Source organism: Patiria miniata, unplaced genomic scaffold (assembly GCF_015706575.1).
Source record: "Patiria miniata isolate m_02_andy unplaced genomic scaffold, ASM1570657v1 HiC_scaffold_5, whole genome shotgun sequence".
NCBI lineage: Eukaryota > Metazoa > Echinodermata > Asteroidea > Valvatida > Asterinidae > Patiria > Patiria miniata.
Window position 1 is genome coordinate 27,773,038 of NW_024037072.1, and position 65,341 is coordinate 27,838,378.

At 39.6% G+C, this 65,341-nt stretch overlaps 3 protein-coding genes across 3 annotated transcripts; 2 read left to right on the plus strand and 1 right to left on the minus strand.

Annotated features, from left to right (window-relative positions):
* The first annotated feature begins 611 nt into the window (after positions 1-611).
* On the plus strand, positions 612-8,287 carry LOC119740350. Its single transcript, XM_038215618.1, has 8 exons — positions 612-774; positions 5,065-5,131; positions 5,518-5,646; positions 6,119-6,208; positions 6,310-6,552; positions 6,882-7,010; positions 7,671-7,763; positions 7,893-8,287. Exons 1-8 carry the CDS (start codon positions 694-696, stop codon positions 8,123-8,125), a joined length of 1,065 nt encoding a protein of 354 aa, XP_038071546.1. The 5' UTR covers positions 612-693; the 3' UTR covers positions 8,126-8,287.
* A 2,180-nt stretch (positions 8,288-10,467) lies between these two features.
* Positions 10,468-27,401, plus strand: LOC119741143 (ribosome biogenesis protein NOP53-like). The gene is made up of 13 exons (XM_038216841.1): positions 10,468-10,687; positions 12,200-12,279; positions 14,372-14,447; positions 15,169-15,362; positions 16,490-16,575; positions 17,519-17,614; positions 18,320-18,424; positions 19,620-19,793; positions 21,225-21,400; positions 23,105-23,171; positions 24,384-24,460; positions 25,500-25,553; positions 25,944-27,401. Exons 1-13 carry the CDS (start codon positions 10,551-10,553, stop codon positions 25,948-25,950), a joined length of 1,329 nt encoding a protein of 442 aa, XP_038072769.1. The 5' UTR covers positions 10,468-10,550; the 3' UTR covers positions 25,951-27,401.
* On the minus strand, positions 27,298-36,760 carry LOC119741340 (tyrosine-protein kinase fyna-like). Its single transcript, XM_038217091.1, has 8 exons — positions 36,613-36,760; positions 36,084-36,242; positions 31,338-31,498; positions 31,006-31,119; positions 30,756-30,903; positions 30,633-30,649; positions 30,347-30,536; positions 27,298-28,718 (listed from the first exon to the last, which is right to left on the minus strand). Exons 1-8 carry the CDS (start codon positions 36,758-36,760, stop codon positions 28,516-28,518), a joined length of 1,140 nt encoding a protein of 379 aa, XP_038073019.1. The 3' UTR covers positions 27,298-28,515.
* Between the last annotated feature and the right edge of the window lie 28,581 nt (positions 36,761-65,341).

Sequence of the window (65,341 nt, forward strand, 5' to 3'; positions counted from 1 at the left end):
CTGGTCCAATTTTTATGTTTTTGGTATCAAAAGATGCGCAAAGCTCCAGGCTAAAAAGTCATAACAGCTCGGGTCGCGGTTTTTTTAAAGGCTATCGCGGAAAAAGTTGAGGGGGGGGGGGGGTTCGGATTCAAAGGGCGGATCCGGGGGGGGGGGCCAAAGGGGGCCATGCCCCCCCTCCCCCCCAAAAAACCGAAACCAATTGTTGTTGTTTTATGTGAGGTCGCAATAAAGGCAGGCAATGAGTACACCACCATCTTTTCCTCAAAAAACATTGGCTAAAGTGGTCAGAAATTGCCTCAGATCGCACCACAGAGCATCGAGAATCCAAAAAAATTTCGGGGCCCTTAAGCGGGCCCCGAACCCCATGCCGTAATTTTTGGACCCACTTTTTGGGAGACACACATTTTTTTTTGGCCGCCCACAAAATTGTGTTCTTGATCCGCCCTTGTCGGATTCCGCCCCCGGCCCTTTTAGGATTAATAAAGTGCCTCGGTTTCAGATTCACTGCGCCGTTAACCATAGGCATGTGTTTCCTTTTGGCAAATATTATGGGATAGATGCCTTCGCGGGTATTAAAGCACAACACATTCCGCCGCTGCCTCACTCTGGTGTGTAGTCTCGCTAGCGTTCACAAAGCTGGAGCGTGCTTGTTTGAACTTTTCCTTCCGACTTTCTGAAATCAAGAAAAGAATGTTTCGCTGTGTGGCTGCTGCTGTCTTGGTGCTGGGACTTGTGGGGTTCCGAACCGCCGACGCCATGAACTTGAACGAGGTGAGTTGGTTTCTTCTCTCAACTCCATAAATAATAACATTTGAGACAAAGTTGGTTTGGGCAATGGCAAAGTTGGCTTTCATATCCTCAAACAGCAATAAACACTCTCAAAAAATACAGTTTGTCTTGTTTTCTGGCATAAGTCAAAAATGCGCCTTTTAAACATCGATTTTGAATGACAAAAATTGAATGAGGTCCAAAAACGCGCCGGTAGTTGAATAAATGTTTTAATCTTGACGCGCAGAATAAGAAAGGGAGTGCTTTCATGGTTCGGCGCGGATCCTGGGGGAGGGTTTTGGCTCTGTCAAAAAAAAAATTATCATAAAAATTCCTGAAAAATAATGCGAACCAGACCCCCCCCCCCGGCTGTGACACCCCCAAAAATTATACCGGTATAATGTCCGCCTGTTCAAAATACGGTACACCATTCTGTAATCTAGTGTTAATAATCGTCGAATTTGCGCCCCCTATTGAAAAATACCAGCCCCCCCCCCCCCAGTTTTAGATTTTACGGAGGCCAAGTGTCCGGAGAAAAATAAAATTTGTACATTTTCAGATTTTTTGCTCATGAACCCCCCCCCCCCCCCCCGCGAAAATTCCTGGATCCACCCCTGAGTTCCCCACTGTGGGATCAAAATATTGTAATTATTTAAAAACAAAAAAATAGGCTTAATTGCCTTCCCAAGATGGACCAAAACAAGTGGCAGCTGGTTACTGCAGTGGTCAGTCTCAACTGGACAGCTTCAATTGGTCAGTCTTATGGTTGGACAGACTAAGCTTGATAGTTTAGGACATTACACCCAGTGACTAAGTCGGTGGGTGAGTGGCTGCTTGGGTCGGTCGCCCCTTCGGTCCGTCGGAAGAAAGACGGTTTAGGAATTGTAATTCCCTTTGCTTGATACTTTTAAACATATTTTAAGTAAATTATAAAAAAAATAACAATGTAGGTTTCCCGGCTATTTTGAAACGATTCCAATTCACCAATTCTTATTCAAATTCGTCCAAACCAATGTACATTGTACATGTAGTCACATATCATTCAGTTTCAAAGTTTGGTCAACCTAATAAAGCACTAGGTCAAGAATATTCTTTGCCGATGAAGATGTCACAATGAAAAGACGTAATGGAACAAAATTATGATTAAATTGTGTGGCATGACACGACTCTGTTTTCGGAACACCATGGTTCTGCGTATAGACGAGGCGAAATCAAAAATTCCTTGACGTATATGTGTGCTCATGGTTGGATATTTTGCTTCAACTCAAATTGAACTTGTACGATAGTACGAAATTAAACATTGAAAGTGCACTAAATCGATTTTCTTCGACTAATTATATACGTGCTTTTTCAAAATGTCAATTTTCTTTTCCGAACGAATTAAAAGGAATATGATGTCCTGTAACAAACAAACTTGCCTGTTTGTTTTTGCAGGCCTTTTTACAGCTTTAAAAAGTGGTGTTAAATGGCGCGCTCCAGTTCAGAAATTGCGCACACTATTCAGAACGCTCTTAATCCAAAAGCTAAAATTCATTAATTGATTACTTGTAATAGGCCGATTTTTTCGTGCAATGTTTCATTGGAAAGCTCATAACTAATGATCAATTCAATTTGAAATCTATTTTTCAAGGTGCCACACGCAAAAAGCACGCATACGCCAACTTTAATGTAAGAATTGGTGAAACCTTTAAACTTGATATAACGTAAAATGTATCCATCGCTCATAGGTGCTGTACATATTGGTGATTCCATGTGGAGGCCAATGAATTTTGGTGTCCCTCTTTACATTGTGACATTTGTTTCCCTATTATTACTAATAGTGAATTTTATACAAATGCTTTTAGTGGCTCAAATATAGTACTTGTAAATATCTGGCAGCAAAGGATGAAACATCTAACTAATATCCTAACTGTGCGGGTGACCTAAATAGTTCACGGTTTCACTTATAAAGGGACATCAAAGTTATGACATTTTGAAAACTGCTCTGGAATGTGTTTTTGGTTCTTACATATCAAATACTACCATGTGTATGAAAAATTGCCCTTAAGTATGTTAAAGCAACCTAAACAGGGAATAAATATGTATTTGGCTGGTTTTAAACAAGATTTGTAAGACCTGTTTTGGAGTCTGGACGCTGATAATTACCAGAGCCGAAGGAGTCCAGACTCCAAACCGGTCTTAAAAGTCTTGTTTGATACCAGCCAAATACATATTTATTCCCATTCATAAATACCTTTTGGTAAAACAACATAGAAAATATGAAAAAAAAACCCGTCATAAAAAGTACAAATATTGACGACTTTCCGACGATCTTTTGTTCGCGAATTTCAGGTTAGTTTGCTATCCATGTTCTGGGGCCATTTCTATGCACGGAGCGTGAGATTGCATTCCCCCTCAAAAATGAAATACAACTCAAGATAACACCCTGAAAGAAGCTAGTATAAGGATTTTTAAATATCAAACTGACCTATGTTTCTAACATTGTTTTCAGGTATGCTTTTACCATGAAACGGGGAGAGAAATAAGACCTAAGCCTAATCAAAGCAAATCGTTTGACACTTTCGTGATACTCTAATAAGCTATCGGGCCGAGTGCGTAGCCAAAATGACTTCGTTAGCAACTTTGTGAAACGTAAAACAAAGAAAACGGTATTGTAAAAATGTGTCACATTTTCAAGCCCACGTATGTATCAATGGCCTACTTGTACCGACAGTACGAGGCAAGAAAAGTTCGTCAATAAATCTAGATGAGTTGTTTTGGAGAAAGGTTGGATACCAATCTCGCTAAGCCAACATTTTAGTGTCCCTGTTCAGGGGCCACCTTTGTTGCTGGCCGGTCTTAAACCCTTCTGGCTGGTGCTTTATCATCCGCTTAAGACCGGCCACGTGACGGGCTCTCGACCAATAGGAATGGGTAAACTGTCTTAGGTATTTATAAAGACTGTTTCAGAATGACACTATATTTAAATGAGTTAATATATAGCAGAGCGATATTCACAGTGCGTAACCCAAATGTTTCACTGTAAACAAGACCCACTTTTTTTGGTGTCCCTTTTTACACAGGAAATTTGTGCAATGTTTCTGAGAAATAAAGATATTATTGAGTTCACTGGCATATCCAGATGTATCACCTTTAATTACATGTCCCACTTGATAAAGTGTGAAATTATAACAAAGATTGCATGCTTGGAATCTTTTTATTTTGGCCATTTACTGGGATTGACGTATAAATAGGGACACCAAAATGGTGTCCCCTTTAAGCAATCGTAATCAATCACAGAATAGTTATTTTTAGTCTAAGCAAGTGATTTTCACAATAACTAATGATTTGTTATGCTGGGTAAGACAAAAAATACATTTTAAAATAAACGCACTACATTGAGTATAATTATGAATTATCACCAAAAAAGCAAGACATTAATTTGGTGTCCCCTTTACAAACATAATGTGAAACCGTGAATGGATTTTGACATGGTATTTTGACATTTCTGGAGTAAATAATGTCTGAATTTGGCTAGAATTTAATGAAGAATGTCAATATCTTTAAGTTAGATTGAAAATTGTTTTTGAATCCCTGGTCAATCAATTTTCTTTTCCATTTTGAGTCAAATTGTCATGAGTTGGTACCCTGATTTTATGGAAAAACCCATAAACATGCATAAACAAAGAATGGTATTTTACTTCATGATTTTACGATTTCTGCTGGCATGTCAATTAAATTCCAACTCTAATGTTCGACAGGGTAGGTCTACCCGGTGGCAGCAGTTGGCATACTGTAATTTCAGTAGGCCTTTTATTTATGATGGTCAACTACAACGGAAGTAAACTAAGACGCAATCGACAATGAAAGTTACAATTGAAATGATAATGTTGCTGCATCATTTCACTCGGTATTGGCAGGGGAAAAAACAACCTTCATTATTTATAGGTTCTGTTACTTTAAACTGATACCTAAGTTGTATTATTTTTCGTTTTAAATGTCGCTCAAACTTGTTGAGGCAAAAACAAACACATAACTTGCGATATCGGTAACGAATAGGAGAAGGCTATCGCCGGATCAGTCAAAATTCGCCATATGTCAATTGGGACGTAACATAAACCTACAAGTAAACTTTAGAGTATGTGTTGCATCAGCTTTCCTATACCGACTACTTCCAGATGGCTGAAAGTTACTCGGGCCCCCTTTTGCAGGCTCGATTTCAGCAGGCAACACATCAGTTTACAGAAATATGAAGAGACTATCTTATTTTTTTTTAAAGTCGGTGTTTTTTTCTTGTCCATGATTTATTGTTAGGAAGAGGAGTTGGAATTCTTGTCTGATCGTGTACTGATGGAATTAACCGAAGTCAAGAAGTCTGAAGGTACAAACGCATATCCAATCAAGAAAATAGGAATTCTACATAGGCCTACATGACAAAACATACATTGCCATTTAAAACAAAATGTTTGGATTTCAGGACAACTATTTCTTAGGAGCTGAGAATGCTCTCAACATAATTAAATATGTTTGTTAACTTGTGATGGGGTTAATTGGAAAATAATTTCATGTTAGTATAAATAGACTTTGTTTTGAAGATATGATACCTAAGGATTTCTCATCAAGTTTGAATGATTCGAAATTTTTGATTGCAAGATTGAAAGCTTGTGACCATAACTATCAGTATAATAGACTCCAGCTGAAGTGGATTTTCTTTTTGTTTGACTTTTAATTGTTTGATTCTTATTCCTATAAACGTCTTCCAAACAGTTTCCCAAGCGTTCAGTATCGTCGGTAAGCCGGCTGTAGAAAGCATGGTCCATACCAGCGGAAAGTTTTCAGCGGGAAGCGCAGTAGACGGCAGTCCTTCATCAAACATCAAGCATTGTTCGCACACTGGTAAGATAATCAACTTTATTAGTCGGAAGAGTTGAGGAACTGGACATTGTGAATGGGAATGAAAACATCTGACAAGAGGCGGTATTCATGTGCATTGTAGTAGGTGTTACCCTCTACTACTGACGCTAATGGTTTCCCTTCTCGAAAGGTTGGGCTAACTTACTAATTAATGTTCATGTGAGATTTGTATTTAAAAGAAACTGTAAATCAGGTCGAAAAATGTCTAGAGGTGGCTTGCGCAATCACATTTTCAAGAAAAATGCCAGTACGATTCAGTTTGGGGTGTTGATTTTGTCCCGGACGCCAGTTTCTTCTGAAGAAATATAGTCACGTTCCATATTGCGCATGCGTGCAACATAACACATGATTTAATTAAATTATCATAATGATTTTAGATGATTTGATAAGGTCTAGATTGAATCTCGTTTGGTTTCCTTACTTCGTATTTGTATTACTTATTTTTGTTGCTTAGCTTACAGTGCCAATCCATGGTGGAGAGTCGATCTTGGAGAGGACCATTGCATCAGCAAAGTCCGAATTCTGAACCGTGGAGACTGCTGCAGTAAGTATAACGGGAGTTCTCAAATAAAGGAAGGCTGCAGTTTATATGAAAACATCAGGGAATATTGCACCAAAAATTGATTGTTTGAATTGCATTTGCAGGCGAACGTCTGGCAGGCGCTGTTGTTCGCGCTGGTGACAGCACCACTGTCACCGACAACCCGACTTGTGGCTCACCTGTCACCGCTGCCCAAGCCAAACCACTCGGTGGTACCATCCAGTTTGATTGCTCCCCGGCGTTAAGGGCGCGCTACATCAGCGTGGATATCCCCGGTAGAACTGTCAACTTGCAACTTTGTGAGGTGACGGTGGAGGAATTGCCGCTTCACCATTGTCCTGTAGCTGGTGAGCTGGGCGCCATTTTATGGTCATGTCAAAGATATTTCAACAAAGTTTGAAAATTATCTAAACTATTGTGTTTGCAACTTAATTAAATTCAATGTGTCGTTTTTGGGATAGGGCCTCTACTCCCGACCCCCGGCTCCAACCCTCCCCCTCAGCCAAAAAGAAAACATTATAATTGAAAAAGTCAAAAAATGTGTTCGAAGGTTTCGCATCCACTTTCAAAGTTCAAACATCTCGATTGAAATATTACTGACTACAATACCACACACACACACACACAAATCACAATTTTGATTTTATGTGTTCCATCTAAAATTTTCTCCAAACAGTTCCAAGGCCGTTCTGTATCTTTGGCAAGCCGGCCTTACAAAGCTCGTCCCACGGCAGCGGACAGTTTCCCGCAGAGAACGCAGTGGACGGCAGCCCCATTACACATGTCGCGCATTGTTCTCACACTGGTAGGATATCTTCTCCTTTTGTTTTTAGTTCGACAGGGGTTAATGCATGGCGGATGCGGTGAAACCGAAAGAAATCGAACAATCTTATTGTTTTCTTCTGTAGGCTATTATAACTTGGTACTTGATCGATTCTTCTCCTGGTACTCCGCGTGGGAGTTTATACAGGAGGCCAGAAACACCTTGGCAAACCTCTTCTCTTAGCGATAAGTGTCACTGGGTTCGTTTACGTGCTTGCAATATTACACAACACACGCGACCTACGGTTTTACGTCCCATCCGAAGGACGAAGCAATAATGGTTATTAAGGGAACAAGACATTGTCCACTCGGGCTCGAACCCACGCCACTGTTGCCTCTGAAACACCAGAGCATTAGTCAGGTTACCGCTATGCCATGACAATCCACATATAAAAATGGGAGGAGACAGAACAATCACATCATTTAGTTTATCTTTTCAGAAGGACGGCCTGGTGTATGCAAATCAGTGATGATAATTTTTTTTATGAAGCAGACAGCTTGGGTGTGATTAGTGACAGTCTCTTTATGAGTTTACATTTTCCTACTTATCTGAAAGTCTCACTCAAAGACTCGAAATAAATTGATTTTTTGGTCGGAGCAGAATTCAGCAAAAGCACAACCAATTTTTTTCCTTATGAATTAGTTTCCAACTCCAGAAACCCCTGGTGGAGAGTCGACCTTGAGGAAGAACAATACGTTACCAAGGTAACCATCCTGAACCGTGGAGACTGTTGCAGTAAGTATTTCAGGATCTGCACTCATTAACTGGTTCACGTTTTTGAATAAGAAGTTGGTCATTGACCAACAACTTTTAAGAATAAAAATACAGTTTGATGCTTATTCTGTTCTTTCATTGTATTTAAAGGTGAGCGATTGCAGGGCGCTCAGGTTCGTGCCGGACTGAGCGGCATTGCCACACAGAACGCCGCATGCGGGCCACCAGTTACTAGCAGTCAAGCCCAACCATTGGGAGGGACCATCGAGATTGACTGCGATCATCCGTTGAGGGCGCGCTACGTGAGCGTCGATATTCCGGGCACTGCAACTCTTCAACTCTGTGAGGTCTTCGTTGATGTGCTGTCCTCCAGAAGTTGCTGAGCATCTTCTCGACCGTTGCTTCCCCGTGAATCAGGAACAGATTAGACCATGCCCATCTTCGAATGAAATCCGATAATATTAACAATCGTATATTCTCAATAATTATGGTGAATGGATTATTTTTTTGCACGATAAATTCTTTCCACAGGAGCCAATAAAAACCTGAAATTTTGCTCTTCAATTTGATTTTACTTTTACATGTCATACATTATTACACATGCAGCACTTGCCCTCCCCCACCTCTCCCCCGAACCACCAACCCCCCCCCACCCCCCTATAAAAAGGAAGAAATAGGAAAAAGGAAAGTAAAAGAAGTGGGGCAAAGTAAATAAGAGAGTTTTCAGTTTCGTATAATCAGTACCTCACAACCTCGACTATTACTAATACATCTCCCCCGCATTTAACATATTACGAAGGAAAACAAATTTTTATCCATGATGAGGACCTGATCCTTTTCTTCTTTTGTTCCCTTTTGTTTGTACTTTTTTTTTTCTCGACAGCTCCTATAAGGTTTGTACAAGACATTTTCACGAGGACCTGACCTGGGTCCTCGGGCCCATTATCGCACATACCCCATTGTCCCAAGTCCTCAGTCTGAATCCACATACACACTTTTAAAGTGAAGTCGCAAGAAAGGCAGCCACTGCACTACTGCATTAGCATTGCGCCACCATGCACCAATGCCACGAAGAGTCCTAGTGCCCCCCGGCCCCCTTTGCCTTTTTACAGTAAACCTTGGAGCGGAAAGTTTTGGACCCACTTTTTCGGGAAATAAGTTTTTTGCCCCCCCCCCCAAATATTGTGTTCTAGATCCTGCCTTACCAAAACATACTTCTTTGTTTTTGTGAAGCGGCCGGGTGACCGAAACAAAATCTGGCTTAGCCCTCGCGCCGCCGCACCAAGTGCTCAGTCGGCACATTTTGCCCAGCTGTGATTTCCCCCCAGTAAAATAACACCCAGGCGACTCTCATGCTTGTAGTATGATACAGTAGTAGTAAGACTTGCAATGTGTGATTACCGGAATTTTAAACAAAAATACATCGCATTGGGGTTATATTTTAGATTCATTTTGTTGTTTAAGGGTAGACGACAAATATGAAAAAAAAAAATCCAGAATGGTGGTGGTGTCATACTGTTGTTTAAAAATTGTTTAATTGGTTTTTTTTTTTGGTGCATTGTTAAAAAGGTTTGCTAATTGTTTATCTGTTTCTTTCAAGCAATAAATACTTCCCTCATCATGCAATATTTTCTTGTTTGCGATCTCTAATTATTTGTCGTTTTATCTACAATGTCATGTAGTTAAAAAAAAGGAACAAGAACTGATATCCGGGCTCACTATCTGCTATTACGAGCATGCAGTCCGGCAGCCCTAAATGCAACAATGTGCATAAAAATTAATGTGTGCTTCTCATGCCATTACAGGCCCGAGTGAGATTCACGAGTGATGGTCAGAAGAATCGGGGGTATATTTCCCATGCATCGACCATTTTTGATTACACCACTACAGACATAGGAATTTTAAGGAATGTTTTTTTTTGCCAGGCAGACCCTATAACGCTACATGCGTCGAAAGTTGGACATTTTAAAAAAAAATGTTACATAAATATACCTGTACGCATGTAATATACATGAGCCCCAAAGGTCATTTTGAGCTGAGGATCGAAAAAAAGATAAGTTTCCGGTGATATCAAGGGGAAAAAAAAGGCGGGCCGGGAACGAGTTAAAATAAAACATACATTTTTCTTGAGTATTATTTACAACATTAATTGTTTTAGGTGGGCGATGCTGGTGCATTGAATGTTGAGACTAGATCCCAAAAATTCTCGCAAGACGTCAAAATTCATAGAAACGCTGCATGCAACGGCGGATCAGTTTTTTTTCCAGTAACGTCGCAAAACAGGCTGACATTGCGTACACAACTCACAAAACTCAGCAAAAGCAATACATTTGCATGCCTCCCCTTGCTTTCATATTAAATTCGGGGCGGAAAAAAATGTTGGCCCACTTTTAATTTTTCGGGAAGAAATAATTTTTGCCCCCGCCCCCCCCCTTCCCCCCAAATAATAATTGCGTTCTTGGCTGCATGACGTATAATACCATTACCAGTAGTTTTGTTCATACATTTAAATCTAGTATCAAATAATTAATGTCCATAAAAAACAGAATAATTTGTTTAAGCTGGAATAAGAGCTAATTCGTTTGCCTTCTGAAGTTCTGATGGCGTAATCCCCTGTGGCGGGATAATTTTCTGCATACACCTAGTGCAGCGCCCTCTGCAGACGCATCAAACGACTCGCGCCCTCTATCGACAGGTTGCACAATCGACTAATCTTGATATCTAGCTACGTACATGACCCACGTGCACTCAAAGTCTGAAAGTTAAGTGTACATGTATGTGTGATTTTAGTTGAACCGGAAAAAAAAAATGGAAGAACAACCGAAGGCTACTACTACTAAACGAAAACGAGTCGCCAAAAATCGGAAGAAAGCATGGAGAAAACACTCCAATATACAAGATGTAGAAGAGTTTTTGGAAGAGCAAAGGCAACAGATGCGGACAGGGTGAGATGCTGGAACTTGTGCCGTGTGCATGACATGCATGATGTTGTTGCCGTCTGGCATGTCTGGTTCCGCGCTCAATGTCGTTGTGACTTGGTATTCAGCTTGGGACGGGAATCATACCTAATTCATGAGACGGGAATGTTTGGAGTTGACTTCCCCTATAAAAAAGGGAGTAATTGCAGAATACCCCGCCACTCGGAAATACACCCCTAAAATCACTGGCTACGAGGTTGGAATCACTGCAAAAGAAACAATTCAAGTCCATTGCCAGCTACGCCATGTACGCGGATACTGAGTGGGGGTCCATTATTTGAGAACGAAGCAACACAAAATGAATGGGAGTTGCTGAAAAAAATTCTAAGTCCAAACCAACCACCCTGTTGGCGGCTACGAGGCTACGGAGTGGGAGTCCCCTTGAATATGCTTGAGAACGAAGCAACACAAAAGGAATGGGAGTTGCTGAAAAAATTCTAAGTCCAAACCAAAAACCCTGTTGGCGGCTACGCGGTCACGAAGTGGGAGTGCAATGGAGCATGACGCATAGTACATACAAGTAGCGCTGAGAATGTTTATTGAGGTCAATCAGCCGTGACCTCGTAGCCGGCTACGAGGTGGATAGATCGAGTGGCGGGGTATTCTGCAATTGTGCCTATAAAAGATAGTGGATATTTAGCCGGATATTAAGCCCCCTAGATTGTACAGCGCCCCCCCCCCCCCCCCTTCATGCATTTTAGGCCTAGGCCTAGGTATTGTTACGGAAAGATTCCCATCTGGCCATCACTTGTCACTCTGTGCACCATGTGCACACTCCCACTCCGCTTCCGTGTAGCCGTTGGTTTGGACTTGATAGGTCACTGAAGGGAAAAATTAGTGATGGCCAGATATGGGATTCTTTCCATTGACATTAGCCTGCCTACTCCCAATTACTCGTACTTCTTCTTCGTTCATTCGTTTTCATGATGACTTGATGAGTTGGGCCCAACTGTCCCTGTCGAGCATAGTGTTGGAAAGAGATGGACCACTCAGACCATTTGGACCATTTGGACTATGGAACATTTTTTGAGTGGAAAAACTAAGTTTTTACTCACCAGCCTCGCGTTTCCGATCCAACGAATACATGGCTCACGCTTCATGTGTGTTTACGTACGTTGCGCCAAAAAGTACATAATAATTATGCACTGTTGCGCAATGCAAAGCATACAATCCCCCTACCATCCCAAATGGTCGAGCTGAATATGCTGCGCTGCATCGTTACAAGTTGTCCGTTTTGGTGGACTGTTTTAAAATTTGACCAAAAAAGAGGGATGAAAAGATCCATCAGACGATAAACTGGGTTTTTTTTTACTACTTGGCCTTGTCCGGCAAAACATTGTTTACTCAAAGAAAGCCTGATCCAGCTAAATATCCACAGCCTTAAAAAATCTCTTCCCATGGAGATGCATGTAATATCTGCTCGGAACCTTTTTAATTAATGCCCATTCATCAGGCTTTGTTTAATTTTTGTTTTTGCAGAGGTTTGGCATCAGAGAAGTCGGATCAAGACCTGTTCTTTGAGGACAAGGATGCTGGGAAACTCATCAGGACAAAATCAGGTTGAGTTGAGGTCATAATAAACCTACAGATCCATTAGGCATGTTAGGCTCCGCCCATTGGCACGTGGGCAATACCACGTGTGATCATCCAATGCAAGACTGTATCGTCAAGTGCAAGCATGTCAGACAGGTGTTATCCATTAATTGCTGCTTGGCTGTGATTGGTCAAAACATAATAGGGGGTGGGGCTTAGTGGATCATTTTATTGTAAGAGCCTTGAGATGTAATGAGGTCATGTTTACTTTTCTATAAAATGGGGGCTAGTTTGGGACGACATCCTGTCGTCCCCTAGTCTGATGATCAGATGTTCACATACATGTAGGCACAGCCGCGGTTGAGCAATTTTTGCCATCCATATGCAGGTTTTTGTAACATGATGCAAAAAAGCATGTAAGGGTTAGGGTTCAACAGCTCCTGGTGGGGCCCATGTATCCGATCATACATTTCTCGTTAATCCTAACTGCCCCCAAACTTTCAAAATTCTAATGTACGGTTTAGTATCAAAGTGACTAAAGACTCTATAAAACCAACTAACTTAGGGGCCATTCAGAATTTTCAGTGTTTTAAAATTTCGACTTTTTTTCCAAATTATTTTGACCCACCCACCCACCCCTAATTTCGATTAATAAAAAACTGAACATGTACATGTACATGTACTTGCATGTACATATACTTGAACATGAACATGTATACCCATGTACATGTGTGTCTAGTTCAGTGACGGCGTGAAGTTGTCGGTCTTCCTCTTTTGCACTGGTGACCTTCAGTTTTCTTGTGTCTTGCCAGCTGATATGCTGTTGGGAATGACAGGTTACAGTTTTGGAAGCCACAAAGATGACCGTGGTTTTGTCGTTTTCTGGATGAGGTGGATGACATGTGACATACGAGGTTGTGCCTGTCACGTGAGGTAGCTGGGAAAAACATTCGCTCGTACCCCCCCCCCCCCCCCCCCCGCCCTGTTTGCAGGGCGGGGGGTACGAGCGAAAGAAAAACATCAGGTTTGGGCAGACATCACACCACAGGCTGCGGTCCTCGTAGTCTTGGAGTCCAGTGGTTGAATAGTCCAGTTTTTATAGCGATTGGTAATCGACGCCCGCGGCGTGTTATAGAGCCGATCTAGTACACCTGGTACCCTGCTGCCTCTGCACGGACTAACCGCTACAAACGCCCGGCGTCCAAGTCTACTGAAAAACCACCTCCCTCTCATGCCACAGTGGGTCTATATACACGTACATGACGTACATGTACAGTACATACAGGGGACGAAGTTGGAAAAGAAACACGCATCGCGATATCGGAACGCTTGCGCGTAGTTCAGGCAAGTCAAAAGATCTATCTTTCTTTTCTTTTTTTATTTTTTCCATGGAAAGTGAATTTCGATTTTCAATTATTTAGCTTGACCCACCCACCCACAATTTGGAAAAAAGATCACAATTTTAAAACATTGAAAATTCTGAATGGCCCCTTAAGAGTACAAAGATTAAGGGGTCATTTATAATTTTTATACGTTTTTAAAAGTGTACAAATGTACCCCCGGGAGGAGGGGGTATAACGACCCATGTACGTTAAGGGGCTTTCAGAAGATCTCTCATAAAAAAACCCTGATACCTCAACTTGATGAACTCTGGACCAGCTCTGGATTCATGGGCACAGCCATATTTGTCATTCAGCTTCATGCTACACGCCAGTGACAAACATACAGGATGCAGCCCTTATCAGACGCAACTTTTTGAAGTGATGAATTGCATGTGCGTGCGCGTACTGCAAGCGCCTCATGTGCCAGCCATCCTATCTTTAAGACTGTAATTTTTCAAAACTAATTGCAGCGCTACGAAAGAACCATTTGTTCCAGGATATCTTTGAAATCAACATTTTTTTAAGTACTCTTTTTTTTGGGGGGGGGGGGTGGTCTGCCAAAAGGATTATGTTTTGTACGCTTTTGAAAATGTTGATAATCTTAGATGACCCGTAAGTACATTTGCTTTCGGAACAATAAAGGAATGAGGAAGGGACAAACTGAAAAGACTAGAGCTAAACCAGTATCGTTTGTCAGCCAATATTTCATCCAGTGTTTCTTCCCTTCATGTGTCAGGCAAGAAGAGAGGTCCAATCCAGCTGAAGGTGGACCGACGTCTTCGCCCAGATCCCCGAGTCCCACCCGTGCCAAAGTAAGTCTCCTGTTTATGTTTGTTTTGCCCTACATTATATACAATTATTGGAACTTAAGCCCCGAGATGCAAGGGGGCACTTGTGTGCTCAAGAGAGGGCTTCGTTCAGCGTGCTGCTGCTTCCGTGCCAGTTATTTTCCGCTGCCATGTTTTAGGGATTCTTAAATTCTTGTCCCTAAAAATCTTTAAATTTTTCTTGTTCTTTATGGGCCATCGTTGCCTGTTGGCACAAAAGTGATATGAACTACAATGTGAACTGTGCTGTACACCTCCATCAACACTCGCCTGTTAATTACACACATTTGTTATCCGCTTTCCACTTGTTGTATTTCTTCTGGAGGACTTTCATTAAATTCTGAAATTCTGAACCCAGATATAACCTTAGGTGAACGCTGTCTAGGGTTTTGTTCCTGAATGTCGTTCTCCTTATCAGCCAGCAGTAACAGCCCCCCCCCCCCTCCCCTTGTACACACCAGCCTACTGATTGCAAGTGCATAACCGGACTTGTTGGAGCAGTCACATTTAAGTGAATCACAACCAGACGCCGATAACCCTACAACAATCCTTGTCTGTTGTTATGCAGTCCATGATGTTTTGTATCCCCAGCAGGGGGGGGGGGGGGGGGGCAATTGGCACCTGAGGCTAATCTGAGGGTTCCTTTTTTCCCCTGAGGGCATTCGTTATTAACGATTTTCACATTTAACAAACTTATCTTCTACAGAGCATTTCCCCGAAAAAATAAGAGGTCGAGCAAGCGCATCTTGGAGATGCGAGCTAAGGAGAGTCAAGGAGTCATCGGTGCCAACAAACAAAGGAGGCTAAAGCAGTCAGAAGAACAGCGCTCATTGTATCAGGAGACAAGACAAAAGGAAAAAAAGAGGCAAGAGGTGGGACAAGCAACCTACGATATCTGGGGTGAGTCCATATTGGTTTTTCATTTCAGAAGTGTCTGTTATTTTTTCCCTGGCAGGAAATTGCAGGGTTCCGACAGTCGTGGAAAATTCTTGAAAATACTAAAATTTAAAGCTATCATGGAAAAGTCATGGAATTTTGTTATTTTACAAGAAAAGTGGTCATGGAAAAGTCACAGAATCCTGCGTAACCTGTGATGATGCATAACATTTGGCAACGGCAATCTTTCAGTTTGCATTCCAGGTTACTATTGGCTCTGTGGGCGTTTTTTGACCACTTTGGAGAGCCCAGTGGAGGGGGACATTCTGCCCGTGCGTTCTGAGTCGCGCGCATATAGCGCAAAGAACGTGCGTCTAATTTTATTCTGAATGTGCACAAAGCTATATTCACGTGAGCGTCGGGTGTCACAGCCAATGCGTGTGAATGTCTCTCCCAATGGTCTCCCCCACTCTCCCTTTCTGGGATACTTGTACACAGACCCCATACTTAACCTTTATGCATGTGTGCTCTATACGTGCTCAATGCATCATATGTGGTGCTTTCTGGTCAAACTGGCGTCCTTGGAGTGGTGTATATTGTAAATAGGCTCCTGGATGCCAAAACAGCATCGGAATTGGTCATTGAAATACCTGATTTTGTCCTGGAAAAGTCACGGAATTTCTTTTTAAGATATCTGTGGGAACCTTGAAATTGTGAATTCCATTTCATCCATAAAAGCATGCAAAAAATGGATTGGTACTTGGTACTTGGTTGGTTCTTCTCCTAAGGACTTCCACAAGGGAGCATAACTAGGAGGCCAGAAACACCGGGGCAAACCCCTTCTCTTCGATAAGTGTCACTGGGTTCTTTTACGTGCGTTAGGCTTACAACACACGGGACCTCCGGCTCAACGTCCCATCTGAAGGACGAAGCAATAATGGTTAAGTACCTTGCTTAAGGGCACAAGTGTCCGGGCCCGGGCTCGAACCCACGTGACTGTTGCCTCTGAAACACCAGAACATGAGTCCGGTGCTCTTAACCGCCAGGCCATGACACTTCAGAGTCGTGGATTGAAGTGTCTTGACGTAAAAGAATGTATATCTTGTTTCAGTGTATATCTGCTTTCAATTTCTTTGTGTTTTTTTTGTCAGGTGAGGATGCAACCAAGGTGATCAAGAAGGGTGGCATTGAGGCTGACGAGCACTTCCTGAGGGAGACCAAGAAGAAACCAAAAAAGGTAAATGGATGGACAAGGAAACAAGAATATTAATAAGGGCCGGCTTATAACTTAAAGGAACGCTACTTCCAAGGTGAATTTGACATCACAAAACACTGGAGCAAAATTAACTGGGGTTGAACGGTGCTCAACTTGCCTAAATGGAGAGAGTATTGCTGTGACCAATAGAGATTTGTGTGTGCTTGTTGAAAATTGACAGTGAGATTAGTAAAATATTAAGAAGTTTATGTAAGGAGCAATCTATCTTTTATTATAGGATCAACTAAATAACATTAAAAAAAACTGGAATGATAAATATCAGAGAAGCTCTCAAATCATCATCTAAAGTGACTTTCAACAAAATTGTGACATGTGACAAACAATGAAAACGTGCAACATTTACGATACCGATAACATCAAGGAAGCTTTTCTTAAAGGGGCACTAGGTCCTGAAATCCCCGAAAATGTTATGTTTTGGATTGTTTACTTAGACTATTTAAAACATCTACTTGAAAGGAAACCAACCTAATGTCTTACCGTTCCCGAGAAAAGACGAAAAAAAACCCGCTTGTTTACATCGGACATGACGGAGTACTAATACGTTTTTCGTGTCGTTCTCAGTGTACGATATACACATTGTGTGTCTCGCTCGGGAGCAGCAGTGACCAAACTCCCAGTTTTCAAAAGATACATGTAGTTGTGTGGATGTTTATATCCTACTTTTAAATGTTATTTCCGATTAACATCATCTCGTTCAAAGCGCGTTTTGTTGCCCAATTGGGCTGTTCCAGGACCTAGTGTCCTTTTAATCTAAAGACTCCTCACAGTTTTCGAATACTTATTTTTTTTGGCAAAACCTATTCGGTGTAAAGGATTTTACACCGAACATACCATGTTCAAAGTGTTGTTTTGTTGAAGGGCAAAACAATATACAAATGTCTGTTTTTTTCTTCTGTGTCACCAGCTTCCGCCCAGGTACCAAGACAAACCGAGTAAACTTCCTGCAGTAGAGATCATAGCTCCTGGTGCATCTTATAATCCATCACTTGAAGATCATCAGGTATGTGTCTTAGGTGGAAGGTTCTCCTCAATTTACAGCCCCACCTGAACCCCCCCACCCCAACCGCTTTGGTGGGGGTGGGGGTGCCTGTTTGTTGTTTTTATGCTAATGCCAATTTCCATATTCATGAGCAAAAGTGTGATGTCATTTCAGGCAGAAACCTCAATGTTACAACTAGTTTCAGCACAAAAAGGTGCCAGAATTTTGGATAGTTCGCAGTCGTAAATTTTGTTTTCTTTAGTGATTCGTTGTTGTGTCAGTACATGGCAGTAAACCCACTAGCAAACTTTTCTCACACATGTTTTCATTGAACACATTTTTGGGTTCACAATTTGAACAGAAAACACCTAAAATTAAAAGGGTCTTCCTGAAATGACATCACAGCAACAGCGACCTCAATTATCCGGAAAAGCATGGACAATATTAAAAGTTTAAAGAAGTGCACTTTTCAATAAAATTAACCAAAAAGGGATGTCAAATAATATTCATATATTGAAAAGGATTAGAACGTTGCCCAAAATAAGTTCCTAAAAAATATTCACTTAATAGGTCCTTTAATGCCATTTTAACACATTCAGTAATTTAATTTAAAGTCGGCATGTTCTTGTTCATTTCAAACTTCCCAGTTACAATGATTTTCCAAATCAGATTTTTCTGCATGTACAAAAGTTTTACTTGACTGCGGTTAACCCTGTTTCTTGACAGGATCTAGTCAATGCGACCTACGAAATAGAACTCAAGAAACAGAAGGATGAGGAGAGATTAGAACGATGGCACAAGATCCCCAAACTCAGCGCTAAGCAAGTACAGGTCAGTACTTAATGTTGAGTCAAACCAAAGATCAGGTCAACTGTGTTCCCTAGTATTTCTAGATATTTGTTATCTGATAATACAGTCGAGTCTCGTTAATACAAACTCGTTCGGACCTAGCCAAATTGTTTGTTATATCAGAATTTTGTATTAAGAGGAACATGGGTCCCAGTCCTATTCATTGTACACATAAATGCACAGACTTTGTGCACCCATGTCAGACTCTGTGCACCCACGTCAGACTTTAGTGCACCCACGTCAGACTTTTGTGCACCCACGTCAGACTGTGTGCACCCACGTCAGACTTTGTGCACCCACGTCAGACTTTTGTGCACCCATGTCAGACTTTGTGCACCCATGTCAGACTTTTGTGCACCCATGTCAGACTTTGTGCACCCATGTCAGACTTTGTGCACCCATGTCAGACTTTGTGCACCCACGTCAGACTTTTGTGCACCCACGTCAGACTTTTGTGCACCCATGTCGGACGTTAATCATGGCTGTGATTGGTCAAAACAACTTGTGGCAGGGCCTTATGGATAATTGAATATTAACGCTAACCCCCCAGGGTTTTTTGGTTGAAACCCTGACAAACGCAGCAACATGCAATGCTTGTCAAAATGACAGGCCTGGTCCAGCATAGCAAGATCCATCAGGTCAAAATCACAAGGCTAAAGTGCCATAGAGTCTGTGGTCACCAACTGCAGCAGGATACAGCTGTGACATTGTTCAATGAGACTGACTGCTTCAGAATTGGCTGTTCAAATTCACTTCTGTTGATGGCTCAGTGCAGCCAGGTCTCATGGACGTTTCTACCTAATGTACAGTGTTGCCTCTGGCAGGGTTAGAGTTAACCCTAACCTTCCCTACTCCATCAAAATCCGTCACCCCATTTTGGGGCTTTTGGTAGGCAAGCCATGAGTACCGAGTAAAACAAAACCTACCTATAGTAGTGGCGGTCTTGTGGTGGATTTCAGCAGATTTCAGCAGATTTTGTCCTAAAGCATTATGTGAAACATGGTTAGTGAATGAATTTTGGTGTACTTGGTCCAGTACTTAGTAAAAGACACAAGGGAGTTAGGGTTAAAAAAGACATTTGTAAGACTTTTGGATGCATAGCATAAAACTGCATAGCATAAAACCGTTCTTTTATTTTGCATGTAAGAAACATAAACACATCTGTCTCGTTGTTTAGGAAACCTACATTGATGAGATGTCAGCTGGTCTCTTCGCAGAGGAGGCAGATCAAGGGGTGGAGCCCGAGACGACAAAAGGGGAGGCAGAGGGCGTCCTCCCAAACCCACCAACAACCTTTGAGAATCGTAAAACCAAGAAACGGAAACGAAAGGAGAAAGAACTCAAGGAAAAGGTAAAAAGATGTTCATATTTTCCGGAGATTTTACAAGCTTGCGCTCTGCTGGAAAAAAAAAAAATCTTTCTGTCGGAAGATGCCATCTCACAGAGTTTTATCTCACAGAGGGTTAGCGTTATCAAAGAAGTCGTCACACAACCTCAACACCATATGTGATGCGATCAAGCTAAATGAGTCGTTTGTCGACCCTGGTCAAATTTTGTTATTACAGATGTGAAAAGAGCACAATTTAAGCATTGCTGCTGTGAAAATCGCATGCTAGTACCATCTTTAGTTCACAAATTATGAAGTTGGAACACCAAGAGATGTGATGAAGTGATGTGATGAAGTGGCTCTATTTTGGCCTGAATATCCAAATAAAAGTTCCTGACAAATGACTCATTTAGCTTGATCGCATCACATATTATGAGATGTAATCATCTTAAAAAGGAGAAGAAAACATACAAATCACAAGTTCGAACTGGGTGCTCCATCAAAAATTATAGACGGGTAGAGTGTTGTAGTCGAGTCCATAACAAGTCCGGTCAAAAGTAAATCACAAGTCGTTTCAGAAGTCTGGTCAGAAGTAAACAGGGGATGAACAATAACCAACGAATGCTTCGTCAAAATATACTTGAATTGCTTGAGATTTGACTGGGACTTGGATGACTTGTGATAGACTTGTGACTTGTGATGGACTTGAAAACAAAACTGGATGGGATGTGCAATCATACCTGTCAATTTTCATCAAAAGGTGACAAAAAACATAACTCTGTAGTTGAATTGATACATGTTATTGTTAGTGGTGTGCATTTGCGGGTAGTAAGGGAACCGCGTACCCTGTTGAAGTAAAACACGGGTACCCAGGTACCCACAAAACAAACCCAATTGCGAAATTCAAATCCCGAAAGTTGTTTGAAGAGCTTTAGGCCTATAGCTGTATGGTGTAAACTGCAACTTTAGCGAGCTTCATCTGTTGCACGTTAAAATGCACATAAAAGTGAAATCTGTTTTGGTTTTGCATGTAGCCTGGTTTTGCACGTATCCTGGCCTTAAAACCCTTCTTTTTTTGTTGTCTGAGAAATGGCTAAGTAATTTGTAAAGTTGGTTACGGGTACCCGATCCCATCAAACTGGAACCAGTTCCTGACATCAGCGGTTGGGTACATTGGTGCGGGGTTCTGGTGAACACCCCTACTTATTGTCAAAGGATGAAGGTATTCCCTTTGAACTTTTTCAGAAGGTTTTTTGCCCCTTTCATTTCTGAAAACTGGCAAGTTTTATCATTCCGCAGGATTTGGCTTTAAAAAAAGAATGTCTAATTTCTATATCATGCTAAAAAAAAACTTAATCCGCCAACCCCCCCCCCCCCCCAAAGACCCAGAAATGAGCTGAAAATGAGTTGGTAAAAATATGAGTTGTGACTGACTATTCTCTGCCCCCTGCACAGGAGAAACAAGTCAAGGCGGAGAAGTTGCAGAGAATACGACAGAATGAGGTGTACCGGCTGCGCAGCATCGCTAAGGAGATTTCTGAGAAGGACGCACAGTTTGAGGCGGAGAGGATGAAACGCGAGCAGAGACAGAAAGAGATGGAGAACGTGCCACGAGCCGTCGGACATCACAAGTATCCTTAAACCCAAAAGCTCCACACCAAATCCTTGAAAATCCACTGGGAAGATTGCTTAACCCCAACCCCTTTGAGTGATTTACTATGAACCTTCCTTGCTCTGGCAAAATCCAACACTATATGGTAAACTGTGCACATATTAAACAGTTGGACTCTGTTTATTTGCGGTATGCCTGATCTCATGCAAAGCATACTCAGCCTACTAGTGCAGTACTCACTCCAACAGATTCCAACAAAAATTGCAGTTTGAGTTTGAAGGGTTGGGGGTGGTTAGGGTTAAGCCAAAGCTTTTGTACAGTTGACTTTCCTCAAAACAAAGTTCTCTGGACCAGAGTTGTGATGGCTACAAACACTGATTTCAATGCATGGTCGTCTTTTAATAGCTCTCTTAGCAGCATGAGATGCAAACAGCAGGCGTACTCAGTGGCGGGCATTCTCCGAAACCACAGCATAGGATTAGCGAGCATCATCACTGCGACGATTAGCACCTCTCCGAATTGATTGGGCTCACTGATTGAGAATTGTTTTCAAAACTGCTTGTTGTTAATAAATTGATCACAAGGCATTTGCCAGCAACCGAACCCCCAAAAACCGCTTGTTTTAAAGGGAATGTACATCATTGGCTTTTGCTGTAATTTTCAGAAATGAACTATTTGGTTAGTATAATAGATCAAATATTGTTACTGACAAACCAAGAAAAACAAAAATGTTCAAGTAGTCTGGTTCCCTGACTCCACAAAAGATAAAATGGATCAATTTATAGATGATGGAAAATTGTAAGGCAAGGGAACCAGTCTAGCTGGCCTGCACCCGTTCATGAACATGTAACCAATAGCAAACAAAATTTGGACTGAAAAAATGGTAAATTTGGAGCAGTAGTTGAAAAATAGTTAGGTTTTTCCAACGCTGGTCGGCCGACCACCGTTGGAAATGTTTACAAAAATACCATTTTCTTGAAAATGACTTCACACCAGGTGCCATAACTTTACAAGATGCTTGAGACTGTCATTTACCAACATACTAGTAAGGTATTTCGTAAAAACTTGGTATTTTTATTTTTCGATGTTTGCAAATGTTGTATATTCCCTTTGACCAAATTGTCATATCACATGTACTAAAGCTTGTTTTAACCCTCCTATGCCAAGTTGTCCTTGCAGTCAAAATCAGTCAAGTGACTCTTTTTAACCCGTAGGAATTCCCAGCCCACTTAAAGCAGGATTGACTGCCTTGGACTGATTAAGTTACTTGATACAGCTATGCTTTGACTCCGGGTGAGTGATTAAACAGCTGTGACCACAACTTGCCTGCTTTGTCTGTGAACGCAGTTTGACAAGACACAAGTCAGCTGGTGACTAGCCTTTGTTAACAGTATAGCAGAGGAAGGGGAGTTGAATTTTGACTGTCCGTGACTGCTTAAATAGCAGGAGTGTTAACCCTAAAGGGGGGGGGGGGAATTGGGTTAAGCCAGTATTTTCCTCAAAGGAATGTGCACACTTAAGTCAGGACTGGCAAAAGAGCAAGTACGGCTACTTTTTTCTGGGGAGTATGATCACAGACATTTTTATGAGTACAAGTAAGAGTACCCAAAATATGTACTCAAGTATGAACACGAGTACGAGTACTGCAACACAGATATGATAAGATTGGAACATCGTAGTAGATCTCCAAGGCCCCCAGTTTTCCTTAGCCTTGCCACCATAGATTGGAGGAAGAACCCATGGTGATCAAGCTGAGTGATGAACTCGTGGGGAGTCTACGAGAACTCAAGGTTTGCATATTCTCTGACTTTCTCGTTCAAGAGGGTTCCGTTCTTGTTACATTTTCTCTAAAAGTTAAACTGAAGCACTTTCATTGGCTCATGGGAGGATAGTTTGTACTTCAACATTGTTTTTTTTTTCTTTTGTGTTCACCGAATTAAAGAAAGAAAAAAGTGTATATAGCTAGTGCTGTTTGATAAATCTAAAGGTTTGTTCGGTGGGGACTAGCACCAGTTAACTTTTGCTTACTAGTGCCAGTTGATTTTGATATCTGAATATAACTACAGATATTGCAGTCCGTATCTTGTATTATGGAATATTGCGTGTTTGGAAAATGTAAATTGAGCATTGGTTTTTGCCATTCACTTACGTATTTTCTATTTTTCTATTGAGCACTGCTCTCTGCCTGCTGTCTGAAAGCTTGTAAGCAAGATTCAAAGGAAACTTTGTCATATCGCCATTTGGTTGATTGATTTTCATTAAGAACTATAAGTTAAAGAACTAAGTTAAAGAAACGGTAAAAAGAATAATGTCGGACATCTGTCAAAAACTATCACATGATCCTAGAAAGCAATTGATAAAAGTTATTTTAGCAAACCTTTCATCCATCATCAGACTATCATAACAAGCTTGAAGTTGAAATCTCACTCGTCATATTAACCCTAACCCACCTGGGTATTTTGGCGAGAAACCCTGCCAAATGCATTTAACATGCAACACTTGTCTAAATGACTAGTCTAAAAGCCTGCCCAGTGTTGCAAGATCCATGAGGCCAAAAGTCTCAAGGCCAAACTGCCTCAGAGCCTGTGGTCACCGAATGCAGCAGGATACAACTGTGGCATTGTAGAATGGGATTCTACAATGGGGTTGTCTCAGAAGCAGCCGTTTATGCACTGGTATTGGTAGCTGACTGCATCTAAGTGCACCAGACTTTTCCACCTGATACACTGTGTTGTGTTTGGCTGGGTTAGGGTTAATGCAGTAAAGATTAATTATCGGCCATTTACTTGTATAACTTTCAGCTAGATACTGTTTTATTTATTTAGTTTATCGTGCATTCACCGTGGTAACTGTAGAGTAGGATGGATCACTGTCAGCTGATTACTGAGTCAACTGGAAAGGTTATTTAGGTCTAAAACAGTCAGGCTTTATGCTTGAATTCCAAGTTTTACACTTCTCTAAGATCTTGTGTTGATGTTTGGGAGTTATTTGTTCCTTTGCAGCCAGAGGGGCATCTTCTCAGGGACAGATACAAGAGTTTCCAGAAGAGGAACATCATTGAAGCAAGAACGTGGAAGCGGTGAGTACGCAGTGCTTAAATTCAAATGCCATTTGGAAGGAGTGGCTTAATTTTTGACTGTTGTGCCGTTGTAGAGATTTTGAAAGAACAGGAAAGAAAATGTCATTTTTGTTTTTTTTTGTTTTGTTCTGCCTAACATAAGTAGTAGTTTCCTATCCACAGCTTTGTCACTTGTTACCAAATCCCAAATCTTGTAAGAATTGTCAGGGGTGGGCTTGTATCTGAAAACTTTGACCTCCCGAGTGTGTTCCAAGCTGGAGAGGATGAACATGCACAAACATGCACAAAGTTTCATATTATATAGGAATATTATCGCTCGGTAAAATCTGGACTTTTCCAGTTCACTCGGCTTCGCCTCGTGAAATGTAAAAGTCCAGATTTTACCTTGCGATATTATTCCTCCCATTCCACGCTGATCCACTCAATATTTGTATACTATTGCTACATCACTGATTTTAGCAGTTTTCTCCTCTTCTGGTAAGCAGGCCTTTTGCTGTACTTACTGCTTACAGTCAGCAGGAAATAGATGAAGGCTCTATGAACAGAAAATTGTGTGCTTAGCAGCGCCATGAAATTGGGCCCTGGTGTTTATCAGTAGACCTAACACATAATGCTGAAACACTTTGTTTACATGTGTCAGTGTGCTTTCCTATGGGAGCCAGGTGGGCCGGACGCCAGCCAATTGTCCCCGCCTGGCTCCCATAGGAAAGCACACTGACACATGTAAACAAAGCGTGACAGCATTATGTCTTCGGCCTATTGGGAACTGCAGGTAGACCAGGCAACACTCCAAGTTGAACAGTCCGAAAGTTCTGAAGTTCTCAGTTGATGTTGCAGACTCCATTTAAAATATATGAAATTTTTAATCCCAAAAAGTTTCATTTAGGCCTAGTGTTTAGGCAATGTCTTTTTTTCGTTTCGCTGGCCTGTTGGAGAACGGGCTTCAAAGAGACTGGAGAGTCATCTGTCACAAAAACAGAATAACTTGCCATGTCTGCTTGGTATTCATGATTGTTCTCATCTTTTTTCTTCACGTTAGGGGCCAAAAGGCACAGTACAAGGAGTATGAGAAGAAATCGCATAAGGAAATCACGTAAGTCATGACAGTGACTTTGGTTGGCTTGTTTTGTCAGGAGGAATAATTGAAGGAAGAATTTAAACTGATTCTCAGTATTAACAGTCACCTTCTGTTGTGAATGTTTATGTGGCTACTCACCAGCAGGGGAGGGGAGGGGTGCAAATGTATTATTGCTTTTGTTGAGTTTTGTGGGTGGTGTACACAGCAGATGCCTTTTTTTTGCGAAATCATTTATAAAAACTAATATTAGAAATAACATTTGGCTTTTGTGCGTGTGGGGGGGGGGGGGGACCATGGCCCTCGTTGGCACCCCCCCCCCCCTTTGGATCCGCCATTGAAAGGATGAAATATCCTTGTTTCAGTCAGTGCTACTGCATGTTTTCTCTTTTCTCTTTCAATTTCCAGGGCCTAGACACGAAAAGAGGGGTCAATAACCTGAATTAGTCATCAGAAACGCACGTCCTAGGAGGACCCAAGGACAGAGAGCACGGATTCAAATTGAAGTCAGGGTACTATCAAGGGTTCGACCTTAACTATTTTGTTTACTAGCCTGCCGGGCTACTGAAACAGACTTTTAACTAGCCCTCGAGCATTTTTAAACCGCATGTTTTTTTCTTTAAAAGAGTGTCTCATAAACAACAATGTGCATACATGTAAAATGTGTATAGAGCCTGAAAGTTGATCCCTGGTGGCACGCTTCAGGTCCCCGCGAAAAGGAAAATTAACGTGTTAAAATCAAGAGTTTTTAAAATTAGTTTTGATATATTGATTTCTTTAAAAAAAATCACCCTCGAAATTTTATGGAAACTGAAAAATCGCATGATGTGAAAGAGACATATTGTGCCAAAAATTGACCTGTCACATCCAAACACGTCCATGTAGTTCAAGTCAGTTTTGTCAGTGTTTTTAATAAACAGATCTTATAATTTAACCCTTTAAACCAGTTGAAAAAATTATACACAAATTTATACAGGTTTGATTTTTGAATTTAATGATTTATTTCTTCATATCCTTTCATCTTTGCCGTATTCCAATAATTTTTTTGAGTCGCCAGCCGGGCTACTTAAGGAATAGTTTGACTAGCATGCCGCTGTTTTGACTAGCATGTGGCTAGCGGGCTACTGCTAATTTCGAACCCTGTATTATCCCTCCCCAGACTGCCTAATTTTACCCACAGCATTGTTGAAATCAATGGGAATCCAAGTTCAACATAAGCAGGAAGCTAACCCAAGTTTAACATACTTGGAACCCATGTTCAACTTAATTGGAACCCATGTTCAACATAGTTGAAAGCCACGTTCAACATTGTTGGAACCCACGTTCAACATAGTTGGAACCCATTTTCAACATAGATGGAACCCAAGTTCAACATAGTTGTAACTAACGTTCAACATAGTAAGAACTTAAGTACAACAGAGTTGGAACCCATGTTCAAAATAGTTGGAGCCAAAGTGCAACATATTTGGAACCCAAGTTAAACAGAGTTGGAACCTAATTTCAACATAGTTAAGACTCCAAGGTTCCAAGTCAGCAGGAACCCAAGTTGTACACCATTTACATGTTTGTAAGAACCGAGAACCTAGGTTTCTTTTCAGAATTTGTACTTCTGCCCTTCTGCGCTGACGATGGGAGAATATGTCGTTATCAAGTCTTACAAATAGAAGAGTTAAGATAGATTTAAGGCTATCCCTGACAAAGCAGAGAGACTCTGATAAGGTGATATTGTGACTTTTCGAATTAATGCAGACAAAATTTACAGTTATTTAACCGTCTTCTTTATTTTTGATCGATTACATTTGATCAAATGTATGCAATCTTGTGTGTATAATTAAAATTCCTGGTATGCATTGAACAGAATGATTCGAATTACAACCCAAACAAAATGTGATTGCTTTTTATTTGTAAAATGATATATTATTGTCACACAAAGAAAAGTCAATTTTGTTTGTAAATAAAGGTAAAGCAGCCATCAGTACATATTTATACAGCAATGCATTTATAAAGTGCTTAAAAGCCTCGTATGACTACGTGTACATGTATGCCTCAGACAGTTGAGCCGTATGGACGACACTTTTGGCATTGGTGTCCCCGTGTTTTCAATTCAAGACATTTATATCATACTCCTTTAGAGAAATTAAAAATAGCACGATAACAAATTTGATAAATCACAAAAAATATAACAAAAGTAAAATACGCTTTGAACAAATGAAAAACTAACTTTGGTTTATGTACAAGAGAAAATAAGGAGTAGGGGGCTGTTAAAGTAAGCCGGGGCACAATAAGAACAGCATAACGAAATACGGACAAGACGGACAAGACAAACGTGACACGATGAAAGCTGACGGCAATTTAAAAAAATGCAAAGTAGGAAGTAGGAATGCAAAAATATATAAAAGTACAAAATGATTATGAAAGTACAAAATGAATGAATAATTGGAAGAGCAGTGATTAATAGAGAGAAGGAGCTACCATAAAAAAGATGAAAATGCATAGAAAAAATACAAAGCAGCAATGCAAACATTATATAAGAGTACAAAATGAATAAATAATTGGAAGGAAAATCTCGGTATCAAGGATTTGGAACTATCGTGAAATAATCCAAACATACAATGTAGTATATGTACAATGTATATAATGATGTTTCGCATGAAAATGCATTAAAAAAAAGAAACTACATGCATATGCATAGTAATTATGGTACATAAGAAAACTATAAACATCCATATCGAATTTTTTTTTTATGGATGTGCAACAGTCCGCACTGAATGGAAATAACTGATTTAAAAATGGACTTCTTATTTCAACGTACGGAGTAACCAACAATACCAGGTATGTATGTGGAATTAGTCTGGACCAATAAACACTTATGCTCTGTTTATACTGTGGTCTGTGTCCATGACCTCGGTGGATATCTTCAACTGCTAGATTCCCTATAAGAAGTATTGCAGTTGACAGGCTACTGTACAAACCACCGTCTTCATTCTGCTTCCTTGTATTCAGGTTCTTCTGCGCTGGAGTAGTTATCCAAGTAGGAATACAGGAACTCAAATGTGGGTCTCGCAGCGGAATCATTGTCCCAACACATGAGCATAAGTACGTACAGGGCGTCTGGGCAGTTGGCCATCTTGGGCATGCGATAGCCTTGCCCAACCAGACGCTCAGCCTGCTCGTTCGTCATACCTTATTAGAGAGAGAATGTTTGTCAACAGTGTTTGGATAATCTTACAATACCACATACAACAGGCAGCGCAATAGGACTTTCCTGAATAACTAAATACAACTGACATCCGTTCAAGCTATGTAGATCTATAGACTGGCTTGCACAAGTATCAAAACCAATTCAGTAGCGAACAACAGACATGTCTTATATGTACATAACCAAATACAGATATAAACTAGAGATTCGCGTTTGTTGTTACAAACGCAGTGCGGGTAGACAAGTATTTTATGAAACACTGTCCAGTTAAGTTCTGAATATTTTTATGGAAGAACAAAGGATCTCAAAATTAAATCCTTTCCAGGACTATCAATTGTTTTGTTTGAAAAAAGCATCTTTAACGGTGTGATAAATTTCAGTAAATATTCTATGTACACATGCAAGTTATTTCTGGCTTGATGACGTCATTAATCAAAAACGGGAAGTGAATACTGATTTAGTTCGGAGTGGATGTTCATTGTGAAGTTAAATAACGTATGAACAATTTAAAGAATATAAGTGTATGTATTCATAACACCAAACTTCCGGTTTGATGACGTTACAGTATTTGGAAGCAAAAGGTGAACATATGGTATCGTTATTTGGGCTAAGATATATGACATGGATCAAATGATAGAATTAAATTTAAAATATGATCGTTGGCAAATTCTCATAAAAGTAACTTCCGGTCTGATGACGTCATGAATGTGAAACCTTGCCAAGTTAGCTGTGGTTAATCAAAGATATCAAGGGTCGATTGGGTAAAATTTGAACCTATGGTTTTAAAAGTAAAGAAAAGAAACAATATTGTATGTGCTGCTAGGGGGGCGCCCTTTCGGATGATGACGTCATCACACTGTTTTTTGCGTCTGGCACTCCTCACTTAACACTTTCTGTAGTAAAATGCTTCCGCTTTTGAGTTATATTCAGATTATATTGCACTTCTGGTAACACCGGAAGCAAAGGTCAAGCGGTTTTGTGTCTGAGGACAAGAAATGTTTCTCACGGCATAGTCTAGAACCTCACGAAAAAACGAACACGATACTCTATTTGCCCTTCAATCGCATGTAATTTGACATGATGACGTCAGATGGCGTAACAAAATTTATAACATCTTCGTAACATGGTACAAGTTCATACAAGGTTTTGTGATCATACTGTGAACCGCTCGGAAGAAATGTTTCTTTGTTTTGATTTCAGGCTAACGTCTTCATTTTGAATTCACCTAACTTTGACCTTCCAGTAGACCCGGAAGTAAAGGTCAAGCGAGTGCACGACAAAACATGTTAAGTGAGTAATGGTCTATCTGATTACAGAATACAAACATCATTGAATGTTTAGTTCAAGAGTCATAAGTGAAGGTATTTGGTCACTTTTCCAGATAAAATCACTTGTAATTTGACACCTGATGACGTAATCATGACGTCAGAGTAATATGCACCACTTCGGATGAGGGTCGATATATATATTGAAAGTTACAAGTTCATACCATATACAGTTTAAGAGAAAACCCGCGGAGAAGTACTGTCTGGAAAAAAAAAAAGATTAATCGCAACAAAACCAAAGAGTGGTCGGGTTGTGCCCGACCACTCAATGAAAAATACAACTTTACCTAAATATGGAGTCTGTCCATGTGTGACCAACTCTGTCAGCAAAATACCAAATGACCAGACATCGGATTTAATGCTGAAGCCTTTGTGCATGAGAACCTCGGGGGCTGTCCATTTGCGTAGGATCGAAACGTCTGCACGTGACACAGAAATGCAAGACATGCTCAACTTTGGTATAAGATCAATACAGGACTCAGGTAATCAAACCGGGCTGTTTATTGAAAACGCTATGCATAGTCGCTTTGGAATTTGCTTAGGGACTGTGGAAAAATAAATGTTGTTTTGGACCTGCGCCTTGGCTCTATCTGTCAAAAGTTAATTATGTATTCGATGACCATAAAATCATTCAGTGCGATTTGTCCCAAAGACAATTAACAGTTTGAAAGAGAGGGATATGTAATGAAAACCTACTGCATTGTGTTGATCTTGAACCACTCCTCTTTGCCAGCCGAAAATCAGCCACCTTGACGATGTTGGCGTCTCCAATAAGTACATTCCTTGCAGCCAATTGACGGTGGATGTAGTTCATGGACTCCAAGTAGGCCATGCCAGAAGCAATCTAATTAAAAAAAAGTAATGTTTATATCATGTAAAATAATGGAAAATGGCCAGAAGAAATGCTTGATAAAAGGATAAGGAAAAAAACGATTTCTCTACTGACCTGAGCTCCAATGTCAACAAGTCCGGGCAACTCCAGGTTGCGTCCTTCGCCATCTTTAAGGTAATTCAACAGACTGCCGTTGCACATCCACTCCATGACAATGTAGATGGATTCCTGGGTAAAAAAACCCCCAAGAATTGCGGGTTGTAATAAAATGCAAAAAAGCTTGCAGGCCTATAATTTGCATTTTGTACATTGATGCATTGTATTCTGAATATCTAAGCACCCCCCCTACAGTAACCTTTGTAATTGCACTTTTAAAGTTTTAAAAGAGATTCTTCAAAATATTGCTGAACAAGACCTTATCTTCCATCAAAGGACCTGATCCATACCTTGTCGGAACAAATACCACACAGTTGACAGAGGTTTAGATGGCGCAGGTTCTTCATGATGTTAGCTTCTGAAAGGAATTCGGATGGACTAGTCCCCATCTTCAGGGTCTTAATGGCCGCTGTGGTCTTTTCTTTCCAAATACCTTTAAAAAAATATAAGACTGAAAAAGTCTGTAATCAGAAATTAAAATTATATAGTAAGTGCACTCTGCTGACTCGTCAAACTCCCCGAGCCAATTTTACAGGTACATTCACATATTGAAATTAATTTAACAAGGCTGTTAAAGAATGACTTTATTTACATCCATTTCAACATTTTTCTCGAATAGTTTAAAGTTTCAGTATAAGCAATTATCATATAGCCTGAACGACAGAAAGAGAATTATCTGGATATTCTTATGTTTTCATTTTCTCAAAAGCAAACTCCTTAGGCAAAATGACACCAGGAACAAAAATGCGCACCTTTCCAAACGTCTCCAAACTGACCGACTGCAATCTTTTTTTCCAGCATCAAGCACTCCTTGGGGATTTCCCAAACATCGTCGCCCAAGTCCACGGTCTTCGGAGTCAATCTAGGGCAGGGGTAGGTTAGTTTGGTGCACAGTCCATCAGGTACCCCTGCAAAGAGAAAATCTCCTCTGAAATTTATAATATTTTTGAACGGTTATAAGTTAATAAAATAGCACCATGAGCTGTTGAATTATATGCTAAATCGCTCCTTGACAAACGTTTTCGTTGATTTTAAATACATAGGATCTGAAATATATATACTGATGTTACCCTGAAATGATACTTTAGGTTTAACATTCTATCAGCACATTAGGATGGTGAGCGTCAGTTAAAGGGCCATGCGAAGTTTTCTCGGGAAAAACACAGTGCAACTTTCTACTCCTCTAAAATGTATAAAAGGGTATTTAACATTCCTTTTTGATTAATTTTATTGAAAAGTGCACTTCTTTAAACATTTAAATCGGTGCATGCTTTTTCCGGAAAATTTGGGGCGCTGTAAGTTGTGGGGTAATTTCAGGAAGATACTGTTCAGTTTCGAAGTTTTCCGTTGATATATAAATTTTGAATTATGAAAGGGTTGCTGATAGGCTTAATGCACAACAAGGAATCACCAAAGAAAAGACATTTTATGACAGCAAAAATCCGAAATTGTAGCAACATTTTGCGCTGCAATAGCTGTAAGATTGAGGTTACTGTCCGGAATGACATCACAGTTTTGCTCATGAATATGGACATTTGCATTAGCATAAAACCCCAAAAGGCACCAAAGAGGCAAAGTACTAGGCCTACCCTGAAAATTGCCAAATGAAATTTAACAAAAAAAGTTAAATAGGACACAAATGTGCATTTTTAAGGATAGCATTTAAAAATTACATTGCATGGCCCTTTAAATTTACTTCACGACTAGAATTAATTAGTAATTAAGTTGGTTTCATTTCTCTAGTCTACACAAGTTCTAGCCCCATAAATGTGGCCTATTTACTGGACTGCCTCCGTAAACATAGGCCACACATCCACATGTACAAAAACGTGTCGACTTTGCCAAATTTTGATTTTCACATTTAGACTTACTTTGTAGGGTTTTTTTTGCTTTAGAAGCATTCTCACCCTCTATATAGGCTAATCAGAAAGTGCTGCCTTTTTCAGATGTCCATTTTTCGTGAAATTTCCAGATACATTTGCACACGTTTGCGTATCAAAACTTCAACATGAAATTCCACAAAAATTAGACATCTTAAAAAGGCAGCACTTTCTGATAAGCCTATATAGACGGTGAGAATGCTTCTAAAGCAAAAAAACCCTACAAAGTAAGCCTAAATGTGAAAATCAAAACTTGGCAAAGTCGACACGTTTTTGTACTTGGATGTGTGGCCTATGTTTACGGAGGCAGTCCAGTAAAAAGGCCACATTTATGGGGCTACACAAGTTCCAGAAATCAAAATTTTACCTCACTCTCAATCCGATATGGCCGACTCGTGAATGAGGCCCATACACAACTTCCTTCCCAGTGCTTTCTTTATTTCCAACCTCGTTTCCAATAGTAAGCCCTGGATAGGAAACTGTCTTCCTCTATCCGGTGTCAGGTCAACTCCCTTCCTAGCCGACTCGCCCCCTGACCGACTCGCCCCCTTGAAAATTATGCACCGTACGGGGACATCGTGAAATAAAAATAAAGACAGTGGAGCACATTGCCCGGTCGCAACGTGAAACTTAATGGAGCCAAATTACTCAAACGCAAGTTTGAAGGATTTCCTATACCAATGCAAACACCTTAGCACAACTTTACCGATATAGCGCAGCATGATTTTTCGTGGAGTGCCCGTGGCATAGGGCCCGTTGGCCATGTGCGCGTAGTAGCGTTCACGGTGACTGCCGGCGGGCACGGCAGGTACCGGTTGGTGCCGGTGTGGCAGGTAATTCTGTCCCCCCTGGTAAATGTGTCCCCCCGGACAGATCTACCGGGTCGTGACCCGGTAAATCTGTCCGGGGGGACACTTTTACCTAGGTAAACCTGTCCCCCTCTAGGTAAATCTGTCCCCCTGCACGACGTTAAATGTGTCCCCCCTGGTAAATGTGTCCCCGTGCAACGTCACAAGTCTAGCACCCAGACTGTATATTAGTAAAGTTTTAACTGTTTTTGCGCGGCGCCTTGCTAAATTCGGGAATGGTGCTTACGTCAAAGCACAACTCCAGTTTTGATGACGACTTCGGGAGCGAGCGATTTGCATGGTGGGCGTGCGCGCGAGTGTACCGCACCTACGGAGGGCGTGAGGGCGCTAGCGATAGGTTGAGTATTACTACGCGTGCCTTTTCTGCTTTCTTGCAGAAACATAGATCGGTTGATTAACATCTAAACGTTAATTTCATTTTGATAATCATTGATGAAGAGTGGAAAAATCTGAAAATGTATACCCTGTGCGCTGAATTCATTATAATAACATCAATATAACAACTTATGCGTGCAAAACCAGGGGGGACAGAATTACCTGGAGGGGACAGAATTACCTGGAGGGGGACAGAATTAACGGGCCAGGGGCGCACTTTTACCTAGGTAATTCTGTCCCCCCGGACACTTTTACCGGGGGACAGAATTACCGTCCACACCGGCGCGCGACGACAGCTACAGGTATCCGGTACGGTGGGTGCCGGCGCGCGGCAGGTATACCCGCGTTCACTGTTTGTCAATGACATAACGTTATAATTGTAAATCTCGACTCTGGGTCCTCAGTTTCATTAAAAAATATTTTTCAGAATAAATGATGTATATTTGAAAAATCAAAAAAATGTTTTTCATTTTTTTTGGTTTAGTGGTGTTTTATCAAACATACCGAAGGGTTTTGAAAAAGTTATAAAAGAGGCTCAGAAATGGAACTTTCAGAACCAAATTTTGAATTGGGCAATAAACTCAGATATCGAAGCTGATTTGCTGGACCATCTGTCTTTCCCTCCACTGTCTTTTTTTTTTTTTACGATTTCCCCGTACGGTGCATCATTTTCCAGGGGGCGAGTCGGTCAGAGGGCGAGTCGGTCAGGGGGCAAGTCGGCTAGGAGGGGAGTTGACCTGCAATCCTCTATCCTGGTTCGATGCCGTAATGGATTTATATCGTGTACTTGTCTTTGTGCATTACGTGTTTTCACGTTCATTGTAATTATTACGTCCACACGTTCTTAAAAATAATAAATTCTTTTCAAATTTGTTCATATTAATATAAAATGTGATGCTGCATATAGTCTGGATAAGATTGTTACATTTTAATTTTGAGAATAAAATGGTGTTTTCGTAACTCGCACCACAGCCTCGACTCCAAGGGCGCGTGCTCGTTCCTTACACTAACCCCTGGCTGTGATGATGACGTATATGACGCTGAATGGCTATTCACAGCGTACTGCGCGGGTATTTCGAAGATTGCACGCCGGGCGCGCCCATAATGCGCTCGCGCTCGCGTGCTTAGCTTTGCACGTAACGTCACGTACGAAAAAGAAAAATTATGATTCAATCGTTGCGAAGCCTGTACGATATGGATTATGTCAGCCGCGTTTTTCGCAAACCCCCCCCCCCTGTATCTGTGGTTGTAAAGGCACGAAAGAGGTACGTACATTTTATACAAATCTTTGCTAATTAACACAACGTCCAAACGTTGTGTTTGAAAGGATTGATTCTTCAAAATCACAACTTTTAACATTTTAAAGATGGCGTCGGCACGTAAAACGGATAAACTGCAGCCCTAATTATAATGTACCGTATTTTGGTACATTTAAATTACACAATTCCAGGGGTTACGATCGCGCAAGGCATGATTGGAAACAACATGGCGCTGCAAGATCGTACCCACGGGGCACGAGGTTGCTCGCACCATGCTCACGCCGCCACGAATTGATGCTGTTTTTACCCAAGACGCCGCATACAAAAACAAGCTTTAATGTAACGCATATGCAGGCACCAGACTATTCCTCAATCGCATACGTGTTCAAATATCTTGCATATGCAAATGAGCCATCACCAGGGTGAGAGACCAGGTAGTGATGGGTGCGTACTGCTCGACACCCTTGGAACGAGGTTGGCCCATATACGCCTTCGATTATTCCAAATGACCCGTTACCCATATCATTGTGCACATGCGCAGTTGAAATACCGAACTGGCTAATTCAGTTCAAATACTTTACAAAAGAGAGCTCCATCATGACCCCATACAGTGCCATTTCAACAATGTCTTTTTTAACTCGAAACTTGCGTACGTTGGTGATGCTTGATAAGCTTAGCGAGTGTAGGGAACGAGGCGCGTTCGTGTATGTAGAATGATCCAGTCTCATCATCGTCACGCTTTTCGATCTCGTAGTGTTTCACATTGTTGCCTCTATCGGAGTCGTGGTCAATAATCGATATTGAGAAAGCACCTGTGAAGGAAAATACTTCAAAGATTATCATTCAAAGGAATGCAACCCTGCACGTGAAAAAGAAGATGATCAACAAGCAACTTTTGGTTTCGACCAGATTGGCTCATATGTTAAACATGGCAAGAAATGTATGGTATATAGCTAATTCACACTTTACTGTTACAGCATGACTGGACTGGAGAGATGGAACCATACAAGGAGGTTCCTGTAAGGTACATCATGAAGGTACATCATGTACGATGGCTTAAAGTGCATGAGAGTACAATTTACTACCATCATACCATGTAAAGGGTCCCGCTTTGGAGGTCGAAGGCAATATCACAAACTTGTTCCATGCACAGAATATAAGGACAATCGACTTGACTTATACCTGGGTTGCTCTCACTGTCCCTGACAATGAACATTCCTCGCTGGACACCAGGCTGTAGCAGGTTCTTCTCAGCTTCAATGCGACTTATATGGCCTAAGTACCACCTGGTTAGAATTCGGGAGAATCTCAGAGCCAGATGCAAAGGCATATAACTACAAACAAATGCCTAGACCGTAAATTGTCATTTAATCAGAATGGAACTCAAAAATTCTTATGGATTTATGAATTGCTTTGGCCGTAGAGACAGCATGTCCCCTGTCCATGCGCTCATAGATTTTGTTTTGATGTTATTTGTGTGTGTATAAAATAATGTCTAGTAAAAGTGTATTTTTTGTGGTTAAATTGCGAAATAAATAATAATAATGATAAACAGAAACAAGTGATTTTAATCTGTCTTCCCTTTGCATAAATAGCTGATGCTGAAGCCCTGCACAGATAGCGAATTTGTGGAAAGGGGTTAGGGGCATGCCCCTACCACCCCTTCCCCATTGTTCTTTAGTTGGAGATGACATCGTGTTATCATCGTCACAAAAAAAATAAATCTTCACAATATCATAGCTATATAACTGTAAAGTATAATGGTCGTTCACCAGTCACTTAACATAAAGATAACAGTACACATCACGCAGGACTTTGGCATAAAGTGTGGATTTATTCATAATGATTCTGGGCCATCTGGTAATGTCCTGACCCCTCCCCCATCCCAACGCCAAATTTCTCGCGCCCCGCTTTTTGAATTTCCTAAAATGCTGGTCCCCCAACTTCGACGAGTACATGTGGCCATAAAGTGATCCCTATGCCGTGTTGAATTGCCACCCATCTTAAATTAACTGGGGAGTGTAAAGTTCATCTCGAAGTAATTATAGTTAGAAAGTTTACACTGCGATGGATTTCAAACACGAATAAAATAGGAGAGTCATTTTCCTGGAATCCGTGACCATGTTGCCGAAACCATTTTTTCTTGATGGATTTGACAAATTTGACAAATTTTAAGAAAAAAATAGCTCTTATACACCTCCCAAAAGTGACGGCAAACTTTTCTATAGCACGTTTTTCAAAATGGCCGCCGACGCCATATTGAAATACATAACAAGTGATATCTCGGGAACCAGATGAGCCATAACGATAAATGAGGTGTGAATTCCCACTATTTCTGGCATGACAAATCTGCTAAATTGGTATTCATTACATTTCGGACCATCGTGACCTCAAATTCAAAATCGAGTCTGGTAGCCATCTTGAAAAACGGCATCTATTATATCTCTCGAACCAGAGGAGCAAAATAGACATTGACGTTATTTTCAATCAATTCTGGCATTGCAACCCATTGGAATGGTTCTTTAGACGTTCAGAGACTACCATGACCTGCTATTTGAAGATGACTGCTGTCCACCATCTTTCAAAACGTCAATCTGCAACATTATCTCTTGCGCCAAAGGCTCTTGGTATGAAGAGCCATCCCATTTAAATCCGCCACTACCTAACTTGAGTGGTTATTTTGAGTTTTATCTGGAAACCTATTTCTTTCTGTTATAACTTCTAATAATTTGTTAAAAGAATTTGTTTTACTGAAATTTGTTCTCCATTGCATGGTTTATTATTTACACATGTTTTGCCTTACATATATACTCAGCCAAAAAAGAAAGCCCCCCCCCTTCCAATACTTTTTTGTCTAACTCAAAAACTACTGAGCACCTGTCGTTCAATTAACGACTAATCAGTACAGAAATTCCTTAGCAATCCAGCCATACTCTTTATTTGGCCAAAACAGTCCTAATGTGTACGAATTCGGGCGATTCACAATGCAGTGCGCCACCAAGAGTTTGCCACGGAGAAATAATTTTTCCCAGTGCATTGTGGGAGATGGTCGACAAATTCGCAGCGCAGGACATTTAAAATTGTTCGTTTTTCCGGTCAGTAGTTCATAAGCGTATGATTCGAGTATCTGTTTGCCCTTTTCTTTTCTTTTTATCAATATGGTGTTTTTTGTAAGGCAACAGAACGCTTTGCCCCAGTCTATAACAAATAAGCTAAAGTTGTCTACTGACACTCATTCAAATGGGCCATGTTTTGTCGACCGTAAACTTGAAAAATGGATTGTCCATGGCAAATTCTAGGTGGCGCACTGCATTGTGAATCGCCCGAATTAAGGCAGTTTATGACAAATGATACCAAAAACAGTTTCACTTTTGTATACGTGCAAGTTGGGGTTCACACTCGCCTTGCACGTATGTGCAACTTTTTTCGGTACCATTTGTCGTAAATTGCATAATTGTCTACACATAATGACTGTTTTGGGCGAAACAAAGAGTATGGCTGGATTGCTAATGAATTTCTGTACCGATCAGTCGCAATTTTAGCAAGACGTGCCCAGTAGATTTTGAGTTAGACAAAAATACATTAAGGGGGACTTTCTTTTTTGGTTGAGTCTAGTTGCCATTTGATTATTTTGATTGTTTATTTCGCGTGCGATTGTAATGAATCTGTTGCTTATCATTCATCTGGTTACAAATTCGTTAATGTTCACTTCCTTGTGTTGGATTTTTTTATTTATTTAATCGGCTGATTCATCCGTGTATTTTTTTTCTTTAACGATATCGTTTTTACTTCAATATTGATGCTTAGCTTTGATTTATGACTAGTTACATGGTTATTCATTTATGGCATTTTCTATTTTCTCTAACCCTCACATCTACATTCATCCCATGTTCTCCATTTGTGTTTGTCCGATTGTTAGTCTGTTTCTGTAACTGTTTGAGTTGACATTTTTGTTTTGTTTTGTCAAGGCATCTCCATATCAGCCCGCGGCTTCGAAAGATGCCTGTATATAATTGCCTATATAGCTACATGTTTGATCTTGTTTATAACATTATTTGCATTGTTTCATTGTATTATAAAACTTGTGGCATTATGGAAATAAATTATTGATTGAATTGAAATTACATAACATTTTGAAGTCTTTGTAATGTAGGCCTCTGTAATTCATAAACATATAATGTAAAACCTAGATAAGAATTATGAAACAATAGTCACAGATTCTGTTAAATCGATTTGCATTTTGAGTTGTGCAACTTACGAAAGGATAATGTTTTACAATTTATAAAGTTTTTCAAATTTACTCAGTTACTGGTTCAGGTGAATTGTATGAACATCTGAGAACTTGTTGACAATGGAGAGCAGAAGAGACGGTGGAGAGTTACAGCACAACCAAGGAACTGAATCTGAATGTACACTCGGTTACACCTCTATGTTCCGACACCCCTATGTTCGGACTGCACATATTCCTATTCCTAACCCTAACCCTAACCCTAACCGGGAGTAACACAATCTAGGTTGTCGGAACATAGGGGTGTCGGAACATAGAGCAGTCACCGTACACTCTATGGGGAGTCTTGTTCTGAAGATGACAGTTTGGATAATATCTCAACTGAGAAGTGGGAGCCTACAATAGTAAGTCTCCAACTTCTCAGTTGAGATATTATCCAAAATGTCAACTCAACAGTTACAGAAACAGACTAACAATCGGACAAACACAAATGGAGAACATGGGATAAATGTAGATGTGAGGGTTAGAGAAAATAGTAATTGCCATAAATAAATAATCATGTAACTAGTCATAAATCAAAGCTAAGCATCAATATTGAATTAGAAACGGTATCGAAACAAAAATATAAATAAACAGATGAATCAGCTGATTAAATATAAAAAAATCCAACACTAGGAAGTGAACATTAACGAATTGTTAACCAGATGAATGATAAGCAACAGATTCATTACAATAGCACGCGAAATAAATAATCCAAATAATCAAATGGCAGCTATCATAGGCGTCGCGGGGGGGGGGGGGGGGCAAGCAAAAAAAAAGGGGGGGGGGAAGGGGCGAAATCATATTGTTGTTTATTTAAAAGGTAGGGGGCGGGGGAAAATGTCCCTGCCCAACCTCGACAAAATGATCAATCGGGGAAATGCAGGAAAATATAGGGATTTCGGGGGAAAATGTGCTTTGCCCCCCTCTAGAAAAAAAAAATTACGACGCCCATGGCAACTATATGTAAGGCAAAACATGTGTAAATTATAAAACATGCAATGGAGAACAAATTTACTTAAGCCAGTAAAACAAATTAATTGAAAACAAATTGTTAGAAGTAATAGCAGAAAGAAATAGGTATCAAGATAAAACTCAAAATAACCGCTCAAATAAGTTAGGTAGTGGTGGATTTAAATGGGATGGCTCCTCATACCAAGAGCCTTTGGCGCAAGAGATAATATTGCAGATTGACATTTTGAAAGATGGCGAACAGCAGTCATCTTCAAATAGCAGGTAATGGTAGTCTCTGATCGTCTAAAGAACCATTCCAATGGGTTGCAATGCCAGAATTAATTGAAAATAACGTCAATGTCTATTTTGCTCCTCTGGTTCGAGAGATATAATAGATGCCGTTTTTCAAGATGGCTACCAGACTCGATTTTGAATTTTGAGGTCACGATGGTCCGAAATGTAATGAATACCATTTTAGCAGATTTGTCATGCCAGAAATAGTGGGATTACACACCTCATTTATCGTTACCCACGAAATCAGTAAGGGACTGAAAACCCAATCCACATGGCCCGGGCGGGATTCGAACCCGGGTCACAGCGGTGGAAGGCGAGGAAAGTACCGCTATGCCAACCTGACTCCCCACATTATGGCTCATCTGGTTCCCGATATATCACTTGTAATGTATTTCAATATGGCGTCGGCAGCCATTTTGAAAAAAAGTGCTATAAAAAAGTTTGCCGTCACTTTTGGGAGTATATAGGAGCTATGTTTTCTTTAAATTGGTCCGATTTGTCAAATTCATCAAGAAAAAAAGGTATCCGCACCATGGTCACGGATTCCAGGAAAATGACTCTAGTAAAAATTTAGGCAGAGGTGTAAACTTTTAAACATTTAGACTGTATCACGGGTAACAAATTTGAATGTTAAAACTAAGTGGATTTTTTCCATCTCTCGGATTGAACTACAAAAACAACACCAGACAATTACTGTTCTCAGCTCCAAAGAAGCATACGAGTACATAGTTGATTTTTTTCCGAAATGAATATGTTTCCTTGTTTTTAACCTGTTCATAAAAAAAACCGATTGGATTTTGCTTGATTTTGATCTCCTGGTTATGCTTTGCCATTGAACTGTCTCTTCATAGAAACATTAAAAAATTGATATAAATGGAACGAATCTCAACTCCAGGAAATACTATCTGCTTTTTTATCAATGATTGTTATCAAGTATTGTGCATTATGTTGATTTAATTTCTCTTTTTCATTTTCAATAGAAAGTAATCTAATATTTAAAACTAAAGTCAAACAAGAAAGAAACATTCAGTTTTTTTTTAGTACTTTACAAAGCAATAACTTTTTAAATGCATTAATCTTTGTAAATCTGCCTGGTGCAGACACATTTTTCTTCCTCGTAAGAGGTTTTTTAATGATTAATGTTTCTTAATTTTAGACACAACTCTAGTTAAAATCAATTTTATCTACAATACACGTAATTGATCATTACGTCATTTCCTTTTTAATAATATTGTAATATCCTCTCTTTTTTTAGTATATGTATGTGCAACATTTTGATGTTTCTTTATCTAATTTGACTGCAATTCAGCTTTTGGCTGCTATGGTTGAATGAAAATAAACCATTTCAAATCCAAATCCAAATTTTGGCCTTTTTAAATAATCTCCATTCTTTGTATCTCTTATACACTAAAATGAAGTTGTTTTTCAACTGTTTGTGTTACAATCTAACCAATGGGAAATAAAAGTTACTTACTCTTCTCTATCAATATCTCCTAGGCCTACACGTCCGATGTAGTTGAAAGGGACATAGCCTGTTTGACCAGTCATAGTTGACCTTGCAAGCCACCAGTTATCATCTTCCCTTAAAACAACACCACAAAACAAAAAGATTTACAGATTTCTTTGGCGATTGAATTAAAGATACACTCTCCCTCATTTTCTACTTTAGCCTCGGAATATAGACTTTTTTTTAATAATTGCTGTTTTCCTAGCATTATAATATTTATTCATTTTTGAATGAAACATCGAATGAAAAATCCACCGACATGTAGTTATAGAATTATTTGTTCACAAACTTTGAACTATAGTGGTGCGGCATAGGGACAGAATTGTGCATTTTGTGATAGAAGCATGGAACTTGGCATGTAAGGTCAGTCATACCATTACAAAAAAATTCAGATATGGAGGCATTTCATATCTGACCCCTGGTGACCTTTGAGGGGTCAATGACCTTTGAATACTCAATTTATAGGTTCTACCTATTGAAAAAAAAATCACTTTCCTATGACCTAAGTATATGTATAGACTTCATACAAGGTAAATAACGATCAATGCGAAAAAAATTCACAACTGACCTTTGATGACCTTCCAGAGGTCAATGCCCTTTGTATTAAATGCACTTACTCTATTTATAGTTTTTTTATACGATATACCCTTTAAATCCCAATTTTTTTCAAGTGATAATGTTAAGTGGCTCATGCTATGAAAAGAATTTCATAATGTAGGGAATCTCATATCTGACCTCTGATGACCTTCAAGGGGTCAATGAACCTTGTGTATCCTATTTTTAGAAAATAAGAGGGTTAACTATTCAAAACACCACTTTTTTATTACAAATATCGAAATTTTGGGTACTCTTGCCATAATATGAATTTCTTTGAAAAAAGAATGGCTATACAACAGGTTTCCCTGTAGTATAGTCATATTTTTGTAATTGGTTTAATATTGAGGGATACTTCATCAAGTACAAATAACTTTTCAAACACAGCTGATAAATTATAACTACAAACTTGATCATTTGAAACAGGGTTTTTTTATGTGGAAGGAAGTGGAACATTATAACTTTTTCGCCCATAACCAAACTTGTAGGCTTATGTATAATACCTACCAATATTGAAAAATCTATTCAATCATGTTTAGCCAAAGCATAGTTCCATGTTATTAGGCATGCACATGTATGTTTCTAGCCTACTGCTGATAACCCAAAGGGTCTGTCACATTATATGCGATCTCATATGCGATCTCTTTAATACGGCGACCAAAAATATTTCATAAATTTAACAATCGCAGCGAGGACGCAAAAAAATGGCAACTTTCTGTCTCAAAGAAGCTCAAGCTACGCTAATACTGTGCTCTTCCCGCGCTTACGATGCGCTCAACTCGCTCTCTATGTGCCCCTGTCAAGCTCAATTACTCGATCAGGGCCCAATTTCACGGCGCTGCTTAACAGTGCATGAGCAGAAAAGTTGTGTTTAGCATAGCAGAAACATTTTCTAACCTTAAGCACTATTTCACGGCGTGGACGTGCTAACGGTCGCGCGTGCATGGAGATTTCTATTGTTACGTCACTAAGTTAAGCAAATTTTTCCTCTGAAGTAAGCGTGCCTTTTGCTGTGCTTATGCTTACGGTCTCCTTGAAATAGACGGAGGCTCTGTTGGCAGAAAATCGTGTGCTTACCAGCGCCGTGAAATTGGGCCTACTAGTCGCTGCCACTGCGCTGTCACTGCGCTCACACTACGCTCTGCTCGCTGTTGATACGTCCTAGTATCTCGCGTTGCGCTCTCTATGAGCTCCGTGCGCGACCAAAAGAGGGCGCGTATTTACCTCTTTTTAGGGCTCCGTGGACGGGGGATATACAGCGTGCGCGTACTGTACTGTACTGGTTCGTGCGCAAAGTACGCACAACTTCCTGAGTATGCAAAAGCTATAGCAACCGCGTCTTCGCATGAGCGTCAGGCGTCGTCGGCGCGCGAATACATTCGAAATCAACTTGCAATGGTCTCCGAGACTAATCTCCGCCTCCAATAACTTTGGAGACATTCGAAATACGCAGTGGATGGATCGGGAACCAGTCTAGATCATCCCAAACTCTCCTTTTCTGGCCGTTGATGGGGTACTTGTGCACGGAGCGGATTCGACCAAAATACGCTCATGTGACGTGACTTGCGCTGTATAAATACCACGACAAAACAGGCAATACACAGTCCAGTTTCAAAATTATTCTACAAGTTCATCGCAGTCGAGTTACTTTTTTATGGAGACTACATCGACTGCCTTGCGCCTAGGCTGCCTCAATGGCACTTCAAGGTCGCACGATTCACGCTCGCACAGCGCCCGAGTTGCGTCATTACGGCGCCCTGGCCAGAGCGCAGAGGTGATGCGATTGTTTTCAGCGTGTTCAAAGACCTTGGCGCTCATCGGAGACAATTAAGACTCCATGGCGCCCATCTGGCGCCCATCTGGCGACCTATGTAGTTGTCGCTGCGATCTAGTAATTGTTTTTGCGCCCCAACCATTTTTCAAGGACGCAGTGAGAGCGCATAAGATCGCAGAGCCTTAAGGCTTTATCAAAGGAGAACTACTAAGATGGTACGCACATTTCTGTAACAACGAGACAGATTTCTTAGAGAAAAGAAATGTGTTCATGCAGAAACTTCTACTCTGTAACCACAAGAAAGAGGAAATTGCCAGTAATAAAAGACATACAATTTGAAAAACTGTGAGCAATACATCATGAATGAAACACGACCAAAAGAACAACCTCTAGTCTTCAAGATAATCTACACACCACACATCAAAACCCAGCAGCTAACAAAAGCAGTGCTGAAAGACTGGCATTTAATTTTGGAACACCCAAAATTATGCAATCCGTTCCGCAGCGAACCAATTCCTGTCTATGAAAGGGCCAAAAATCCGAAAGGTTTACTTTTCAAATCAAGGTTTATCAATAATAACCCGCAATTGGACTTATTACAAGGTTCACACACAATTTTATAAGCTGCACTTACCGTTATCTACATGTATGCACTCCTACATTTCACACGACTTAAGCCGAATATAAAATACCGGTATTGGCTTACTACTGATGAAGCTCTACTATTAGAGCATGAGAGCAGAAACCGGTATGGTTGGATCTTAGAACCATTTCTAGTCATTTTTAATTATTAAAAGTACACTCAAATCACCATAGAGGTGTTATTTTGGTTTTTCTTGAGAAAATGCCATAAGCTCATGATTCATCGGGCATTCCCTAACAAATGCCAGATTCCTTGCCACTATGTAACGTCAGTTAGTGATACTGCCTACATGTACCTCCCCACTTCACACAATAAACTGTTGCATATTTATGTGGTAGGACTCTAATAGCTTTTACTTACTCATACAAGAAACATATGGCTGTAGAAAGTTCTAATAGTGAGGTTTTTGAAGATAAATGAGGCTGCAATAGAGTTTGATGTCATGGAACGTACTGGGCGTTTTTACCCCGAGACCCCTGATTTTGCCCGGGGTAAAAACGCCCACTCAAAAAACATTAGTAAGCAAATATTAAAATATATTTTAATATTTTAATCATTTATAATTATACAATTAACCCTTCTCAATTTATATCAACTGAAAAATAATAAAAAGAATAAAATCTTTTTTTTATAAAAAAAAATTAAGCGATATAGGCTAAACATTCGACGGTCATTTTTTAAACCTTTTTTTTTGCATTTTCAACAGCACCTACGTACCCTTCAAATATGTTAATGAATTTAATTCTTTTTATTATTACTTTTTATTTACATTGTACTTATTAGAAATATATTCCATGGAATAATTCATCTTGCCATTTTTTACTAGCAGTGGAAACAAGTCAAGTGGGCGTTTTTCAGAGTTGTAAAGACTCGAGTCAATGACTCGACTCGAGTCCGACTCGAGTCACAATTTTTGGTGACTCGACTCGACTCGAATCCCTCATCAGAAGACTCGACTCGGCTCGAGCGAAGGCTATAAAGACTCGAGTCCCAAAAATAATAGCACAACTTTGCGAAAGGTATTTGCAATGACTTACAGTGCAAAATTATGCTCACTTCGCTTTGCGAATAGTACTCATGTATAAATATACAACGTGTCACAAACTCCCACCTCACGGTTCTATAACGCACAAAATACTATCCAGGAACCAGATTGTTAAATACATTTTCTAATTCGCTGTTTAATCATTGGCTTTTGGTGATTTCTTATAAAGCTCTCGGATTCGAATGCTGGCTAAACTTGTGGCCTCCTTTTATAACTTTTGGTATATTCAACAATTCGTGACTCGAATTGACTCGAGCTTAATATTTGACTCGACTCGACTCGACTCGACTCGACTGTTTGACCTAATGACTCGACTTGACTCGAGTCACTTCTTTAAAATGACTCGACTCGACTCGAGTCACTTCTTTAAAATGACTCGACTCGACTCGAGTCACAAAAATCAGTGACTCGTTACAACTCTGTCGTTTTTACCCCATGGGTGTTTTTACCCCAGTTTACCCTACCTATTGAAAACATCACTTTCCTATGACCTTGGTCTATGTATAGACTTCATACAATGTAAATAACGACCAAATGCAAAGAAAATCACAATTGACCTTTGATGACCTTCCAGAGGTCAATGACCTTTGTATTAAATGCACTAACTCTATTTATTGTTTTTTTTATACGATATACCCTTTAAACCCCAATTTTTTTCAAGACCCAAGTCATAATGTTAAGTGGCTCATGCTATGAAAAGAATTTCATAATGTAGGGAATCTTATATCTGACCTCTGATGACCTTCAAGGGGCCAATGAACCTTGCGTATCCTATTTATAGATAATAAGAGGACTAACTATTCAAAACACCACTTTTTTTATTACTCATATCGAATTTTTGGGTATTCTTGGCCTGACATCAATTTTCAGATATGTAGACATTTCATATTTGACCTCTGATGACCTTTTCGAGGTCAATGAACTTTGTGTACTCTGATTGCCGTTATTTATCATGTTTAATCTTCCAAATGCAATTTTTTTTCATGACCGACGTCCTATCAGAGCAAAAGGAGTGTATTTTAATAATTATTCCACAACATGTCATGACCCCAATGAATTTTTTTGCATGACCTCTGACCTCCATTGTCCTATTTATAAGGGCCGCGGACGCAAACGTGAAAGAATATAAGCGAAACATTGGACAAGCATCACTCTCTTACAGTGACCATTGGTTTTGGTAAAATGGTTAAAAACGAGGCTTTCCAAGTCCAACTGGATACAGTAGGGTGTAATAGTACCCAAGAGTGAATATTGCTTGACATGTGTACATTGTTCATTACAAAACAAACCCACAGATTTCTAGTCCAATCTCATCATATTGCGTCTGCCAATAAAACAAGGAGAAATGAGGTCAGAGGTCACCTCAAAATTGAGTGTGGGTCTAAATTCATAACATGACAGTAAATTAATAGGTGCAATACCGTTCTTTGGCACTTTATTGACGCTCGGCTTGGGTCACAAAGAAATGGCGTTTTGGCGAATAAATATGATACATAACGGCAACTAAGATATACAAAGTTCATTGACCTCTCCAAAGATATCTATACGTCAAATGTGATGTCCCCACATCTAAAAATTCTTTTCATGACAACAAGAGTCAAGCTTTACACTTGGGTCATGAAAAAAGCGGCATTTGCTATAAACAGGTTTACAAAGGTCATTGACCTCTCAAAGGTCACCAGAGGTCAGATATGATTTTTTCCACATTTGATTATTATTTTCATTGTATGAAGACCTATGACATAGACTTTGGTCATAGGAAAGTGAAATTTTGAAGAACAAAAGCTATGAATAGAGTATGCAAAGTTCGTCACCAGAGGTCAAATATAAGATGCCTCCATATCTGAAAATTTTCTTTATGGCATGAAGAACCAACATGCGAAGTTTCATGCTTTTATCACAATTTGCTCAATACTTAAGCATATTGGTGCTATGCCGCACCACTATAGCTGCCAGACAATAATTCGGCTCTCGCAGGGTGGGTTCATTTTTGTGCGCAAAATGAAAGCCCTTTTCAGAGACTGACGAAAGCACCCATACAAATGTATCAAACGCAGACAGAAACCGTATCATAAATGTCATCGAAGGAGATCTTGCTATTGCTGACACTCTTACGCCATACTGCTCACAGCATCATCTTTACTTTCCTTCGTGAGCACAGAACAAATGCATTACCAAGAGGAGGTAGCAGACGTTCAAAAGAGATCAAGAAATAAAGGACTGACATCAGTAGTTGCTGGATAAAAACCCTTGTTAACCTTGGGCCAACTAAATGAAAGATTAAGATAGCAGCCCCAAATGGCAAGTACAATGGCTTGCAGTTTCGACGGCATGCCCATCACACTTAAGCTGCAGTGCTGGAAGCCCACAACGCCGATCGAGTGCAGAAATTATAAATTTCACAAAAATAAGTTTACCTCTTCAAAGTAAAGTCCGAAAGATCGGAAACGTTTTCTAATCTTAACGTTTGGACGGCCAACAGCATCAAGATAAATGACACTTTTGAATCTGCTTTTTCGATATAACGCTTATCGCCACGAGACAAATTTACCGAAAGGAGGACGAATTAGAATGCTAAAAATTTGAATTATACTGCACGTTAAATGAAATCCATCAGTAGCTTTTTGAATAAAATTTATAATTGAGCTCGTCGATTTTAGGAATTCATGTGGTCACTGGCATGCACGTACATTATGCGCCATTTTTGTTAGCCAATAAGATGTGGGCTTCGCGTTGGGATGCTGGGCTTTCGGCCGCTTCAACGACTTAATTAACGGAATTCGTGAATATGGGGGAATTACGAATGATCTCCCTTTGTACCTACCAGCCGTGTGGTTGCGAAGGCCTAAGCGTCGCCGTTGTTTAACAAAGTAAATCTGATTACATACTTGGACGCTATAACAGAGCAGTGAAATTCATGCGCCCCAAAAAAACATGGCCTTTTGAACGTTGTGTTTCTCTGAAAATATGTTCAGTATGATTGAAATGTTAAATTATAACGAAAGAAGAAATTGTTAACTTCATGTCCGAGTGAAAAAATCGCCGAAATTGATGCAAAAACGTCAATACTGGTTACTGGTAAGGCTGATTTTAAAGTCAGGATGAAATCGTGCGAAAACGTCCCTAAATCTATGTATTTATCTCAATTTCTAGTAATCCCCTAAAGTTGTTATTTCACGAGTAGCTTAACAATTCAAACATCTGCGTATATTCCAAATTTCAGCTTAGGCCTAATCTGTTGTTGCAAATGGTTGTGTTACACCTTGAACTATCTCCAAGGTAAATTTCGACGAGGATTTTTTTGCCTACCAAATTAACTCACGTGCATCTTTTTTTAAGGTTGGCCGATTTTGGGGCAACAATGACAAAGGGCATATTAGTCTATTCATTTGCTTGACTGGGCGTGACTTCGCGTGGGTCTCGGTTTCAACCAATGGAAGCCGGCAAAAAGGTGATATGTATTAATTAACAACTCGTGAAGGAGGCTATACTGCATATTTTTACTGCCCACCATAAAGGATCGGAAGCTAATTAATATTCGTGAGGCTTGAAAAGATTGATAGACATTGCAAACACCAGTGTTACAACTTTTAAAAATGTACGTAACCAGGCCTATTTTTCCAATTGCAACGAAAAGTACTGAACATATCAAAACGATTTTTTTTTTGTATCACATAGTTGGATCATAATAGGAAAACAAACCCTGAAAGTTGCATGAAGATACAGTCTTCCAAACGGGAAAAATACATTTTTAAAGATTTCGCCCGCCTGTGTGAACATGTCTGTGTGCACGTTGTTCAATTTAAAATGAAGTATTAAGTAACCTTTACAAATCGGCCTTCGCAACCACACGGCTGCTACAGTCAAGCTTCATAGGAGAGTGTGGAATACTCGATGTCACGCTCTAGACGGAGGCTTATGGGTCTTCCAGATTAACGGTCCAACATTAGGCCTATACAACGCCCGGCTGAATAAATCCCGTCATCAAATTGGCGGGTCGTCGATCACGTAGGCTACATTTAATTATTCGTCCCAACGTACGGCGCGGCCGCACAGCAAAAATAGAAGTTCCATACAATGGTTAGTGGAACTTGCATTGAACGGTTACACCTTTGAAGGCTCTGACCAATCAGATGACGAGGATTTATTCAGGCGTTGTATATAACAAAGAAATGAATGTTTCACATTTGTGAAATTGTAAGAATAATTTCATGAGGTGAGAGATGGAATGTTCCATTCCATCTGTCACCTAATAAAATCGTTCATACCATTGCACTCGCAAACGTAACACGCACTATTTGTAGCCTTGCAAGTTCCATGAGGCTATATGGGTTTTGATAGAGGCGGCCCTGTCACACTTCTGCGTATCCTAATTCCTTATGAGTTGCGCATTGACTGTTTTCATACGCAGTCGTACGCACAATACGCACCTCATATGCATCTCTAACGTTTTATGTAAGTTTTATGTACGCAGGCATACGCATGTACAGCCCAGTACGCTGGATAGTTTTGGGCATGCACAAAACTACGCTGCGTAAGCTTGTTACGCAGGGCATAAGTTATAAATACGCAGCGCATCGGTCGAGCGCGGTACGAGTACGCTATGTGTTCGTGAGGGATAAGCCGTTCATACGCGGCAATACGCTGACCTCCTATATTGGACGTATACATAGCGACGTATTGCACGAATTAGTACCGCTCGTCCTGCGAGCGGGCAGTGCATTGTTCTTATTCGCAACTTATGAGAAACGCACAGATGGCGAACTTGCGCACTGCATACGCAACTCATACGCATCTCATACGCAGTGGATGCGCTGAATTCTACTTGTTCGCTAGATGTGCGTCGCACATATGTCAAAGTAATCAAAAAATTTCGACGTTTTTGATCGTACGGCTGCGTATTGAAAATTGTTGATAAGGAACTCATAAGGAATTGGGATACGCAAAAGTGTGACAGGGGCTTTACACAACTGAAGTTTTACTTACTTGTTTATTATATCTAGAATTTCTCCTTTCTCAAAGCTCAAGAACACTTTTTCTTCTGCAGCAAAATCGTAAAATGCAACGTATTTTGGCGCTGCAATTACAAAATATCGAAAGTCTCATTAGAATCGGGGGCAGATCCAGGAATTTGTGCATGGGGGGGGGGGGTCAGGCCCGTCAGATTTGTTTCTATCAGCAAATCAGTGCTGAAATGTATACAGGGTGTTTTTTCTCCGGACACTTGCCCTCAGTTAAAGCAAAATATTCCCGCCCCCCCCCCCCCCCGCCGATCCGCGCCTAAGAATTAGGGAGACAAGTATTGCAAAAAAATTATAAAAATGGACAATCCCACATTAGCTGTGTGAAAATAATACATGTATTTATATTCTGCAACGAACTGTCTTTCTAATTATATCTCAAGAACAAAAATCTCTGTGACGTCTTTTTAATTAACGTTAACCTTTTTTTTCAATTTACTGTTGGTACTAAAATCGTATAATGCCCTTCAACAGGTTCCATTCTGTCAAAAAAGAGTTTCCATGAGAACCGGTGGCACAGAAGAGGCTCAATGTGACTCGCACGATTGTGAAACCAAGGGTTTGTCGCCTCGCCCGCATCGCGGGCGACCAACTATATACATTCATTCTGTGTTCTTAGTGTTAATAGGTATATATATATATATATATATATATATATATATATATATATATATATATATATATATATATATATATATATATATATATATATATATATATATATATATATATATATATATATATATATATATATATATATATATATATATATATATATATATATATATATCACAACTTCTTCAGTCAAACAGAATGTTCAATGAAATTCTCAAAACAGGCAAACACTTTCACACAAGGCCTTATTGCACTCGGTTCAATTTAGCGAAAGTTGCATATTTCGTGGTATCTTCACTCACCTACATGTGAGGAATATGCAGCAAGTTACGTGACTTGTGTATTTAATTTCGTGAGCTTTGGATTTCTATCCCTCTCGGGAATTCAATTTGGTTGTCACAACGGCCCCAGAAAACAGCGCATAAATTTAGGGATTGCTTTTCCACCCGCAAACTTTGTAAACACTTCAAGAATTAAATCTCCAGAATTTTTCTGAAGTTATTTACAAATGATTGAACAGCGGCCTCCTCGGCAAATGGTACCAGCCCCCTGCCCCCCCCCCCCCCCCCCCAATATTTGATTTTACGGAGGCAAAGTGTCCGGAGGAAAAAGTGTCTACATTTCAACACGGATGTGCGAGTGCCCTTTCCAAAAAACTTTACCCCCCCCATAAAAATGACCTTGCCATGCCTAGTAGTGCAGACGTCTTACCACTCGAAAGCATGAAGTCGTGGGTTCGAGTCCCATCCGAGCGATTTTTTTTTCTCGCTTGCACTCGGGAGGTAACAAATTGAGTATACAGTGGTTATGCGTCGGTGAATGGCTAAACCTAATTGGGAATTTGCATTAATAAGAAAGCCTACAAGGAATATAGGCCCTACAGCTATTCCGAATAAAATTATATTACAAGTGCATGCATGGCATGAAATATAAAAGAAATGCACAACAGAACTTAAAATGCAAAGTGTAAAAGTGACAGAAGGAATGTTGCTTATAGACTTGCGTACAAAGACATATTTTCCTCTACAGACCAAGGCGACCGATTTGAATAAGGGTGTATTCAATTGTTGGATTCGCTCCTATCCCCCGCCCTGCAAACAGGACGCTGGGATACGCTCATGAGCTTCACAGAACCTTGTGTAGGAAATGGCCTATGACCTATGTATAAAGCATCTGGCTGCAGCTGTTCAAGACCGCAGTTAGACAAATGTACGCAAATGCTATCCGAAAACGTCCCATAGAAATGCACACGTTCCATACGGGTGCATGTGATTTCGATGTGATTTCTGTTTCATTGCGGACCATGTGGACAACATTTTGAGCGTCGCAAAATGTAATCCGACCGTTCGTGATTCGAAACGGAGCCTGAGCAAGTGACGGGAATCGTAAATCTACAACACAGATAAGTTTTACAGAATTTCCTAAATTATTACGCTTTTCAACGAAAAAAAAAATCTAAAGAGTAATAAATCAGTCTTAACGGCCGTTTCAAACCTTGCAGAGTCATGACCGTGATGACGCGCAGGTCACAGATCACGCAAAATCAACCAATCAGAGCGTGAAAATATCAGAGTATCCCAGCGTCCTGTTTGCAGGGCAGGGGTACGAGCGAATTTTTTGGATTGTCAACTACATTAAAAGGTACCGGTAAGTATGGTGCCCCAAAAGTGACCAACTTCTTTTTTCCACTTGCTGCTAGCAGAAATTGGGGTTTGTTTGTTTGTTTGTTTGTTGGGGGTGTTGGGGTGTTTGTTTGTTTGTTTGTTTGTTTGTTTGTTTGTTTGTTTGTTTGTTTGTTTGTTGGGGTGTTTGTTTGTTTGTTTGTTTGTTTGTTTGTTGGGGTGTTTGTTTGTTTGTTTGTTTAAGTCGTGCAACCCTTATTATTTAAAACAGTTTTCTGGTGGCAGAAATTTGGATTTTATATTTACGACTCGTTCGGCGCCCCAAAAGTGGACAACTAATAATCTCAAATTCCACTAGTAGGAAGCTGGGTTGAACGTACTGCAGAAATCTAAATCTCTTATTTTGTGCCGGGGGGGGGGGGGGCGTGTACATACAGTCCAATCAGTTACTGTTTAAAAATTGTCAAAAGAAAAATGAAAAGCGAACCCTCTACCATTTACCCTATTAATAATCTTGGTATGGAAACAGAAAAAGCATGTCGTTAACCAGTCAACGTTTCTGCGTCTGAAAAACGAAATCAAAAAAACTTGTTTTACCATTTATCGTTTTTGAATCTGTAAACGGACAAAAGAACAAGCAAACCATGTACCCATTTCTGTTTTTGAAGATTTAACTGAAAAATGAAAAAGGAAACCCGTTACCATTTTTTGTTTTTGATTTTTTGAAAAGAAAACTGAAAAAGCAAACCCTTTTCTAATATTTGTTTTTCTAATTTTTGAAAAGAAAAAAGAAAAAGCAAACCCTTTACCAATTTTCGTTTTTGAATTTTTTTGTAGAAAAAAGAAAAAGCGACCCATTTGCTAATTTTTGTTTTGCAATTTTTGAACAAAACACGAAACAGCAAACCCTTTCCTTTTTTTCGGTTTTGAATTTTTGAAAAGAACAAAAGAAAAGCAAACCCTTTTCCAGTTACCGTTTTTTGAGTTTTTAAAAAGAAAAAAGAAAAAGCAAACCCTTTACCTGTGACGTTTTTTTAATTTCAAAAGAAAAAAAAGGAAAAAGAAACCCTTCATCCTACACCGTTTTGGAGTCTGTGTTTTTGAAGGACAACGCATCGAGTTACAGCATTCCTGTTTTGATGCGCATACAACAAAATCATCAATCGTTTTCCTCTGTATACAGTTAACATTACGTAAATAAACGCAGCACACTCATATTTGTTTCATTTTATTTCACTGAAACACAAACAACTAAAAACTAGAGGTTCGCGTTTGTTGTTACAAACGCAGAGTGGTCGGGTAGACAACCATTTTATTGGGAATTGTCCAATTAAGTTATGAATATGTTTATGTCAGAAGGACCAAGAACTTCAACATTTCCAGTACCAATTATTTTGTACAAAAAGAATGCATCTTTTAAGGTATGATAAATCTCAGTAAACAGTTATGTACAAGTACAAGTTATTTCCGGTTTGATGGCGTCATCAGTCAAAAATGGGAAGGGAGGACATTGTTTATTATTTAGTAAAAATAACGCATGGAAATATGGAAATTTAGTGTATGTTATAATAACAGATAACTTCCAGTTTGATGACGTCACAGTATTTGGAAGCAAAAGGTCAGTATTAAGTGTAACAGATGTCATTTTTTTTGGAGGGGGGGCAAAAAACAAAGTCATGAGACAGGGATCAAATGATGGATTTAAATTTTAAAAAAATGATCATTGTTGAATTCTCCCTACAGTAACTTCCGGTCTGATGATGTCATGATTATGAAACCTTGCAAATTCATTTGTGGTTGCATAAGGGGATATATAGGGGCAATATATCATAAAAATTTGATTGAGGGCTGTAACATTTTAAAAGATTAAACTGTTTTCGATGTGCCGCTAGAGGGCGCCTTCTAGTGGGATGACGTCAAAATTATGTTTTTGTGATTGGCATTCCTCACTTAACACTTCCATAATATATTTGTCTGTAGTAAAATGCTTCCGTTTTAGAGTAAGATTCAGTTTCTATTGCACTTCCGGTAACACCGGAAGTAAAGGTCAAGCAGTTTTGTGCCCGGGAATTAGAAATGTTGCTCTAGGCACCGTCTACAACCGCACGAAAAAACGAACACGATACTCTATTTAGTTCAAGAGATATAGGTCAAATTATTTTGTCAAATCGTGCAATCAAATCGCTTGTAATTCGATACCTGATGACGTCATGATGACGTAACAGCATTTATAACATCTTCGTAACCTGGTACAAGTTCACACTGGGTTTTATGATCAATTGTGCTTTGTTTCGATTTCAGGCTATTGTCTTCATTTTGAATTCACTAAACTTTAACCTTCCGGTAGACCCGGAAGTAAAGGTCATGCGAGTTTACGTACACGACAAAAAATGTTTATCAATTTATGGTCTATCAGATTACAAGGTTGGAGCATAATTGATCATTTTGTTGAAGAGTTATAGAAGAAAGAAGATCGTCATTTTTTTCCAACGAAAATCGCTTGTAATTTGACACCCGGTGACGTCATCATGACGTCAGTGTAATATGCACTACTCGGAATGAGGGTCAATGTATGCTAATAGTTACAAGTTCATATCATATACCGTTTAGGAGAAAACCCGCGGAAACGTGCTGTACGGAAAAAAAAAAAAAAGAAAGAAAGATTAATCGCAACAAATCCAAAGAGTGGTCGGGTTGTGCCCGACCACTCAACTAAGACAACCTTTTTCAGCCATAACAAAAACGAAAAGAGGAAAACAGGAAAAGGAAAAACGAAACCTGTTACTAGTTTAAGCCCAAGGAAACCCGAGTGCGGCAGAGTTCGTCAGAAAGTGTCTCGCGGCTGTTTCCTGTGAAAAAAAATTGTCCATCACGTTCATACTTTGTGATCTGATGGACAATACCTTGATAAACATTTTTGATTTTGAAGTCAAAGTCGTTTGACCTTTCCTTCTGGGGCTACCGGAAGGTCAAAGTTAGGTGAATTCAAAATGAAGACGTTAGCTTGAAAACAAAACAAAGCAAAATTTCTTCCGAACGGTTTATGGTATGATCATAAAACATAGTGTGAACTTGAACCATGTTATGAAGATGCTATAAATTTTGTTACATCATCATGACGTCATCAGGTATCAAATTACAAGCAATTTAAGGACAAATTTTGACAAAATAGTTTGCGCCATATCATTTGAACTAAAAAGAGTTCCGTGTTCATTTTTTCGTGGGGTTGCACACTATGCCTTGAGAAACATTTCTTGTCCCCGGACAGAAAACCGCATGACCTTCACTTCCGGTGTTACCGGAAGTGCAATAAAAACCGAATACAACTCAAAAGCAGAAGCATTTTACTACACACATACAAATTAGGAAAGTGTTAAGTGAGGAATGTCAGACACATAAAACAGTGTGATGACGTCATCTTTCAAAATCTATAATATTTCTTACGTCCTCTTCACGTCATCAGGTATCAAATTACAAGCGATTTAAGGGCAAATTTTGACAAAATAGTTTGCGCTATATCTTTTGAACTAAATTGAGTATCGTGTTCGTTTTTCCATGAGGTTGTACACAATGCCGTGAGAACCATTTTTGTCGCCGGACACACAAAACCGCTTGACCTTCACTTCCGGTGTTACCGGAAGTGCAATAAAATCCGAATATAACTCAAAAGCAGAAGCATTTTACTACACCGTGTTTAAGATACATTTTCGTTAAAAAAAAAGAAGAGTTGATTGTACTGGAAGGGATTGAATATCGTGATCCTTTGTTCTATATATGCGTATATTCCTAACTTTTCTGGGCAGTGTATAATGAAAAGGCTGTCCGCCCGACCACTCTGCGTTTGTAACTCAAAAAACGCGAATCTCTAGTTGTTACGATTAATCTTTATTTTTTTTCCGGACAATAATTCTCTGCGGGTTTTCTCCTAAACGGTACATGGTATGAACTTGAAACTTTCAACCAATATCGACCCTCATCCCTAGTGGTGCATATTACTATGACGTCATTATGACGTCATCGGGTGTCAAATTACAAGCGATTTCAGCTGAAAAAGTGATCAATTACTTTCACCTATAACTCTTGAACAAAATAATCAATGATGTCTGTATTCCGTAATCAGATAGACCATGAATTGATTAACATTTTTTTACGTAAACTCGCTTGACCTTTACTTTACAACAAACACGAACCTCTAGTTATAGCCCTCTAGTTATAGACACTTTTGTGCTTTTTGTGTGTGTGTGAAGAATTGTTTGGAATGGACACCTTTGCTTTGTTTAGTGGGACTAATTAACGCCTTTCTTTTAGAGAGGAAGACATGAGATCAGCCGTATTTTCAGGTATATTGTTTCGGCCTATTTGTTTACAGTAACATTCAGCGCATTCAGCTGCAACGTAATATGACTACGGTCTTTAGTGAGCAGTTTGCTGAATGGGAGGGGAAGGGGGTTCGTGTTCATATATTTCTTTATTTTTCATGAATTTATATTGTAAAAAAAATCAAGACAGAGCTGTGGGTGGGGGTGACTTCTAATTTCCCCTCTGGATCCGCACCTGGGAAGGGAGGGGGCCTTAAATGTTCTCCATTATACACATGTATGCTATTATTATTTTTATCAATTCCAGAAAAGGCGAACCTCAAAAGTATAGGCATCATGGACAATAAAATCCCCCAGCGGCATACAAACGATTTTTTTCAATGAGGGCAGGGAGAATAGGCATTTTATGAGGGGACACATAAGGCACGTTCCCTTGGGCTTAAACTAGTAACAGGTTTCGTTTTTCCTTTTCCTGTTACCTGTTTTCGTTTTTGTTTTGGCAGGCAAAGGTTGTCTTAGTTTTTAGTTGTTCGTGTTTTAGTGAAATAAAATGAAACAAATACGAGTGTGCTACGTTTATTCACGTAATGTTAACTGTATACAAAGGAAAACGATTGATGATTTTGTTTTAAACGCATAAAAAAAAGGAATGCTGTAACTCATGCGTTGTCCTTCTTAGACACAGACTCCAAAACGGTGTACGATAAGGGGTTTCTTTTTCCTTTTTGTTCCTTTTGAAATTAAAAAACCGTAACAGGTAAAGGGTTTGCTTTTTTTCTTTTTGAGTGGTCGGGCACACCCCGACCACTGTCTGGATTCGTTCTCATAATTTTTTTTTTCCCGGGAAATACTTCTCCGCGGGTTTTTTCCTAAACGGTTCATGATATGAACTTGTAACTTTCAGTATACATCGACCCTCATCCCTCGTGGTGCATATTACTCTTACGTCATGATAACGTCATTGGGTATCAAATTACAAGCGATTTCAGCTGAAACAGGGATCAATTACTTTCAACTATAACTCTTGAACAAAATAATCAATGATGTTTGTATTCCGTAATCAGATAGACCATGAATTGATAAACATTTTTTGTCGTGTACGTGAACTCGCTTGACCTTTTACTTCCGGGTCTACCGGAAGGTCAAAGTTAGGTGAATTTAAAATGAAGACTTTAGCCTGAAATCAAAACAAAGCAGAATTTCTTCCAAACGGTTTTCGGTATGACACAGAAACCTAATGTGAACTTGTACCATGCTACGAATATGTTCTAAATTTTGTTACGTCATCAATAACGTCATCAGGGATCAAATTATAAGCAATTTCAGGGCAAATTTTGACAACTAGTTTGCGCTATATCTTTTGAACTAAATAGAGTATCGTGTTCGTTTTCCGTGAGGTTGTAGACTATGCCGTGAGAAACATTTCTTGTTCCCGGACTAAAAACCGCTTCACCTTCACTTCCGGTATTACCGGAAGTGCAATGAAAACCGAATGTAATTCAAAAGCGGAGGCATTTTACTACACACATATAAACTATGATAGTGTTTAGTGAGGAATGCCAGACAAAAAAAGTGTGATGACGTCATCTTTCGAAAGGGCGCCCCCAAGCGCCACATAACACAGTGTTTGCTCTTTTTAATTTGAAAACCATCCGTTCAAATTTTACCAAATCGCTCCTTGATATTCTTTGATTAACCAAAAATAACTTGGCAAGGTTTCAAATTCATGAGTTCATCAGACCGGAAATTACTTCTGTGAGAATTTGAAAACGACCATATTCTAAAATTCGATTCATGTCGTATATCTTCGAAGCCCAAGTTACGATATCCATTACAATGTTCACTTTTTGCTGCCAACTACTGTGACGTCATCAAACCGGAAGTTAGAGGTTAAGAATAAATACACGTATATTTTCCATACTTTCATACGTCATTAAACTTCACAATGAACATTTATCCACTCCGAACTAAATCAGTATTCACTTCCCGTTTTTGAATAATGACGCAATCAAGCCAGAAATAACTTGTTTACATAGATTGTTTACTGTACTTTACCACAAAATAATTGATTGTACCTGACAGGATTTAATTTCGTGATCCTTTGTTCTTACATAAAAATAGTCATAACTTAACACGGCAGTGTTTATTGAAGAAAAAAAGTCTACCCGACCACTCTGCGTTTGTAACAACAAATGCGATCCTCTAGTTTCTTTTTAAAAACTCAAGAACAGTAACTGGAAAGGGGTTTTCTTTTTCTTTTTTTCTTTTTAAAAATTCTAAACCAAAAAGGGTAAAGGGTTTGCTTTTTCTTGTTTTGTTCAAAAATTTCAAAACAAAAATTGGCAAAGGTCTTGTTTTTTTATTTTCTGTTTAAAAAAATCAAAAACGAAAATTGGTAAAGGGTTTCCTTTTTCTTTTTTCTTTTCAAAAATTCAAAAACAAAAGTTGGTAAAGTGTTTGGTTTTTTTATTTTAATTTTCAAAAATTCAAAAACAAAAACTGATAATTTTTTTTTTTTACATTTTTCTTTTCAAAAATTTAAAAACAAAAATTGGAAAAGGGTTTGTTTTTCATTTTTCTGTTTACAGATTCAAAAATGTTAAAAGGTAAAACAATTTTGTTTTTTTCTGATTTCGTTTTTTAGATGCATAAACGGTTACTGGTAAACGATTTGCTTTTTCTATTTCTTCACCAAGATTGTAATAGGGTAAACGGTAAAGGGTTTGTTTTTCATTTTTCTATTGACAATTTTCAAACGGTAACTGATTTGACGGTATGTACACGGACCCAGGGGGTATGAATTGGTCGTGGACCGAAAATGGACAAACGAAAAAGTCAAAGTCTCTACTTGAAAAAAAATGCGTTGAACGTGGTCTCTTTTTCAAACAAGATAACTTGTCCATTGCAATGGACACATCGGTCGCGTAGGCTGAACTGATTGTCGGGGCCACAGTTCGGTCCTCCTGTGCCAATGAGCAAAAAAGACTATTCGATTTTGACCAGAAATAGTTTTTAGAATGTTTTCGGGGAAAGTTTTATTATAGCCACTGATTTCTACACGAAATTGCGTAAAACAAGTGGATGAGCCTCCAAATGGCCACTCTCATCGGATAGGAGTGGTAATATATTATGTCTTGTCTAAACCACTTTTAAGTAACATGTAAGTCTACGACCAGTTTCTGCTTGTAGAAAGTTTTTGAAGTTCTGGTTATTTAAAACCTTCACACTTTTTTAAATACAACATCTGGCTTTTTAGTTTGGCAGAAAACTGACATTAAAAACAGTTTGGGAGACTTTAAAAAATCAGAAATTCTGCCAACAGAAAAGGGGCATCATGACACCCTGCTAGTGCTAGTGATAATAAGGGGGAATTTTAGTTGCCCACTTTTGGGGCGCCGGAAAATTGTCAAAGTAAAATAAAAATCTCTGCCTTTTCCGGAATATACTTGTTGAGTGGTCGGGCACAACCCGACCACTGTCTAGAATTGTTCTCATAAATCTTCTTTGTTTGGTTCTTCTTTTTTTCCGGACAATACTTCTCCGCGGGTTTTCTCCTAAACGGTTCATGATATGAACTTGTAACTTTCAGTATACATCGACCCTCATCCAAAGTGGTAAATATTACTCTGACGTCATGATGACGTCATCGGGTGTCAAATTACAAGTGATTTTACATGAAAAAGGGTCCAATTACTTTCACCCATAACTCTTGAACAAAATAACCAGTGATGTTTATATTCTGTAATCAGATAGACCATGAATTGATACACATTTCTTTTTGTGTACGTGAACTCACTTGACCCTTAGTTCTGGGTCAACCGGAAGGTTAAAATTATGTGAATTCAAAATAAAGACTTGAGCCTGAAATCAAAACAAAGCACAATTTCTTACATACGGTTTACGGTATGATCATAAAACCTAGTGTGAACTTGTACCACGTTACGAAGATACTATATATTTTGTTACGTCATCATGACGTCATCATGTATCAAATTACAAGTGACTGAAGGGCAAATTTTGATGAAATAGTTTGCGCTATATCTTTTGAACTAAATATAGTATCGTGTTCGGTTCGTTTTTTCGTGAGTCTGTAGACTTTGCTGTGAGAAACATTTCTTGTCCCCGGACACAAAACCGCTTGACCTTCACTTCCGGTGTTACCGGAAGTGCAATAAAAACCTAGTATAACTCAAAAGCGGAAGCATTTTACTACACACATATATGATATGAAAGTGTTTATTGAGAAATGCCAGACACAAAACAGTGTGATGACGTCATCTTTCGAAAGGGCGCCCCCTAGCGGTATATTAAATAGTGTTTGCTTTCTTTAATTTGAAAATCATCCGTTAAAATTTTACCAAATCGCCCCTTGAAATTCTTTGATTAACAACAGATAATTTGGCAAGGTTTCAAATTCATGACGTCATCAGACCGGAAGTTACATCTATGAGAATTTGAAAACGATAATATTTTAAATTTAATTGCATCATTTGATTCATGTCGTATATTTTCGTAGCCCAAATAACGATATCCATTTGATTCATGTCGTATATCTTCGTAGCCCAAATAACGATATCCACAATGTTCACCCTTTGCTTCCAAACAAACATTTATCCACTTCGAATTACATCAGTATTCATTTCCCGTTTTTAAATAATGACGTCATAAAGCCAAAAATAACTTGTATGTGTACATAAAATGTTTACTAAAATTTATCGCACAGTTAAAGATGCATTCTAAACAAAGAATTGATTGTCCGACCACTCTGCGTTTGTAACAACAAACGCGAACCTCTAGTTTTCTTTTTATAAACACTGAGTTTGCGCGACATTAAAAGAACTAAATTTCTGCTAGCAGAAAATGACAAAACTGAGTTGTCCACTTCTGGGGCTCCACGTGTTAACATCAAACGAAAACATTAAACGAAATCAAAATGTGTTGTAACTGCGAATTCAAAAATGGAATTCGTACCGACACTCCAAAATGAAATTTAATGCATATTTTGTCTGATTTAATGAACTAGCGCGAAATCGAAATCGGGTTGGGAAAAGTTACAAGCATATTAAAGATAATTAAAGGAGTAAAGTAAGAACTGTATTCTTGGACAAAGAAAGGCATATCTACTTACCTTTCCCATCCTGTTTCAAGGACTCACTTTGAGAAGTTTGGGAGTCCTGCTGGGGGGAACTTTTGGAAATTGCAAGCGGGGCCCGTTTTCTGGAAAACCGCCCTGTCATGCATCAAAAAGATCAAAACCAATCATGTCATAAAAAAAAACAATTCAAGAAATACAAACGTTGAAGATATTTACTTGTCTAAAGAATACATACATCATGTCTTTATAAAACCTTTAGGTAAATAAAAATGCCTTATGTTGCTGTTTAATCGCAACTTTGTAACGATCACAGAGGAGGAAAGTGAGAACTGGTTTTTGCTCAAACAGAGGTAGCTGGTAGCTACTCACCTTTAAAAAATCGTCCAAACGATTTTTTTTGAGATATTGGGAAGTCCTGCTGCGGGGAACTTTTGGAAATTACAGGAGTAGTAAATTCTCCTGAAAACAGCGCTGTTATGCATAAAAACAAGAAAAATACAAACACTGCATATTACGTTTGCACGTCTGAAGGATGTGACAACGATATTCGACCGACTGATCGACTGACCAACCGACTGACCGACCGACCGCATGTGTTGTGTTTTAAACCACAACGCCCATCTGAAACTGGTATGGTCTGGATCTGGATCTGGATCAATACTGCAAGCAATCTCCCGTTATGGGATGTATAGGTTGCAGGTGTGTGTGGCTGGGGGCACTAGTAATAAGGCCAAAAAAAAAAAAATCGGTCTCTGGTCAGACCAAAGTTCCGGAATTGACGCGGCCACGCGGCTTTTTTTATTTTTTTCTTCTTCTTCATGCTTGGATTGTACACACAAGGTGGATACTATTTTGCTTTTTTGGTGTTCTCATGTACATTGGTGTCCTCCATAATTTGCCTTGGTGCTTTCGATCATTTGCCTTGGTGCAATTTCCCATTCCTTGGTGCTCTTTGGTAAAAATAAAATGAGGAGGTGCGGAAATAGAGGGCGCTGTTGGAGCTACCGCGGAACATTTTGGAAAAAAAAAGATCGACGCGCATGATTAAAATCGACGCGCGCGCTGACCAGAGACCAACTTATTTATTTTGTTGGCCTTAGCTCTGCTTTTTATACTCGACAAGTTTAGTTTCAAAATAGATTGTCCTTCAATGCATCAAGTGAAGGGGCCTCTCTTACAGATGCTGGGAGGAGGTTCCCTTCTGCAGTAGTTCTTGGTAGGAAGGAGTACTTGCGAGTTGCGACTGTCCTTGTTTGCGGGTTGTCGTGTGAAGGATATTGATCCTGTTGTGCGAGTTTGTACACCCATCGTGCTTAAGATAATGATGAAGATGGTCAGAATTTATTGCTGCTCTGTGATGTATGGATTTGTATAGCAAAGACAGGCGTGCAACCATTCTGTGTTCCTCTAGAGGTCTCGAATTTTGCCTTGAAATTATGGAGGAAACACTATCGGTCTTGGTGTGTTGGTTTGTCACAAATCTAGCGGCTCTGCGTGGTTTTTTTATGAGATGGATCCCAGATACTAGCACAATATACTAAGCGTGATGGGAGAACAAGGGTTTTATGGGCCGCTTCTTTTACCCGTGGAGAACAGCTGCACAGATTTCTATGGATGAGACCCGGCAAGTGGTTTCCCTTTGTAGCTACTTTACTGATGTGTTGTGCCCAAAAAGGCAAGTCAACTTACTAACTTAATGTTTACACCTAAATAAGTGTGGGAACACTATACAACGCACTGCATGGAGACATGTACAAGATGTGGTTACTATTTAGTATACTACATGTATAGTTTCAGGTGCATGCTGTGTACACCTGTGTTTTGTACACCGCACAACTGCGTCGTGACGGTTCAATCGGAAAAGCCAACGTCGAAATCATCAATTTTTTAGTCAGTGTTGTTCTGTTTCAACTCACATCGGTCGTTTGCTTCATGAATGACTTGCTGCATAATATTAGGTGTGTTTAATCTCAACTAGTTGGATAACGAGGGAGAAGCAACGTTTCGCGGTCGGCATGACGTTTAAATACAAAGAGGCAAGCCCATCGATGGCAACATGCGCGAAACCTCACGTTTTCCCCTTCGCGATATAGACTGAGAGCTGGAAAGTGTTTTATCAAAATTTTGGGAAGCATTTTGTCTTAAAGCATATTAATAAATA

Bases quoted from the DNA above. Each gene is read 5' to 3' on its own strand.
- LOC119740350 (XM_038215618.1), top strand. From the start codon at position 694: ATGTTTCGCTGTGTGGCTGCTGCTGTCTTGGTGCTGGGACTTGTGGGG. The intron at 5,132-5,517 runs GTACAAACGCAT...TCTTCCAAACAG, and splicing joins CGAAGTCAAGAAGTCTGAAG to TTTCCCAAGCGTTCAGTATC. The intron at 6,209-6,309 runs GTAAGTATAACG...TTGCATTTGCAG, and splicing joins GAACCGTGGAGACTGCTGCA to GCGAACGTCTGGCAGGCGCT.
- LOC119741143 (XM_038216841.1), top strand. From the start codon at position 10,551: ATGGAAGAACAACCGAAGGCTACTACTACTAAACGAAAACGAGTCGCC. The intron at 14,448-15,168 runs GTAAGTCTCCTG...TATCTTCTACAG, and splicing joins CGAGTCCCACCCGTGCCAAA to AGCATTTCCCCGAAAAAATA. The intron at 19,794-21,224 runs GTAAAAAGATGT...CCCCCTGCACAG, and splicing joins AGAAAGAACTCAAGGAAAAG to GAGAAACAAGTCAAGGCGGA.
- LOC119741340 (XM_038217091.1), bottom strand. From the start codon at position 36,760: ATGCCTTTGCATCTGGCTCTGAGATTCTCCCGAATTCTAACCAGGTGG. The intron at 31,120-31,337 runs GTATGGATCAGG...TTTTTTACCCAG, and splicing joins GTGGTATTTGTTCCGACAAG to GAATCCATCTACATTGTCAT. The intron at 30,904-31,005 runs GTCAGTAGAGAA...TTTTTTAATTAG, and splicing joins TTGTTGACATTGGAGCTCAG to ATTGCTTCTGGCATGGCCTA.